This window comes from Pinus tabuliformis, chromosome 8 (assembly GCF_031772625.1).
Source record: "Pinus tabuliformis cultivar Carrire ecotype Pingquan chromosome 8, CPIR1, whole genome shotgun sequence".
Classification (NCBI taxonomy): domain Eukaryota; kingdom Viridiplantae; phylum Streptophyta; class Pinopsida; order Pinales; family Pinaceae; genus Pinus; species Pinus tabuliformis.
Genome location: NC_142294.1, coordinates 1,869,695,519 through 1,869,767,607, shown reverse-complemented (window position 1 = coordinate 1,869,767,607; position 72,089 = coordinate 1,869,695,519). Strand labels below are relative to the sequence as shown.

General features: G+C 34.7%; 1 protein-coding gene and 1 pseudogene across 2 annotated transcripts; both read left to right on the top strand.

The window, feature by feature from the left end:
* Positions 1 to 35,549: 35,549 nt before the first annotated feature.
* Positions 35,550 to 40,526, top strand: LOC149243797 (lipase-like PAD4). 2 transcript variants are annotated; one of them, XR_016246704.1, is made up of 5 exons: positions 35,550 to 35,706; positions 37,398 to 37,707; positions 37,839 to 38,576; positions 39,252 to 40,084; positions 40,121 to 40,526. XR_016246704.1 is itself a non-coding variant. In XM_089374626.1 (4 exons), the coding sequence occupies exons 1-4, from the start codon at positions 35,681 to 35,683 to the stop codon at positions 40,017 to 40,019; spliced, it is 1,842 nt and encodes a 613-aa protein (XP_089230752.1). In that variant the 5' UTR covers positions 35,550 to 35,680; the 3' UTR covers positions 40,020 to 40,526. The 2 variants fall into 2 exon arrangements, 1 of the variants encoding a protein (XP_089230752.1); XM_089374626.1 differs by having other exon boundaries at positions 39,252 to 40,526.
* Positions 40,527 to 60,585: 20,059 nt separating this feature from the next.
* Positions 60,586 to 61,841, top strand: LOC149243796 (putative multidrug resistance protein pseudogene; annotated as a pseudogene).
* The last annotated feature ends 10,248 nt before the right edge of the window (positions 61,842 to 72,089 follow it).

The window sequence follows — 72,089 nt, the reverse complement described above, 5'->3', positions numbered from 1 at the left end:
TTTGCAACATGGAAAGGATGAACATATTTGGCACTTCACCAGTCAATCATGAAATATGACACCTATTGGTATAGGAACCTAACAGTGGCTCCACTTGGGAATGGCTTTCCCTCGTGGAAAGTCAAGAACAGCAGGTCAGATGGCCTTCTCCATAACTTTTACTGTGCTCGGAAATTTTCCTTTGCCGGCTGCTTTATTGTATATATGAAAACACATTTTGTGAAGCTTAGGGCCTTTGAACAACAATGTTTTGATTGGAAAATGGTTATCAAAAGAATCAGAGAATGATGCTCAAATGTGCATGGAGATTTTATATTTACAATTTTCAAAAGAGAATAATAAAAATTTAGTCTAAAATCATCTTTAAAATACAATATACATGGAAAAATTTGGTCAATGAGAAAGAAAATAATGTCTTGGATAACAATCCAAGTTAAAAGCCTGATCTTTTCACACATTTCTTTCAGGTTCATTCCTCCACCGGAGTCTTGATTTGAAAATGATGTGGAGTCGCCAGGTGGATGATTTTAACCTTTGTGTGTCTGATCCCTGTCCACCATCACAGATCATATCTAAACCTGTAAAATAATTCTGAAGAAAAAGGTTCACTTTCTCCAGCAAACAAGAATTTTGAGATTTTTATGATTATTTTGATTTTTTGTGATTTTTCAAAACAACTTTTATGATTTTTTTTGTGATTTTTCAAAACAACTTTTATGATTTCTTTAAGAGGCTTTTGATATGAGATTTCAACTTTCTTAAAGATTTTATTTTGACAAGAGAAACTGATCAAGTATTTGGCTTTTCAGTAATAAACAAAATTATTCAGTTCCCCAGTGGAGTCGCCATTATGTTATCACTCAGGTTGTTCCCAATTTCTTGTAAGAAAGGGAATACGGCCGAGGTAACCATAGACCAATCTTTTAGACACCGATTCTAGCCAATCTGCATCCAGAGATGGCTCTCTCTTTATGATTTAGCTTTGTTTTGGTGAGGTTTTAGGCTAGTTATGAAGTACAAGGGTTTGTTTGATTTTTGGATGGTGATATTCAATGGAATAGGGTGCAAATCTAAGAAGTTCAGTCCATTGGGCTAATGGAGTCTATGAGGATGAAATGCTAGATATGGTTTCTTTGATAGAAGGAGGTACTACAGAGCAGGGTAATCAACCATGGAACAATTTATAAGCTGAAATCAGAGGAAATGGAGTTTGTGGGTGAAGGGAAATTAAGAATCCTTCATCATGCAGACAGAGGGAAAGTGAATGATTAAGTCCAAGAAGCAATTAAGAATTTATTAGCATGTAATCAAGATGTAAGAACTAGTGAAACAAGAGCAATTAAGAATTCACTGTTTATGTTAATTCTGAAGAAAAAATAGAAAATAACAGAGATTGAACACAGAGTACAGTTAAGTAAATTCTCGGTTATTCTTTTTCCCTATTATTAAGATCATGAAACATATATGATATAGAAAGACAGAAATTGAAAACACAAGTAAGAGAAAGACTTATTGATCCACAGAATGATTCAAGAATTCTGTACATAGTCCTCTGTCATCAATTCCACATCCAGAGAGTTCAGTGATAACGCATTCCAATGGCCTTTTATTCAGAAGAATTTCAGAGTTACAGCGCAGTCTCAGAAATGAATCACCAAACCCTAATACATCGCTTGGGGAGGTATTTATAAAACAAATTATGTACAAAAAATATCTCATAAAAGATCTGAGATAATATCTAAGTTTAACCTAACGTAATTTACAAGCAACGTAAAAACAACTAGCTTATGCTGTGTTGGAGGCAGGTCCTTCAGAGTTAGCTTATAGGTGTCCTTTGTAGCTTTGTGCTGACTATCTGTAATAACTGTCCCTTGACTTCTGATTCGCTCCTCTTAGTCGGTTCCGATGTTCATTAATTCTGATTTGATTTAGCCTTTAATTCTCCACTGATACTCTTTGACTTGCTTGGATCCTCTTTAATGTTCCTCTGATTTAGCTTTTAATTCTCCACTGATACTATTTGACTTGCTTGGATCCTCTTTAATGTTCCTCTGATTTAGCTTTTAATTCTCCACTGATACTCTTTTTTGCTGAACCACCCTTGCTTACCACTGTATGGCAGAATAGGACTGCAATCGTGTCCTCTTTGTTTCTTTTTCTGTGGGCTAGGAAGTCCTTCGGTGCTGGCTCGAACAGTATCAAAAGGAGGAGGAGGACTGTACAATGGCAACTTCGGTTGAGGCTGCGAGCTCGTTGTCCGGAGCTTTTCTGGTCAGAGGTGGTCGAAATGGCTGAAGATGCGATCTTGGTTCCTTTGCACCTGGAGCATGCGCAAGCGCTGAGTGAAAATATAACAAAATAACTCCTTTACCCCTTTAATGGGCAAAAGTGACTTTAGGCGGGAGATTCTTGATTTGAAGGACGGGAGCGATTATTGTTGGATGAAATAGAAATGGATGGATGAGGGCCGTTGGATCATGCAAGGGCGGATCAGACAGCTGTGGAGAAACCGCAATATCGCATCAGCGAAGGGCAAGGGGTTAGGAGATGTGATAGGTGATATTGCGATATCGCATCGAGGGATCGCATAGAGATGGTAAGGGACGAAGGCTTAAATGCGCGATAAGTGATTGCGATATGGGATTGCGATATCAATATATGCCGTTGGATGTGCGGGGGTTAATCGGACGGCGGACGGGCGATCGCAATATCGCATCGGCGAAGGACAAGGGATTGGAGCCTTCACATATATGCGATATGCGATATGCGACGATGTGACAATGCGATTGCGATATCGCATCGGGGAATTTCATCGGGGAAACAAAACAGAGGCCGGTCAACACGCGGGGAGGTTTCTTGCTAAGTTTCAAATAAACTTAGTAATTCTGAAAAAAACACACTTATGGTTATATTTCAACCAAGGCGGGGATACATATTTATATGGGGATTTTATTATATTTTTAATACGGGGAGGAAAATAAAGTGGTATTTATATAATAAAGTTAGAAGTTAATATGAATTTCGACTGAAAGAGCCAAGTTTAGTGTTAGGAAACTTGGGCTTTAAAGGGAAAAAGGAAATTATACTAGAAATATCAAAATGTTATGGAATGCGATTAGCGATACAGTGATATCAAGCAGATCTTAATATCTCTGGGGAGATTAGTAAATGATTTGGGGAAAGGTTAGGGGAATTAGTCATGCCTCGCTTGAGCCGCTCCAAGGGAATCTTTTTTGTACCTGTGATGGGAGTAAATTCAATACTTTGAGAGACAAAATTTATCACAAGTCTCATTCTGCAACATCAAAACTGCCTACCCTGCCTACTTTGCCTAACATTTTTTCTTCTTTCTTCTTGGGTGCATTTGGACTAGCAAACCCTGATTTTCTTCTTTTCTTTTGGTTGTCCTCCTATCTAAATCTATCCTTATCTCTTCCAGGCACTCAGATTAAGCAGTTGAGCACCCTTGTTTCTCTACCTATCTACTCATATGCCAAGCTTGAACTGTTTGGACAGATCTTATTCTCTATCTCTAAAACATGAAATTTAAACATGAACTGACCAAGATTAAGCTGTTTGGCCATTCATCAATTGTGGCATGAAGCTAACAAGCTGCACATAATGCTTTATTTTGAAAAGAATGGAATAGTAGTGGCATTTGGACTTGCACACTTTCATGGTCTTCTTCATTTGGGGTTCACTTTCTTTCTTTTTGACCAATTGATTCTTTTTTTAGGGCATACCCTCTTTTCATTTTTAATTTGCTTCAATGAAATATGTAACCCTTTGCAACATGGAAAGGATGAACATATTTGGCACTTCACCAGTCAATCATGAAATATGACACCTATTGGTATAGGAACCTAACATCATCTACCCAGAGTTTATGAGAGTATAATTGTTCTTGAGCTTGTGAGCTCTTACCAAGTATTCAGTTCCATCTTTAACAAGTAGATACTTGTTCTCAGCTCTATAGAAAATAAATTTTCTATCATACAAGTAAGGAATTCCTAAAACAATCTCACATATATCCAAATGAATTATGTCTAACTCAACCTCATCTACAAATGCTGACCCAAAAGAAAACTTGAGTTTGCACTGTCTAGTCACTTGTAGTTGTGCTTTATCATTCAACCATCGTAATGGGTATGGTTTCTTGTGAGATGTAGTTGCTAATCCCGATTTCTTTACAATTGCTTCAAAAATCAAATTTACTCGTGAGCCACTATCAAAAAAAGTATCAATCTTTTGATTTTTGGAAATAAGTTGAATATGGAAATGCTCATGTCTTTTTAGAACTCTCATGTTCTTCACCAATAACAGATTGAGCAGAATTATTAGTAGATGCTTTAGAATTCTTACCTTTTATACCTGTGGCTACAATGATTGTTTCATCTCCCGAGTCTAACCCCAAATCTTTCTGAATAGCTGCAACAATCTTCTTCTTCTTGCCCTCGGAATTCTTAGGTCTCAGATTTCGATGCAGAATCCAACCGTGCTCATCATCATGCCCATCCTTTTTACAGTGAGTGCATGAAGCTTTGCTTTTCTGTGCAGTGTTAGCCTTCCTTGCTTTACACTTCTGCTTTCTTTTCTACTTGCTCTTGCTTGTAGTGGGTTGGGATGGTCCCCCAACTTCTGGATTTCCATTCTTTCCTCTAGCCTCTAGATGAGTAGCTTGTACAGATACCTCATCTATACTAGTGGGATTAAACATGAGGATGGTATGCCTCATGTAGCTATGTAGACCACCAATGTACTTCAAAAGAGTCTTTGGTGAGTCTAATGAGATCCCTAGAATCAATGTTCTCTTTCTAAATTCTTGAGTGTACCCTTGCATATTTTGCCCTTCAACTGCCAAAGAGTTTGACAACTCATCATGGCCTGTTGCGTGTAGGCCAATGAATAGAATTTCTTATTGATGGCAGAAACAAATTCACTCCAAACAGAGATAGTCTTACCATGTCTTTTCATGTCAGCTTGGGTTCTGCCTTCCCACCAAACCAAGGCAGTGCCTCCTAGGCGTAGGCTTGCCAGCTTAATTTTTCTCTTGTCTGAGTCGATGTTCTGTACTCTGTAATACACATCAATTTTTCTAATCCAATTTTCCAACTTTTCAGCATTTAACTCTCCATCATATATAGGCAAGTCAAATTTAACATCTAGCTTGATCAAAGATGCTTTCTTATTATGCACGGGGCTATTAGGAGGCGTGAGAAAGTTTTCCTCTTTCCCTTTTCCTTTTGAGTGGTCACGGTTATGAGATTATTCTTCTTCTTTATCTTGTTTAGAACCTGATGAATCTTCATCCTTATGCTTTCTAAAGTCCCTATACATTTATTATACCATAGACTTTATAGCTAGGAAACTCTCTATGAATTGAGGGTCTGGCCCAACAAAACCTTCCTCTGACATTGTCTTTCGAGGATAGACTCTCCCAATTTCAAGATTAGTTTCAACCAACTCTCCTTCTCCTAATTTGAGCTTTCATCTAATGAGAATTCAACAGTTAAACCAACACAAGCTTGTCTAACCTTACAACCTAAAGCTCTGATACCACTTGATCTGATAATCACCCAATCAGTGACCTCAGTTAAGAATTATTAATTGGAGGTATTACAGACTCATGTGCTGGTGTGTCTAAGTTATTTAAGCAACGGATCGATCAGATTGCAAATACATAGACACTTAAAAATGCAAAACAGCAGAGAAATACAGTAAGAAAATACAAGAACACAAGAAATTAATAAGGAGTTCACCCTATCCTCCAGGGCTACATCTCCGGTCCAGCTCTCAGTGGTTGTCGTATTTTTATTGTGTCTTGAAGTAGAGAATACAATGAAGGAGCTCAATATGAGTCTCCTGAAACAGATTGGCTTGGCAGGGTGGTTATTGGATTCGCCAAACCACTGGAGTACACAGACTCTCTTCCGTACCAGCTCTTTGACCTCTCTGGTCTGACAGATCCTCTTAGGGATGGCTTGAGTCTCTCAAGCTCTCTGGTGCTTGATGTTGCCTTTGGTCAGCTCGGCCCTCTGTCCTCTTTCTGCTTTTTACCTTACTGGTTCTTCTCTTCTCTATCTTCTATCTTCAGTGTTCCATTTTTCGGTTCCCTCGACACATGCCCTCTGTCTAGTCTGTACATAGCTTTAAAGCCATTTGGGTTCATGGCAGTTCAATTCCTTTTTCCCTTCATCGATTCGCCTACTACAACTTTACTTGGAGTTCCTTGTTTCGACGTCATCATCAGGCTCACAGGGAGTGGCCACTTGGCCTCCTGCAAACTGCGCCATCGTGCTTTGTTGGTTCAATTCTTCAGTTACATCGTGGAATGAGTCTTTCGCCACCTTTGCAGTCAAAGCGGACCTCAAGTTCTTCTAAATCGCGGCTTTTTTTTTTTTTCGATGTGGTTCACGGGGCACCGGAGGTGGGCCGCTACGTCCACGTAAAGCTGCACGGCCATCAGGCCTGACCCGAGGGCGTCGAGGAGATTTGACCCCGTGACCTCCCAAACCGGGAGAGTACTATCAACGGGAACTCGACCATTTGAGCTATCCCTCGGGGCTTAACACTCATTCAATTATGTCTTCTCCATCAGGCGCGATCTCAGTCATTAGATCTGGAGCTCCCTAGATCCGACGCCATTCGCTCGTCCCGCGCGATTGACTAGCTCAACTGTTAGCACGCGATGAGCGGCTGTTTTCTCTCTCCTTTGCTTTCCACGCATTGGGCACTGAGTGGAATTGCTCCTTTTTCATCAAAACTGCTTACCGCCCATGGAATCCCCCGATCAATACCACCAATTTTGTAGCGGGTCCCGCCTTTAGCGCTTAGCCTTTTGTCCCACAGTTTTCCCAGCTCCCACGCGACCGAGTTCTCAGAGCTTCTCCATTTTGATGGTTTTCGCCCAGCGATGCGTGATTAGCACTAAGCACTAATCGCGCATCAAAAACTCCCTCTGTTTCCCGATCCGGGCCTCCCAGGGGTTAATTTCGCCTCTCGCACAATCTCCATTGGCCTCGGTCAGTGAGCTTTGACCGAGGTCCTTGTTGTTCCACGCCGGCTACCATTACCACTGGTTTAGAGGTATTTTTGATCACTGTTTTAAATTCTTTGATGTCTGTCCCGACCTGGTACAGCCATGGCTCTGTTAATCATTCTTTATGGATCCAACTAAAATCACCATAAGATTTTAAGGTCATTCTCATTATCATAATCATTGTCATCATCATCACCATCATCCTTGTCATCGTTATTGCATAATTACATTATAATCATAATCATCATTCATGTCATCATCATCAGCTCCATTAGCTTCATTATCATCATCATCATTATGGAAATTGTTTGCAATTGTTCATAATTATAGATGTTGTAAGAAATATCATCAACCCAAAAAATGTGATCAATGGTAGAAAAGGGTTGTATAGGACACATTGATATATGTAAGAGAAATAACAACTCTATTTTTGAGAGATGATCGATGATGATGATCATAACCACCGTTATCATCGTCATTGTCATTTTTATCATCCCCATCATCATCATTAATGTAATTTCTATCATCATGGACATCATCATCATTCATGCCATTATTTTTTTTGATGATGACCTAGATGAAAATGATGATAATGATGATGATGATGACAAGAATGATGACACCAAAGATAATTCTTATGATTATGACAATGACAACATTTAAAAATTGGGAAGATTCGCAAAGGTCATTAGCATTGTCATCATCATCATCATCATCATTGCCATCATCATCATTGTCATTGTAACCACTATCGTCTTTATCATCATAATCACAATTCATGTCATCACCATCATCTTCATTTTCATCATTGTCAAGATTATTGACATTGTCATCAATTGTTCATAATTGTCAATGCCATAAGGAATATCATCAATGTAGAAAATATGATGAGTGTTGGAAAAGGGATGCAAAAGCGAACACAGAAATGGGGGCAAAAATAGAAGTAAAATTGGATGAAAAGTGGATGCAACATAAGTAGATGCACAACAACATGAAAAACCTGACACAAAAGTGGATGCAAAAGCAAATGCAGTTGTCAATGCAAACTTGGATGCAAACATGAATGCAAAAGTGGAAGCGAACATGGGTCCAATGGTAGGCGTAAAACTTGGTACAAATTGTGGTGAAACAAATGTGGCAACAATGGATGTAGAAAAGGACACAAACTTAGATGCAAAAAAGAGACAAACATGGATACAAAATAAGATGAAAAAGGGGATGTAAACATGGACACAAACATGGGTGCAACAATGGACACAAAATTAGATGCAAAAATGGATGCAACAAAAGTGGATGAAATAGGGAATGTAAAAACATACGCAATATTTGGTGCAAACTTGAGCACAAAAGAGGGTGCAAATGTGGATGCAGAAGTGGAAGCAAATGTGGTTGCAATGGTAGGTGCAAGATTTGGTGCAACAAAATTGGATGTAATAATAGACAAAAAAATATGCAAAACAAGATGAAAAAAGGGATGTAAAAGTGGAAGCAAACATTGATGCAACAAGCGAAACAAAATTGGATGCAAAAAATGGATACAATGGAAATAGATGCAAAAGTAGATACAAAACGAGATGCAAAACCCAATGCATAAAACTGACACAAAAGTGAATGCAAAAAGAGATGCAATATTTGATGCAAAAGAGGATGTGAACATGGATGCAAAATTGGAAGCAAACGTCGGTACAACAGTAAGTGCAAAACATGGTGCAAATTGTGGCACAACAGATGTGGATGTAAAAGTGGATGTAATGATAGATGAAAAAAAGAATCAAACTACGATGCAAACGAAGATGTAAAAAGGGATGCAAAAAGTGGACTTTAAAATGGGTGCCACAGTGGATGCAAAATTGTATGCAAAAGTAGATGCAAAACAAGACAGAAAACCTGATGCAAATCCTTATCCAAAAGTGGATACAGAAAGGGATGCAAAAATAGATGTAGAAGTTGATGAAAACCTAGATGCAAATGAGGATGCAAACGTGGATGCAAAACTATAATGAAAAGTGGGTGCAAAAGGCGATGCCAAACTAGGCGCTAATTGTGGCACAAAAATATTAAATGCAATAGTGGGCACAATAATAGATGCAAAACAAGATGGAAAAGTGGATGCAACAAAAGTAGATGCAAAATTATATGCAAAACTAGACAGAAAACGCGATGTAAAACTTGGCGCAAAAGGGATGCAAAAACGGATGCAAAAAATGATTTAAAAAAGGATGCAAAAGTTGATGCAAGTGTAGGTGCAAAAAGTGGATGCAAATGAGGATGCAAAAGTATGTCTAACAAAATTAGGTGCCAAACTTGATGCAAAACCTGGTGCAAAGGATGACACAAAACTTGGCATAAACTTTGGTGCAAAACCTAGTGCAAAACCTATTGCAATACCTAGTGCTAAACTTGGTGTAAGAGGGCTTTGGTTTCTTGATCCATACAAAATAGAATACTCTTCCACTTTGTACCAAGCTTAAAACTAGTTGTTTAGCTGAAATTAAACTATTAAAAATGTCTTTCTTCTTTCTACTAAGATTTTGGTTATTAATTTGTTTTGTAGATTTGAAATTAAGATGGTTTTTTATATTATTAATTATTATTATTATTATTATTATTATTATTTTTTCTTTTCTTTTTTTGGGTTAAAATTTTCTATTAATTCTTCAAAATATTACATTGGATAAATATGAAGATTATTGCTTTCTCACCCTCACTCTCATCAGATTCGTTGGCTAGGAGAGTGATGAAAAAACTAAGGATAAATCGTCAATCTAAACATAATAACAAAACACAGAAAGACCAAATAACCCAGAAAACATAGAGAATAAGAAGACAACTGACAGTCATCATAGATCATGGGGGAAATTTGGTGCATGACTGACACAAGGAGCAACAAGAGGTCCAGGATCCCGATGGGCATGGAATTCCACATGAGCTAGGCTCGCCTCCATATTATCTAGGTGTTCATTGGTGAGCCTCTGGCTCCTTCACGTAGACGCCAAGTAGTCAAGAATATCCCACTGGTTTGTTGCAATTCATTCATGAATGCGATGACTTTGTTATGGTCATCATGTCTCTATTGTCTTATTTCCTCTAAACAACCATTACGTTCTACATATGGGTGTCTAGGGATTCCATGGATGGTGGCTGGTCTACATGACTTGACAAGGGAATCTAGTCTTGAGCCAATTCCACCACCCAATCAGTGCCCACAACCCCTTCATCCTTTACTATTCTTGCATGTCCATCTCTGCTCCCTCATTGGCCAGAAGTCCCCATCCCTCTCCGGGCCTAACCTCACTGTCTCAACATCTCTGTGTTTACAACAAAGCACTAGAAAAGGAACACAACTATTGATCGGGTGGTAGGCCTACTCTAATAAACCCAATGGTCACAACACACATTCAGAGGAAATATAAAACCAACCAACCCATACTTCCAAGCTACATGCTCAAAATCCCAACTTGGCTCCCACCCTTCTAGGGCACTGGTGCTACTAACAATTAGAGGGGGTTTTACCCATAGAAAAACACTACGACCAACTGAAAGCCAATTTCCCACCTCCCAACACCCACGAAGCCAGTGCCAATGTTTCCCTGGCTTAATTTTTATCAACAGAGCAATGCTCCTCTGGTGAAGAATAAAGATAAGACACAAGTAACACACTAACAAAACTAGAATACACTTCCAAACAAAGGTCCTCAAAAAGGAACTTACCAAAACCCTGTTGGGCTTTCTAAGGGCTACCCATTGACAAGTCCCTACAAACTTGACCAGTAAGGCATCATCCCCTACCAACATGAACCAAAAGCACTGTAGACACCCACAAAACCTTTCCCTAGGATCCTACACAGTGCGGATGGGCTTCCAAACAAGCACACTCTACAATTCCCACTAACCAACAACAACGATAAAGGTCGGGTTTACCAAACAAATGAGCATGCACATGTTGGCATACTCTATGTTAGTTTCACCACCCACACTATCGCACATACACTGAGAGGATAGACAAACAAACCAAACTTCCATCCAAAGTTTATACAGTGCTTCTACCTTCTCTAGGTTTCTAAACCTTTGACGTTGTTAGTTGTCTTGCCTCCCTCTTTATGTCCAACTCATGTCATTTGCATGTGTCCCATCCACACTAGGTTATGCCACTCATACCATGGTTATCCACCTTATTGGAATATAGTTTTGAAATACTTATATAGATTTTTTTATAATTAATTATGATATTGTGAATATCATATTAATAATAATTCAAAAAAATACAAAGATCAAATGAATAAAAAAATCAAAATTATTTAATAAAATAGATTTAACAATCACAAAATCATAATAATTTAATATGTTATACTTTTCAAGATAGCAAGTGCTAAGGGAGGTGAAAATATATACGCAACTATTTTTATTTTGTGATATTAAGAAATTATTATATTGTGTTTTTTGGGTGAAATTTAAAATTGTAATAATAATGCTATACAAAATAAAAACTGTAAAATAATTAAATGATTAATCACAATTTTTTTTTATAACCTGATTTTATAATTAAATTGATTTATTAAACATTATTTATTCACAATTTAAAAAAATGTATATAAATTCCAATAATTAAAAAAAATTGTATATAAATTTCAATAATTAAAAAAATTGTATATGAATTTCAATAATTATAATTAAATAATAAATTGAAATAATGAAAGGATAGAGTTGACGTGAGAATACAATAATATAATTGTTCATAGTATATTTTAAAATAAAGGCCATTATTAAATAAAATAGAGTAATTGTTCACAATATATTTTAAAGTAAAGAACACTATTAATTATTCATTATTATATAAAAAATCTATTTTATTATAATTTTTTAATTAAAAATGATTTTATATATATATATATATATATATATATATATATATATATTATTTTTAATTATAAGAAAATGATGTGAAAGTAACATTTTAATTTAAGGAAAACAAAACCTCATAGCTATCAATACAAACTTATGGTGAAAAATGGGATTTTAATTTAAAATTAATTGAAAAAAATATCATGCAACTTGTTTTATGCCTTTTTTTTTCATGTTTATTTTAAAAAATGAGGGTGTTGGTTTCTTGATCCATACAAAATAGCATACTTTTCCACTTTGTACCAGGCTTAAAACTAGTTTTTTAGCTGAAATTAAACTATTAAAAATGTCTTTCTTCTTTCTACTAAGATTTTGGTTATTAATTTGTTTTGTAGATTTGAAATTAAGATGGTTTTTTATATTATTAATTATTATTATTTTTTTCTTTACTTCTCTTGGGTTAAAATTTTCTATTAATTCTTCAAAATATATTACATTGGATAAATATGAAGATTATTGCTTTCTCGCCCTCTCTCTCATTAGATTCATTGGCTAGGAGAGCGATGAAAAACTAAGAATAAATCGTCAATCTAAACATAATAACAAAAAACAGAAAGACCAAATAGCCCAGAAAACATAGAGAATAAGAAGACAACTAACAATTGTCACAGATCATGGAAGAAATCTGGTGCATAAGAGGCACAAGGAGCAGCAAGAGGTCCATGATCCCGATGGGCATGGAATTCCATATGAGCTAGGCACGCCTCCAAATCATCTAGGTGGTCATTGGTGCGCCTCTGGCTCCTTCACATAGATGCCAAGTAGTCAAGAATATCCCACTGGTTTTGTTGCAATTCGTTCATGAATGCGATGACTTCATTATGGTCATCATGTCTCTATTGTCTTATTTCCTCTAGAACAACCATTATGTTCTACATCTGGGTGTCTAGGGATTCCATACAAGGTGGCTAGTCTACACGGCTTGACAACGGAATCTAGTCTTGAGCCAATTCCACCACCAAAGCAATGCCCACAACCCCTTCATCCTTTACTGTTCTTGCATGTCCATCTCTGCTCCCTCACTGGCCAAAAGGCCCCATCCCTCTCTAGGCCTGACCTCACTGTGTCAACATCTCTATGTTTACAACAAAGCACTAGAAAAGGAACACAACTAATGATTGGGTGATACACCTACTCTAATAAACCCCGTGGTCACAACACACATTCAAAGGAATTATAAAACCAACCAACCCGTACTTCAAAGCTACATGCTCAAAATCCCAAGTTGGCCCCCACCCCTCTAGGGCACTGTGCTACTAACAACTAGAGGGGGTTTTACCCAGAGAAAAACACTACGGCCAACTAAAAGTCAATTTCCCACCTCCCAACACCCACGAAGCTAGTGCCAATGTTTCCCTAGCTTAATTTTTATCAATAGAGCAATGCTCCTGTAGTGAAGAATAAAGAGCATGCACATGTTGGCATACTCGATGTTAGTTTCACCACCCACACTATCGCACGTACACTGAGATGATAGACAAACAAACCAAACTTCCATCCAAAGTTTATACAGTGCTTCTACCTTCTCTAGGTTTCTAAACCTTTGACGTTGTTAATTGTCTTGCCTCCCTCTCTATGTCCAACTCATGTCATTCGCATGTGTCCCATCCACACCGGGTTATGCCACTCATATCATGGTTATCCACCCTATCGGAATATAGTTTTGAAATATTTGATATAATTTTTTTTATAATTAATTATGATATTATAAATATCATATTAATAATATATATAAAAAAATACAAAGATCAAATAAATAACAAAATCAAAATTATTTAATAAAATAGATTTAACAGTCACAAAGTCATAATCATTTAATATCTATACTTTTCAAGATAGCAAGTGCTAAGGGAGGTGAAAATATATACGCAACCATTTTTATTTTGTGATATTAAGAAATTATTATATTGTGTTTTTTTGGTCAAATTTAAAATTGTAATAATAATGCTATATAAAATAAAAATTGTAAAATAATCAAATGATTAATCACAATGTTTTTTTTAGCCCGATTTAATAATTCAATTGATTTATTAAACATTATTTATTCACAATTAAAAAAATGGTATATAAATTCCAATAATTAAAAAAATTATATATGAATTTCAATAATTAAAAAAATTGTATATAAATTTCAATAATTATAATTAAATAATAAATTGAGATAATGAAACGATAGAGTTGACATGAGAATACAATCATGTAATTGTTCATAGTATATTTTAAAATAAAGACCATTATTAAATAAAATAGAGTAATTGTTCACAATATATTTTAAAGTAAAGAACACTATTAATTATAAATTATATGAATAATATTTACACAATTAGGTTTATTATAATTTTTTAAATTAAAAATGAATTTTCATATATATATATCTATATCTATATATATATATATAATTATTTTTATTTATAAGAAAATGATGTGAAAGTAACATTTTAATTTAAAGAAAAAAAAACTTCATAGCTATCAATACAATATTATGATGAAAAATGGGATTTTAATTTAAAATTAATTGAAAAAAATATCATGCAACTTGTTTTATGCCATTTTTTCATGTTTATTTTAAAAAATGAGGGTGTTGGTTTCTTGATCCATACAAAATAGAATACTCTTCCACTTTGTACCAGGCTTAAAACTAGTTGTTTAGCTGAAATTAAACTATTAAAAATGTCTTTCTTCTTTCTACTAAGATTTTGGTTATTAATTTGTTTTGTAGATTTGAAATTAAGATGGTTTTTTTATATTGTTGATTATTATTATTATTATTTTCTTTTCTCTTTTGGGTTAAAATTTTCTATTAATTCTTCAAAATATTACATTCGATAAATATGAATATTATTGCTTTCTCACCCTCACTCTCATCAGATTCGTTGGTTAGGAGAGTGATGAAAAAACTAGCAATAAATCGTCAATCTAAACATAATAACAAAAAACAGAAAGACCAAATAGCCCAGAAAACATAGAGAATAAGAAAGCAACTGACAGTCGTCATAGATCATGGGGAAAATCTGGTGCATGACCAACACAAGGAGCAACAAGAGGTCTACAATCTCAATGGGCATGGAATTCCACATGAGCTAGGCATGCCTCCATATCATCTAGGTGGTCGTCGGTGTGCCTCTGGCTCCTTCACATAGACACCAGGTAGTCAAGAATATCCCACTGGTTTTGTTGCAATTCGTTCATGAATACGATGATTTTATTATGGTGATCGTGTCTCTATTGTCTTATTTCCTCTAGAACAACCATTATGTTCTACATATGGGTGTCTAGGGATTCCATGGATGGTGGCTGGTCTACACGACTTGACAACGGAATCTAGTCTTGAGCCAATTCCACCACCAAATTAGTGCCCACAACCCCTTCATCCATTACTGTTCTTGCATGTCCATCTCTGCTCCGTTATTGGCTATAAGGCCCCATCCTCTCGGGGCATAACCTCATTGTCTCAACAACAAAGCACTAGAAAAGGAACACAACTATTGATCGGGTGATAGGCCTACTCTAATAAACATCGTGGTCAAAACGCATATTCAAAGGAATTATAAAACCAACCAACCCATACTTCCAAGCCACATGCTCAAAATCCCAACTTGGCTCCCACCCTTCTAGGGCACTGGTGCTACTAACAACCCGAGGGGGTTTTACCCAGAGAAAAACGCTACGACCAATTGAAAGCCAATTTCCCACCTCCCAACACCCACAAAGCCAGTGCCAATGTTTCCTTGGCTTAATTTTTATCAACAGAGCAACGCTCCTCTAGTGAAGAATAAAGATAAAAGATTGAGCAGAATTATTAGTAGATGCTTTAGAATTCTTACCTTTTATACCTGTGGCTGCAATGATTGTTTCATCTCTCGAGTCTAACCCCAAATCTTTCTGAATAGCTGCAACAATCTTCTTCTTCTTGCCCTCGGAATTCTTAGGTCTCAGATTTCGATGTAGAATCCAACCGTGCTCATCATCATGCCCATCCTTTTTACAGTGAGTGCATGAAGCTTTGCTTTTCTGTGCAGTGTTAGCCTTCCTTTCTTTACACTTCTGCTTTCTTTTCTCCTTGCTCTTGCTTGTAGTGGGTTGGGATGGTCCCCCAACTTCTGGATTTCCATTCTTTCCTCTAGCCTCTAGATGAGTAGCTTGTACAGATACCTCATCTATACTAGTGGGATTAAACATGAGGATGGTATGCCTCATGTAGCTATGTAGACCACCAATGTACTTCAAAAGAGTCTTTGGTGAGTCTAATGAGATCCCTAGAATCAATGTTCTCTTTCTAAATTCTTGAGTGTACCCTTGCATATTTTGCCCTTCAACTGCCGAAGAGTTTGACAACTCATCATGGCTTGTTGCATGTAGGCCAATGAATAGAATTTCTTATTGATGGCAGAAACAAATTCACTCCAAACAGAGATAGTCTTACCATGTCTTTTCATGTCAGCTTGGGTTCTGCCTTCCCACCAAACCAAGGCAGTGCCTCCTAGGCGTAGGCTTGCCAGCTGAATTTTTCTCTTGTCTGAGTCGATGTTCTGTACTCTGTAATACACATCAATTTGTCTAATCCAATTGTCCAACTTTTCAGCATTTAACTCTCCATCATATATAGGCAAGTCAAATTTAACATCTAGCTTGATCAAAGATGCTTTCTTATTATGCATGGGGCTATTAGGAGGCGTGAGAAAGTTTTCCTCTTTCCCTTTTCCTTTTGAGTGGTCACGGTTATGAGATTATTATTCTTCTTTATCTTGTTTAGAACCTGATGAATCTTCATCCTTATGCTTTCTAAAGTCCCTATACATTTATTATACCATAGACTTTATAGCTAGGAAACTCTCTATGAATTGAGGGTCTGGCCCAACAAAACCTTCCTCTGACATTGTCTTTCGAGGATAGACTCTCCCAATTTCAAGATTAGTTTCAACCAACTCTCCTTCTCCTAATTTGAGCTTTCATCTAGTGAGAATTCAACAGCTAAACCAACACAAGCTTGTCTAACCTTATAGCCTAAAGCTCTGATACCACTTGATCTGATAATCACCCAATCAGTGACCTCAGTTAAGAATTATTAATTGGAGGTATTACAGACTCATGTGCTGGTGTGTCTAAGTTATTTAAGCAACGGATCGATCAGATTGCAAATACATAGACACTTAAAAATGCAAAACAGCAGAGAAATACAGTAAGAAAATACAAGAACACAAGAAATTAATAAGGAGTTCACCCTATCCTCCAGGGCTACATCTCCGGTCCAGCTCTCAGTGGTTGTCGTATTTTTTGTGTGTCTTGAAGTAGAGAATACAATGAAGGAGCTCAATATGAATCTCCTGAAACAGATTGGCTTGGCAGGGTGGTTATTGGATTTGCCAAACCACTGGAGTACAGAGACTCTCTTCCGTACCAGCTCTTTGACCTCTCTGGTCTGACAGATCCTCTTAGGGATGGCTTGAGTCTCTCAAGCTCTCTGGTCCTTGACGCTGCCTTTGGTCAGCTCGTCCCTCTGTCCTCTTTTTGCTTTTTACCTTACTGGTTCTTCTCTTCTCTATCTTCTATCTTCAGTGTTCCACATGCTCAAAATCCCAACTTGGCTCCCACCCTTCTAGGGCATTGGTGCTACTAACAACCCGAGGGGGTTTTACCCAGAGAAAAACACTACGACCAATTGAAAGCCAATTTCCCACCTCCCAACACCCACAAAGCCAGTGCCAATGTTTCCTTGGCTTAATTTTTATCAACAGAGCAACGCTCCTCTAGTGAAGAATAAAGATAAGACACAAGTAACACACTAACAAAACTAGAATACACTTCCAAATAGAGGTCCTCAAGAAGAAACTTCCCAAAACCCTGTTGGGCTTTCTAAGGGCTACCCATTGGCAAGTCCCTACAAACTTGGCCAATAAGGCATCATCCCCTACCAACATGAACCAAAAGCACTGCAGGCACCCACAAAACCATTCCCCAAGATCCTACACAGTGCGGATGGGCTCCCAAACAAGCACATTGTGCAATTCCCACCAACCAACAACAACGACAATGGTCAGGTTTACCAAACAAATGAGCATGCACATGTTGGCATATTCTATGTTAGTTTCACCACCCACACCATTGCACATACACTGAGATGATAAACAAACAAACCAAACTTACATCCAAAGTTTATACATTGCTTCAACGTTCTCTAGGTTTCTAAACCTTTGACGTTGTTAGTTGTCTTGCCTCCCTCTCTATGTCCAACTCATGTCATTTGCATGTGTCCCATCCACACCGGGTTATGCCACTCATACCATGGTTATCCACCCCATCGGAATATAGTTTTGAAATATTTGATATAGATTTTTTTTTTTTATAATTAATTATGATGTTATAAATATCATATTAATAATAATTCAAAAAAAATACAAAGATCAAATGAATAACAAAATCAAAATTATTTAATAAAATAGATTTAACAATCACAAAATCATAATAATTTAATATGTTATACTTTTCAAGATAGTAAGTTCTAAGGGAGGTGAAAATATACACGCAAACATTTTTATTTTGTGATATTAAGAAATTATTATATTGTGTTTTTTATTCAAACTTAAAATTGTAATAATAATGCTATATAAAATAAAAATTATAAAATAATTAAATGATGAATCACAATGTTTTTTTATAACCTAATTTAATAATTAAATTGATTTATTAAACATTATTTATTCACAATTAAAAAATATTGTGTATAAATTTCAATAATTAAAAAAAAAAATTGTATATAAATTTCAATAATTATAATTGAATAATAAATTGAAATAATGAAAGGATAAAGTTGACATGAGAGTACAATAATGTAATTGTTCATAGTATATTTTAAAATAAAGACTATTATTAAATAAAATAGAGTAATTGTTCACAATATATTTAAAAGTAAATAAAACTATTAATTATTCGTTATATAAAAAAACTTTACACAATTAGGTTTATTATAATTTTTTTAATTAAAAATGATTTTTCATATATATATAATTATTATTATTTTTTTTACTAACTCAAATAAGAAGTTTGACTTAAGAATATTTGGACAATTAAACCGGTAACGTTTTAATAAAAAAGCCAATTAAAATAATTCTCAAAACTTATAAATATTTAATTTAATATATAATAATTAATATATATTATATCATATCATAATTAAAAATTGTGTTCTTTATTAATCCCAATTTAATTATATAATCATATAATTAAGTTACAAAACCACAATCAAACTCAAAGCCATTACCTTGAGGGTAATAAGTTGTAGAGTGGCCCAGGGTGATATGAAACTTATGGCAAAAATTGATCATCTTTTTGGACTTAAAGGCAGCGGCATTGTCAGTGATAATTTTCTCAGGGCAGCCAAATCTGGAAAGGATATTGCACTCAAGGAATTGGATAATGATGGTATCATTGGCTTGTCTACAGGGAATGGCTTCAACCCACTTAGTGAAATAGTCGGTGGCTGTTAGGATCCATCTGTGTTGTCCTGAGGAAGAGGGATGGATTTCTCCAATGAAGTCAAGACCCCATTGTTGAAAAGGTTTTTCGGTGGAGATGGGTTTAAGGGGCAGGGGTAATAACTTCCTCTTGCCTTCAAAGATTTGGCACTTGTGACATGATATGGAAAACTTTTTTACATCTGCGAAAAGAGTGGGCCAATAGAAACCAGCCCTTAGAATTTTATCAGCAGTGGACTTCCAGTAGAGATGTCCTCCACAATCACCTGCATGGAATTCTTTCATGACATTGTTAGTTTCATTCATGGTTAAACAATTAAGCAATATACCTTCATGATTTCTCCAAAATAATGCACCATCTATAACACAAAACTTTAAAGCCTTCATTTTCAAAAATCTTTTCTTGGTTTTGGACAATCCTGGGGGAGCACACAGGTTTAACAATACAAAGCATATATCAGCGTACCATGGGGATTGTAAAAAGATTTCACTGATCTGTGGAGTCGCCAGCTCCGGTTCATTGTCCAGCTGGTTAATTTCTAAGGCTTGAAAATTTGTCTCGGACATCAGTTTAGCTAAACCTTGTCCCTTTATCAGCTTGGTTGGTTTTATTTCAATGTCATATTCGAGGATACTTGCAATCCACTTACCTCTTTTGCCTTCTAGTCCCTCTTGAGTCAATATGTCTTTAACAACAGCGTGTGGGACATAGGCAATCACGTGTGAATATAAAATGTACACTCTGAAATCCTTGATGGCCTTAACAAGTGCGTAGGCATGTTTTTCCATGATTGGGTACTTCAACGGGGCGTCTCTTAAGGCTCGGCTGAAAAAAGCGATTGGTTTTTCGTTTCCTTCTTCATCTTTTTGTAACAAGACAACAGCGATTGTGTGATCAGATGCAAATGAGAAAATAATAAAATCTTTGTCGAACTGTGGACTAGTTAGGACAGGGGTTTGGGTTAAGGCGGATTTGATACTCTCAAATGCTTGCTTGGCTTCCAGGGACCATCTTACCTTGGCATCCTTCTTTAACATGTTGCTTAACAGTCTTATTAATTCAACCAGATTCGGAATGAATCTTCTCAAAAAGTTGATTTTCCCAAGGAATGCTTGTAGCTCTTTTATGTTTCTGGGGTATGGAATTTGGAGGATGGCTTGTATTCTTTCAGGATCAATTCTGATCCCATCCTTTGATATGATGTGGCCAAGTAATTTGCCTTCTTCAAGGCCAAACAGAGACTTCTTGGGGTTCAAGGAAATGCCATATTTCCTACATGTCATGAAAATTTGCCTGAGATGCTTGAGTTGTTCTTCATCAGATTTGGAAAATGGGGTTAAGTCATCAAGGTAGACAACTAGGAAGTCATGTATTTCTTTGGCGAAAGAAATATCCATTGCACATTGAAAGGTAGCACCAACGTTTTTAAGTCCGAATGGCATCTTTACATACTTAAATGTTCCCCAGGGTGTGGTAAACGCTATTTTGTCTTGGTAATCTGGGTGAACAAGTATTTGGTTGAAACCTGAAAAACCATCTAGTAAAGAGATTCTAGATGAACCCACTACTCTCTGCAATATGTGGTCCATTTTGGGCAGAGGATAGTGGTCTTTTAAGGAGACTTGATTTAAATTTCTGAGATCTACACAAAGTCTGATTTCACCTGTCTTTTTTCTCGTAGGGACAAGATTGGATACCCATTCGGAGAATCTGATGGGTGCTATAATGCCTGCTTCAAACATCCTCTTTACTTCCTTCTCAATCGGGGGAAGAAGCATGGGGTTAATTCTTCTAAGTTTCTGCTTGAAGGGTTTCTGGTTTGGTTTTAAAGGAATGGTGTGTTGGATCACCGAAGTGTCATAGGATTTTAGATCCTCATAGCTCCAAGCAAATACATCTTGGAATTCTTTGAATAAGTCAATGTACTTGGGCTTTTGATCGGGTGGTAAATTTTTGGACAGTTTGATCATTTTTGGCTTTTCTGGTGTCCCGATGTTGTGTTCTTCTATCTCAGTGTTTATGGGTTGCAATTTTGGTTTTCTGGGAACGTCATTAGAGTCAAACATGTCTTCTAGCGGGGTTAGACCAGCAGGCAAAAAATTGTCTTTCAAGTCAATGACCTCTGCCTCTGTTTTGTCTATCTCTTCTACCTGCGTTCGTTTCAGTTGTTCTATGTTTTCATTGTCAAAAATAGTTGGTTTCAGGATCTGTTTGGCTGTTGCAGCTGTTATATCTTGCTGATTTTCAGTTGTTAGGTGTTCTAGATCTGTCATAGCATCCATGTCAATGTTGATACTTGAAAACTCATGCTCGAGGGTGAGAAAATTATTAATCTGGGCATCATTTTCGAATACTTGCCAGTCTTTAACGTTATTTGGGACTGCGGGCCTATGTTTTATTTCAGCTGTGAAGTGATGGTTTGGGTCAAAAGGAAGCTTGCATGTACTAGCAAAGGTGGCTAGGCTGTGTGCATGAATGTTGTGATTTCTGGAAATCTTGTCAAGCTTGAATTCAGTGAATGTCTGGAGTATGTTAGTAGCAGCAGTCCTATAGGCTCTCATTCTATTGTCATTGGTAACAAAATTACCTTTCATCTGTTGTATAACTAGGTCAGAGTCACCCAAGATAGACACTTTTACAGCTCCTAGAGCTCTGAGGAGTTTAAGGCCTAAAAGCAGAGCCTCATACTCTGCCATGTTATTTGTGCATTTGAAATTCAATCTGTAGGCATGGCCTTCTGCATGGTTGTTGTGTGTATTGTGAATCCAGACACCTGCACCTGCTCCTAACTTGTTGACAGAGCCATCAAACTCTAAATACCATGTGATTTCTTGCTTATGGTCAGCATCAAGAGATTGAGCTGCTTTAGGATTGGGCAGATTTGAAATTTCTGTCTGGGGAACTTCTTTTGGTAGGCTGGTTGCATCAGCTGCTGTGACAGTTTCATGGGTGTATGCAACCGACTCTTCGTTGATGTGTGCTTGTTGCTCTAGAGCTAGCGGTTTACCCTCATCGGGTAAATTTATTTCATCATTAAATAAAATGAAAGAATCCATATCGGAATGAATTGAATAAATGGGAAAATTTTCATGCTTACTTTCACTACTCATTACATACTTCATGAGCGTTTCTCTGTACAATCTCTTTGGTTGCCTAAAGACTGAAATAATAGCGTAGGAAAGGTCTAATTGAAGGGATCCTTGGAGCTTTGCTCCCCATGATCTTGACAGGAGCATACCGTATTTTGGTGGAATGTCAGCGACCACTACATCCATGAGGATGGTCTTGTTGGGATATTGGACTAAGGAGACACACAAGTCTTTGATGAGGCCTAAACATTTCACTTGACTTGAGTCAAATGAGTACAGATCTTTGTAAGGTCTTGTAACATCAAGATTCAGTTTTTCCATAACTGCTTTGGGCATAAGATTGTGCGATGCCCCTGAGTCAAACATAGCATTGTGCAATACTTTGTCATGTATATGCAAACTGACATAAAAGGGTGGGACAGGTCCATGTGTTGATTTTCCGTTAACTTCTGGGCCAAATAGCAGCTCTGGGGTGTCGTCTAAAACATTTACATCATCCTTAACCTCTGGCATTTGAAGTGATCTTTGAATTTGCTGCCTATATACATTGTGTTTGGCCAATTCTGAGAGGGGAATGGATATTTTTAACTTAGCTATTTCTGTCTCTAAGTTGAATGGCTTTTCTAGTGGAGTCTTGGTGTTGATAACAACAGTTTTTTCTGTTTCATTTGAATTATCTGCGTTTTGCTCTTGTTTATCACTGCTATGGGAAGTTTTTGCTTGCGGTTTTTCAACTTCAGGAGTACTTTTTGGGACGCTGTTTGAATTTTGTTTTGAGAAAGGAGGTGGCTGAGGCTGCTCAACAGCAGGCTGCGTGTCTGTTATGTCTTCTACAGTCACTTGATCTGGGTTTGGGACAGTTATATCAGCTGGTTCTGTTATGACAGCTTTGTTTTTAATCTTGTTGGGCTGTTTGCTTTCTTTTGATTTACTAGGCTCAGAGATGTCAATGGTCCTAGTTCTGAGTTTATATTGTTTGTGTACTTCATACACAGCAGTATCATAACCCTGTTTGAAATCAAAAGACTCACCAGTTTTGGTCTGAAATTGATTACAGTCATGTTCGTTTTGGTCTTCTTGTGTCAGGAAAGTTTGATGCTCACCCTTTAGATCCATTAAGTTCATGTGATCGTCTTCTGTTTGTTTACCAGAGGTGGATCCTTCTACATAGTTGTCTTGGAAAGGGGGTCTAATGTCATGGTCTTGGTTAGGCCTACCAGCATTTGTGTTCTGTGTTTTCCTAAAATTTGGGTTCCTTATGGTATTAGACTGTAGTCCTTCCCATGATGCTTTTCTCTCAACATTTTCTACCCTTTCTCCCAGTCTTTGCAGGCCATTTATGATAGCATCAAGCTTTTGATCAAAAGCTGAGGGTTCTTCCTTAAAGGTGGTTCTTCTTTCGGCTCTAGCTCTGTTTCTCTTAGCAATCAAATTGGCTTCTACGGTAACAGCAACATTTTGTGCGTCTGCAAGAGTTGCAGGGGCTCTTTCTTTCAACTGATATGCCATGTCAGGGTCAAAACCATCAGGAAATTTGTATAAGGCAAGGTCTGGTGGAGGCCTTAAGTTCTGTGGTATCGCATTATATACGTTATTGAATCTTGCACAGTACTCCAAAACAGTCTCTTGAGGGCCTCTTTTGATTGTATCGTATTCGGCCAGTATGTGCAAGGGGTCTTTCTTTTTCTCCCATCTGTTAGTGAAGGATTGGTAAAGCTCATCTGGGGTGGTTATGGAATTTGCAGCAAGTGATCTGAACCAAGTTCTTACATCACCTGTCAAACTCTGAACAAAAATTCTCATTCTTACGCTATCATCGTCTATCTCATAGTTTTCAAAATAATCTTGCATCTTTTTGGTATGCTGAATGGCTGTGAAAGGACCGGTGCTGTCAAAATATGTGATTTTAGATTGGTACTCTTGAGGTAAAGCCCCAACATTAGCAGGTAATTGCAGGGGTGCATATCTATTAGCCATATTGGCAGGTATAAGCGGAACAACGGGGATAAGTGGAACAACTGGAGTAACAGGGATAACGGGAGTAACTGGAACGCTGGAAACAACAGTGGTGTCAGTATGTGCAGTGAATGAAGGTGTGGAAGGAGTACTACGAGATGTAGATGATGAACTGATGGAAATAGGGGTTGAACGGAACAAAACCTTGACAGGAGTCGGAAAACAGCTAGGGTAAGTTGTTTCAGGGCTCAAATCAACAAAATTTTCCTGTCTTTCTTGCTTCCTAATGATTTTGGGGATTATGTTAGGGTTTTCAAAAACAGCTGGAGGGTTGGGATCTGGATTTGACCTTGTATATCGTGGATTTTTCTTGGGAGCCAGCTTCTGAATTGTTTTTTGGGTATTTTTCCTGGGAATGTTTTTGTAATCGACAAGGGACTAATTACAATATGGGACAACTTGTTTGTAACTTAAAACTAGCATGAAGATTGACTGAAGCAGCATTTATTTACTCCTGTTAATGCAAAGCAAAAACAGTCTCAAAGGCTTCCTGGCTGACATTCAGGCTTCATCTGTAGTTTTAAGAGATAAACAACAATTGGAAAGTTTGATTTATGGTCTCGGTAGAGCTTTCTTACCTTCTTTGTGAAACTATCTGAGGAAGTTCCCCAATGGAGCTTTCCAACTTAATCAATAAAACTTTCTGAGGATGAGTTCCCCAGCACGTCAGAACATCATCGGTTTATTGCCAAAGAGTATCAGAGGAATAAGAAAAGCCAAAGAGTATCAGCCGAAGATTTTTTTAGGGGCTCGAAGCACCTGAACATTGATGAGCCCCCCCAGAAAGTCAAATCAAGAGGCGTAAGCCCATCCTTGCCCTCAAATCACAATTAAGGCATTCAAAGCACAGGACAACAAAGAAGCAGAAGCCCATGCACATTTATTTCAGAAGCACCTGCACCAAGCCACCAAGGACTACATAAGTTATTCAGTTTTTGATACGGCCGCCCCCAGCGCAGCCTGAGATATTTTCATGCATTTATTTCAGATAGGAGTAGGTCAATTAATTATTTTTTATGACCCGATTAGGTCAAGATGTAATAAAGAACTCTGTAGAAAGTTTTGCCCTATATATACCACCCCCTACATTGTTTCAAGGGTTGGTCAATTGAGAATTTTCACTAGAGACCCGCACTGTATACCTGACTGTTTCTATAATCAAAGATTGCAGAAAGCTTGGAGAGCAAACTGTTTGTTGTAAATGAATGTTTTAGAGACTGAAGATGGAATTCTTGTGCTGCAGCCTGAAACAATAAGTGCATCTTACCTCTGTTTTATTGTTATCACTATCTAAATAGCAGAAAGAAAGAATAGCTTAGAATTAGTTTAAATACTCTCTATGCTCAATTTCTGCTGTTTCTTTATGTTTTCCTCTGAATGAATTGGTTATGAATATGAATTCCTTCTGGCTCATGTTTACCCCGATTCACCTGTGTTTGCCAATTATCTAGGGATTCTTAACTGCCCCTAGGTAGCGCTCTGTTACTTCTCTCTGCTAAGTTGATTGAGAGATTCTTAACTGCCCCTCATCGCTTAGCATTTCTTTCCATCACTTAGACCTGAAACATTGTTTCCTGCGCAGCTGTCTTGCTCCATTTTCCCTCTGTTGTGACCAAGTGAAAGCACCAGCAGTCACAATCCTCGACTCCACGCCCAATGGTTTGAAACTTCCAGACTATGCCTTGCCTCTCTATCTGAAGACATCAATTTTCCCACCAAAAACAAAACAAAACCCTCTGAACTCGAGACCTAGCCTAAAATCCTTTTCAACAAAGCTAAATCTTAAAGAGAGAGCCCTCTCTGATTGCAGGTTGGCTAGAACCTGCAGTCCAAAGTTGGTATGTGGTTACCTCGGCCGTATCCTTTTCCGGAGCTTAAGGACAACCTGAGTGATAACAGATGCAAAATTGGAAGCAAACGTGGGTACAACAGTAAGTGAAAAACATGGTGCAAATTGTGGCACAACAAATGTGGATGTAAAAGTGGATGTAATTATAGATGAAAAAAAAGAATCAAAAAATGATGCAAACGAAGATGTAAAAAGGGATGCAAAAAGTGGACTTTAAAATGGGTGCAATAGTGGATGCAAAATTGTATGCAAAAGTAGATGCAAAACAAGACACAAAACCCGATGCAAATCCTTATCCAAAAGTGGATACAAAAAGGGATGCAAAAATAGATGTAGAAGTTGATGAAAACCTAGATGCAAATGAGGATGCAAACGTGGATGCAAGATTATAATCAAAAGTGGGTGCAAAAGGCGGTGCCAAACTAGGCGCTAATTGTGGCACACAAATATTAGATGCAATAGTGGGCACAATAATAGATGCAAAACAAGATGGAAAAGTGGATGCAACAAAAGTAGATGCAAAATTATATGCAAAACTAGACACAAAACCCGATGTAAAACTTGGCACAAAAGGGATGCAAAAATGGATGCAAAAAATGATTTAAAAAAGGATGCAAAAGTTGATGCAAGTGTAGGTGCCAAAAGTGGATGCAAATGAGGATGCAAAAGTATGTCAAACAAAATTAGGTGCCAAACTTGATGCAAAACCTGGAACAAAACTTGGTGCAAAAGATGACACAAAACTTGGCATAAAATTTGGTGCAAAACCCAGTGCAAAACCTATTGCAATACCTAGTGCTAAACTTGGTGTAAGAGGGCTTCGGTTTCTTGATCCATACAAAATAGAATACTCTTCCACTTTGTACCAAGCTTAAAACTAGTTGTTTAGCTGAAATTAAACTATTAAAAATGTCTTTCTTCTTTCTACTAAGATTTTGGTTATTAATTTGTTTTGTAGATTTGAAATTAAGATGGTTTTTTTATATTATTAATTATTTCTTTTTCTTTTTCTTTTCTTTTTTTGGGTTAAAATTTTCTATTAATTCTTCAAAATATTACATTGGATAAATATGAAGATTATTGCTTTCTCACCCTCACTCTCATCAGATTCGTTGGCTAGGAGAGCGATAAAAAAACTAAGGATAAATCGTCAATCTAAACATAATAACAAAAAACAGAAAGACCAAATAACCCAGAAAACATAGAGAATAAGAAGACAACTGACAGTCATCATAGATCATGGGGGAAATCTGGTGCATGATTAGCACAAGGAGCAACAAGAGGTCCAGGATCCCGATGGGCATGGAATTCCACATGAGCTAGGACCGCTTCCATATTATCTAGGTGTTCGTTGGTGAGCCTTTGGCTCCTTCACATAGATGCCAAGTAGTCAAGAATATCCCACTATTTTTGTTGCAATTCGTTCATGAATGCGATGACTTCGTTATGGTCATCGTGTCTCTATTGTCTTATTTCCTCTAAAACAGCCATTATGTTCTACATATGGGTGTCTAGGGATTCCATGGATGGTGGCTGGTCTACATGACTTGACAAGGCAATCTAGTCTTGAGCCAATTCCACCACCAAATCAGTGCCCACAACCCCTTCATCCTTTACTATTCTTGCATGTCCATCTCTGCTCCCTCATTGGCCACAAGTCCCCATCCCTCTCCGAGCCTAACCTCGCTGTCTCAACATCTCTGTGTTTACACAAAGCACTAGAAAAGGAACACAACTATTGATCGGGTGGTAGGCCTACTCTAATAAACCTCGTGGTCACAACACACATTCAGAGGAAATATAAAACCAACCAACCCATACTACCAGGCTACATGCTCAAAATCCCAACTTGGCTCCCACCATTCTAGGGCACTGGTGCTACTAACAACCAGAGGGGGTTTTACCCAGAGAAAAACACTACGACCAACTGAAAGCCAATTTCCCACCTCCAAACACCCACGAAGCCAGTGCCAATGTTTCCCTAGCTTAATTTTTATCAACAGAGCAACGCTCCTCCGGTGAAGAATAAAGATAAGACACAAGTAACACACTAACAAAACTATAATACACTTCCAAACAAAGGTCCTCAAAAAGGAACTTACCAAAACCCTGTTGGGCTTTCTAAGGGCTAGCCATTGACAAGTCCCTACAAACTTGACCAGTAAGGCATCATCCCCTGCCAACATGAACCAAAAGCACTGTAGACACCCACAAAACCTTTCCCTAGGATCCTACACAGTGTGGATGGGCTTCCAAACAAGCACACTCTACAATTCCCACTAACCAACAACAACGATAAAGGTCGGGTTTACTAAACAAATGAGCATGCACATGTTGGCATACTCTATGTTAGTTTCACCACCCACACTATCGCACATACACTGAGAGGATAAACAAACAAACCAAACTTCCATCCAAAGTTTATACAGTGCTTCTACCTTCTCTAGGTTTCTAAACATTTGACGTTGTTAGTTGTCTTGCCTCCCTCTTTATGTCCAACTGATGTCATTCGCATGTGTCCCATCCACACCCGGTTATGCCACTCATACCATGGTTATCCACCCTATCAGAATATAGTTTTGAAATATTTGATATAGATTTTTTTTATAATTAATTATGATATTATAAATATCATATTAATAATAATTCAAAAAAATACAAAGATCAAATGAATAACAAAATCAAAATTATTTAATAAAATAGATTTAACAATCACAAAATCATAATAATTTAATATGTTATACTTTTCAAGATAGCAAGTGCTAAGGGAGGTGAAAATATATACGCAACCATTTTTATTTTGTGATATTAAGAAATTATTATATTGTGTTTTTTTGGTCAAATTTAAAATTGTAATAATAATGCTATATAAAATAAAAATTGTAAAATAATTAAATGATTAATCACAATGTTTTTTTATAACCTGATTTAATAATTAAATTGATTTATTAAACATTATTTATTCACAATTAAAAAAAATGTATATAAATTCCAATAATTAAAAAAAATTGTATATAAATTTCAATAATTAAAAAAATTGTATATGAATTTCAATAATTATAATTAAATAATAAATTGAAATAATGAAAGGATAGAGTTGATGTGAGAATACAATAATGTAATTGTTCATAGTATATTTTAAAATAAAGACCATTATTAAATAAAATAGAGTAATCGTTCACAATATATTTTAAAGTAAAGAACACTATTAATTATTCATTATATAATTAATCTAGACAATTAGGTTTATTATAATTTTTTAAATTAAAAATGATTTTTAATATATATATATATATATATATATATTATTTTTAACTATAAGAAAATGATGTGAAAGTAACACTTTAATTTAAAGAAAAAAAACCTCATAGCTATCAATACAAACTTATGGTGAAAAATGGGATTTTAATTTAAAATTAATTGAAAAAATATCATGCAACTTGTTTTATGCTTTTTTTTCATGTTTATTTTAAAAAATGAGGGTGTTGGTTTCTTGATCCATACAAAATATAAAACTTTCCCACTTTGTACGAGGCTTAAAACTAGTTGTTTAGCTGAAATTAAACTATTAAAAATGTCTTTCTTCTTTCTACTAAGATTTTGGTTATTAATTTGTTTTGTAGATTTGAAATTAAGATGGTTTTTTATATTATTAATTTTTTTTTTTTTTTCTTTACTTTTCTTGGGTTAAAATTTTCTATTAATTCTTCAAAATATTACATTGGATAAATATGAAGATTATTGCTTTCTCGCCCTCTCTTTCATTAGATTCATTGGCTAGGAGAGCGATGAAAAAACTAAGGATAAATCGTCAATCTAAACATAATAACAAAAAACAGAAAGACCAAATAGCCCAGAAAACATAGAGAATGAGAAGACAACTGACAATTGTCATAGATCATGGGAGAAATCTGGTGCATGACAGGCACAAGGAGCAACAAGAGGTCCACGATCCCGATGGGCATGGAATTCCACATGAGCTAGGCACGCCTCCATATCATCTAGGTGGTCGTTGGTGCGCCTCTGGCTCCTTCACATAGATGCCAAGTAGTCAAGAATATCCCACTGGTTTTGTTGCAATTCGTTCATGAATGCGATGACTTCATTATGGTCATCGTGTCTCTATTGTCTTATTTCCTCTAGAACAACCATTATGTTCTACATCTGGGTGTCTAGGGATTCCATAGATGGTGGCTGGTCTACACGACTTGACAACGGAATCTAGTCTTGAGCCAATTCCACCACCAAATCAATGCCCACAACCCCTTCATCCTTTACTGTTCTTCCATGTCCATCTCTGCTCCCTCACTGGCCACAAGGCCCCATACCTCTCTGGGCCTAACCTCACTATCTCAACATCTCTGTGTTTACAACAAAGCACTAGAAAAGGAACACAACTATTGATTGGGTGATACGCCTACTCTAATAAACCCGTGGTCACAACACACATTCAAAGGAATTATAAAACCAACCAACCCATACTTCCAAGATACATGCTCAAAATCCCAACTTGGCCCCCACCCTTCTAGGGCACTGGTGCTACTAACAACTAGAGGGGGTTTTACCCAGAGAAAAACACTACAGCCAACTGAAAGCCAATTTCCCACCTCCCAACACCCATGAAGCTAGTGCCAATGTTTCCCTGGCTTAATTTTTATCAACAAAGCAATGCTCCTCTAGTGAAGAATAAAGATAAGACACAAGTAACACACTAACAAAACTAGAATACACTTCCAAACAAAGGTCCTCAAGAAGAAACTTACTAAAACCCTATTGGGCTTTCTAAGGGATAGCCATTGACAAGTCCCTACAAACTTGATCAGTAATGCATCATCCCCTACCAACATGAATCAAAAGCATTGCAGACACCCACAAAACCATTCCCCAGGACCCTACACAGTGCGGATGGGCTTCCAAACAAGCACACTCTAGAATTCCCACCAACCAACAATAACAACAAAGTTTGTGTTTACCAAACAAATGAGCATGCACATGTTGGCATACTCGATGTTAGTTTCACCACTCACACTATCACACATACACTGAGATGATAGACAAACAAACCAAACTTCCATCCAAAGTTTATATAGTGCTTCTACCTTCTCTAGGTTTCTAAACCTTTGACGTTGTTAATTGTCTTGCCTCCCTCTCTATGTCCAACTCATGTCATTCGCATGTGTCCCATCCACACCGGGTTATGCCACCCATATCATGGTTATCCACCCTATCGGAATATAGTTTTGAAATATTTGATATAATTTTTTTTTTTTTTAAATTAATTATGATATTATAAATATCATATTAATAATATTTATAAAAAAAATACAAAGATCAAATAAATAACAAAATCAAAATTATTTAATAAAATAGTTTTAACAATCACAAAGTCATAATCATTTAATATGTTATACATTTCAAGATAGCAAGTGCTAAGGGAGGTGAAAATATATACGCAACCATTTTTATTTTGTGATATTAAGAAAATATTATATTGTGTTTTTTGGTCAAATTTAAAATTGTAACAATAATGCTATATAAAATAAAAATTGTAAAATAATTAAATGATTAATCACAATGTTTTTTTTATAGCCCGATTTAATAATTCAATTGATTTATTAAACATTATTTATTCACAATTAAAAAAATGGTATATAAATTCCAATAATTAAAAAAATTATATATGAATTTCAATAATTAAAAAAATTGTATATGAATTTCAATAATTATAATTAAATAATAAATTGAGATAATGAAAGGATAGAGTTGACATGAGAATACAATCAAGTAATTGTTCATAGTATATTTTAAAATAAAGACCATTATTAAATAAAATAGAGTAATTGTTCACAATATATTTTAAAGTAAAGAACACTATTAATTATAAATTATATAAATAATATTTACACAATTAGGCTTATTATAATTTTTTAAATTAAAAATGAATTTTCATATATATATATATATATATATATATATATATATAATTATTTTTAATTATAAGAAAATGATGTGAAAGTAACATTTTAATTTAAAGAAAAAAAACCTCATAGCTATCGATACAATATTATGGTGAAAAATGGGATTTTAATTTAAAATTAATTGAAAAAAATATCATGCAACTTGTTTTATGCCATTTTTTCATGTTTATTTTAAAAAATGAGGGCGTTGGTTTCTTGATCCATACAAAATAGAATACTCTTCCACTTTGTACCAGGCTTAAAACTAGTTGTTTAGCTGAAATTAAACTATTAAAAATGTCTTTCTTCTTTCTACTAAGATTTTGGTTATTAATTTGTTTTGTAGATTTGAAATTAAGATGGCTTTTTTATATTATTATTATTATTATTATTATTATTTTATTTTCTTTTTTGGGTTAAAATGTTCTATTAATTCTTCAAAATATTACATTCGATAAATATGAATATTATTGCTTTCTCACCCTCACTCTCATCAGATTCGTCGATTAGGAGAGTGATGAAAAAACTAGCGATAAATCGTCAATCTAAACATAATAACAAAAAACAGAAAGACCAAATAGCCCAGAAAACATAGAGAATAAGAAAGCAACTGATAGTCGTCATAGATCATGGGGGAAATCTGGTGCATGACCAGCACAAGGAGCAACAAGAGGTCCACGATATCGATAGGCATGGAATTCCACATGAGCTAGGCATGCCTCCATATCATCTAGGTGGTCGTCGTTGCGCCTCTGGCTCCTTCACATAGACGCCAAGTAGTCAAGAATATCCCACTGGTTTTGTTGCAATTCGTTCATGAATGCGATGACTTCATTATGGTCATCGTGTCTCTATTGTCTTATTTCCTCTAGAACAACCATTATGTTCTACATCTGGGTGTCTAGGGATTCCATGGATGGTGGCTGGTCTACACGACTTGACAACGGAATCTAGTCTTGAGCCAATTCCACCACCAAATCAGTGCCCACAACCCCTTCATCCTTTACTGTTCTTGCATGTCCATCTCTGCTCCCTCATTGGCCACAAGGCCCCATCCTCTCCGGGCCTAACCTCATTGTCTCAACATCTCTGTGTTTACAACAAAGCACTAGAAAAGGAACACAACTATTGATCGGGTGATAGGCCTACTCTAATAAACCTCGTGGTCACAACACACATTCAGAGGAATTATAAAACCAACCAACCCATACTTCCAAGCTACATGCTCAAAATCCCAACTTGGCTCCCACCCTTCTAGGGCACCGGTGCTACTAACAACCAGAGGGGGTTTTACCCAGAGAAAAACACTACGACCAACTGAAAGCCAATTTCCCACCTCCCAACACCCACGAAGCCAGTGCCAATGTTTCCTTGGCTTAATTTTTATCAACAGAGCAACGCTCCTCTGGTGAAGAATAAAGATAAGACACAAGTAACACACTAACAAAACTAGAATACACTTCCAAACAAAGGTCCTCAAGAAGAAACTTCCCAAAACCCTGTTGGGCTTTCTAAGGGCTACCCATTGACAAGTCCCTACAGACTTGGCCAATAAGGCATCATCCCCTACCAACATGAACCAAAAGCACTGCAGACACCCACAAAACCATTCCCCAGGATCCTACACAGTGCGGATGGGCTTCCAAACAAGCACACTGTGCAATTCCCACCAACCAAAAACAACGACAAAGGTCGGGTTTACCAAACAAATGAGCATGCACATGGTGGCATATTCTATGTTAGTTTCACCACTCACACCATCGCACATACACTGAGATGATAAACAAACAAACCAAACTTACATCCAAAGTTTATACATTGCTTCTACGTTCTCTAGGTTTCTAAACTTTGACGTTGTTAGTTGTCTTGCCTCCCTCTCTATGTCCAACTCATGTCATTCGCATGTGTCCCATCCACACCGGGTTATGCCACTCATACCATGGTTATCCACCCCATTGGAATATAGTTTTGAAATATTTCATATAGATTTTTCTTTATAATTAATTATGATGTTATAAATATCATATTAATAATAATTCAAAAAAAACACAAAGATCAAATGAATAAAAAAATCAAAATTATTTAATAAAATAGATTTAACAATCACAAAATCATAATAGTTTAATATGTTATACTTTTCAAGATAGTAAGTTCTAAGGGAAGTGAAAATATATACGCAACCATTTTTATTTTGTGATATTAAGAGATTATTATATTGTGTTTTTTTAAGTCAAACTTATAATTGTAATAATAATGCTATATAAAATAAAAATTATAAAATAATTAAATGATGAATCACAATGTTTTTTTTATAACCTAATTTAATAATTAAATTGATTTAATAAACATTATTTATTCACAATTAAAAAAAAATTGTATACAAATTTCAATAATTATAATTGAATAATAAATTGAAAAATTATAAAATAATTAAATGATGAATCACAATGTTTTTTATAACCTAATTTAATAATTAAATTGATTTATTAAACATTATTTATTCACAATTAAAAAAAAATTGTATACAAATTTCAATAATTATAATTCAATAATAAATTGAAATAATGAAAGGATAGAGTTGACATGAAAGTACAATAATGTAATTGTTCATAGTATATTTTAAAATAAAAACCATTATTAAATAAAATAGAGTAATTGTTCACAATATGTTTAAAAGTAAATAAAACTATTTATTATTCATTATATAAAAAAACTTTACACAATTAGGTTTATTATAATTTTTTTAATTAAAAATGATTTTTCATTTATATATATATATATATATATATATAAAATTAAAATTATTTTTAAATTTTTTTCAAAGTTTGACTTAAGAATATTTGGACAATTAAACCGGTAACTTTTTAATAAAAAAGCCCATTAAAATAATTCTCAAAACTTATAAATATTTAATTTAATATATAATAATTAATATATATTATATCATATCATAATTAAAAATTGTCTTCTTTATTAATCCCAATTTAGTTATATAATCATATGATTAAGTTACAAAGCCAAAATCAAACTCAAATGCTTGATTTTTTATTTTTATTTTTTTCCAAATTTTTATATTATGGAAAAATAATATAAAAAAATCATTAATAATGTTGGTTTGATACTTAGTATTTTGAGCTTGTTTAAAAAAAAAATTGGAAGATTTTTTTCAATTTCAATATATAATATTATTATAAAAAATAATATAATAATATTTCTATTGTTCTTTCTTGGGTCTTTCCCTGTTTTCCGTGTAAGGAACGACCGGTACCCATTATGAATTATTATATGGGCAACATTCAGCGCTTAAATCCAACGCCAATGCGCAACAAATCGAAGCAAGCAACAATTGCTCACCATGGAAGAAGACTCATCTACCCCACTGTAAGGATAAGCTTGGGATTTTGTTTTCCATAATTTCTTATGAGGATATGGTTGTCTTCTTTACATTTTGATAAATCAGCATGAAACTTTTTGGTATATGAAGATTGAATTTTTTAAAGAAGTTTAGGGCGTCTCTGGGATAAAAAATGGACTTTTGTGATCGTTAAAATATAATTTTTTGAGGTTGGTCTCTGTCGTTTTTAAATTACCCATCCAATCTGTTGCAGCCTCTAGGTCCATCATTTCCCAGCTAAGCTTTAGGAGGGCTTCCCCTTGAACAGTCTGGGAATTAATCTTCCTGAGGTCTAGGCATGGGAGGACAGCTGTAGTATTAGTAATGGGAGTTTGATCCTGTCCAGTAATGGCAGATGCAATAATCTGGTTGTTGATCTGCAGTTTTTGGCAAGCTAAGTGGTTTCAGTGTGATAGACACCTCAGTTCTCCCGTTTCGAAGCCCAGTTTGTATTTGTAATTTCATATATTGTTTTTTCATTATAAATTACCCATCCATCTATTGCAGGCTCTAGGTCCATCATTTCCCAGCTAAGCTTTAGGAGGCTTTCCCCCTTGAACAGTATGGGTATTAATCTTCCTGAGGTGTAGGCAGGGGAGAACACTTGTGGTATTAGTAATGGGAGTTTGATCTTGTCCAGTAATGGCAGATGCAATAATCTGGTTGTTGATCTGCAGTTTTTGGCAAGCTAAGTGGTTTCAGTTTGATAGACACCTCAGTGATCCTGTTTAGAAGCCCAGTTTGTATATGTAATCTTATATAGTGTTTTTTCATTTTAAATTACCCATCCATCTATTGCAGGCTCTAGGCCCATCATTTACCAGCCAATTTTAGGAGGCTTTCCCCTTGAACAGTACGGGTATTAATCTTCCTGAGGTGTAGGCAGGGGAAGACAGCTGTGGTATAGTAATGGGAGTTTGATCCTGTCCAGTAATGGCAGATCCAATAATCTGGTTGCTGATCTGTAGTTTTTGGCAAGCTAAGTGATCCAATAATCTGGTTGCTGATCTGTAGTTTTTGGCAAGCTAAGTGATTTCAGTGTGATAGACACCTCAGTTATCCTGTTTAGAAGCTCAGTTTGTATATTTAATCTTATATAGTGTTTTTTCATTGTAAATTACCCATTCATCTATTGCAGGCTCTAGGTCCATCATTTCCCACTAAGCTTTAGGAGGCTTTCCCCTTGAATAGTATAGGTATTAATCCATACTGAGGTGTAGGCAGGGGAGGACAGCTTTGGTATTAGTATTGTGAGTTATTCCTGTCCAGTAATGGCAGATGCAATAATCTGGTTCTTGATCTGCAGTATTTGGCAAGCTAAGTGGTTTCAGTGTGATAGACACCTCAGTTATCCTGTTTAGAAGCCCAGGTTGTATATGTAATCTTATATAGTGTTTTTCATTGTCACACTTTTTCATCTTCATCTCAGATAATGAAGGCATTAGAAACCCAGGTTGTATATGTAATCTTATATAGTGTTTTTCATTGTCACATTTTTTGATCTTCATCTCAGATAATGAAGGCATTATTTATTCTTGTTGAATTTGGTCGTGTCGTCCCTATCTCCTGATTCATAAAAATGTGCAAAATTGTATGCACAGAATTCCAAATTTTGAGGGATCCATACTCGGTTTCCCTTACGGTGCTAATTTACTAATTTACTCATTTGTTGTTGCAGGATGACTGTTGGTCAGGAGACTGCAGCTTTTCTGGCTTCATGCGAAATACTGTTCAATGCTTGGGAAGAGTCAGGTCGTGCAAATAATTCAGAGAGTTTTAGTCTGAAGGAGCATGAAGGCGTTGCATATGTTGCCTTCCCATCATTTCTCAGAATTGAAAGTTTCATCGATGGAGAGGGGACTATAGAAACAAACAACCAGGTATTCTCGGATTGCCTCAAGGGTTACGATGATAAACCAGCCCAAGTCCATCAGGGAGCTCTTAAGTTGTTCCTGGATATTATGGAGAAAACAGATTTCCAAGCAAAGGTAAAGTGATTTATCTAAATGCACCTCTCAAAAGTAAACTCGATTTCACAACAAGAGGGTTTACTTCTGCTATTATAGATGAAATTATTGAAATTCAAAGGGAAAAGTAACATTGTGTTGATGTATTCCAGATCGATCAGTTACAGGCTTCTACTGACTCCAGACAAAGAAAACTCAAACCCATTATATTTGTGGGTCATTCCTTGGGAGGGGCAGTTGCAACCTTGGCTACACTGTGGTTCCTGGAAAAGAGGATAAGGCAAATCTCTTCCTTTTGTATCACATTTGGTTGCCCTCTGGTCGGAGATGAAAGACTTGTTGAAGCAGTTGGCCGTGAGAATTGGGGAGGCAACTTTTGTCATGTGGTTTCCAAGCATGACATTGTTCCTCGGATGCTCCTTGCACCGATTGAGGCAATTTCTGCGCCTTTGACTGCTATTTTGCCCTATTGGGATGGCAAAGTCCCATATTCTTCTATTCAAGACGCTTGCAGGATTCTTCTTAATAATGTCCTGCAGTATACTCCAAGCTATGTGTTTGATTCTCAAAAGTGGTCGGACAGGATCACACAGAGAAGCCCATATAGACCTGTTGGCACTTACATGTTCTGCTCAAGCCGTGGCGCAGCTTGTATTGAGAATTCTGACACCGTTTTGAAGATGCTTCATTTGACAATGCAGAGCCATGAAAAGCCCTGGGATATTACAGTGAAGGACTGTTTTTCAGAGCATATAATGTATGCTTCGGTTTTGAAACATGTCATAGAAAACTCCAAAAATAGGAGAAAATTTGCATTTAATCCTGATTCAGAATTATCTTACGACACGGGAATTTCAGTGCAGTTAGAAGCTACTGGTGTTGGAGCTCAGGTAATACTCAATACTTTTCTTAAAATAACATCTAAATAACAGAGACAGAAACTCTAATGTTTATGTTTTTCATCTAGTTTTTATATTGATAAATACTGGTAAAATATTTTGAAAAATATTGGTAAAATATATTGAAAATAAGTATATTACGGTTAGTTTAATGGGTGAAGTCGGGAAGAGCAGAGTATTTACACTTCTGTAAAACATTTTTCCTCTTTTATATATCAAGATTGGAATATATTAAAGGTAATGTCATGTAAATTTTTTATATTTGTATAATTTTAGTGAGTTTAATGATTAAATTTTTTAGTTATTTATATAGTTTTAGTGGGTTTAATGATTAATTATGTTTCCTGTTTTTTAAAAAATTATAAGTTAATATTTTTAGTGGGTTTAATGATTAACTATATGTATTTTGTATTTTTTAAAAGATCGTAAGTTAAAATATGTAAACCTGTGAAAATTTTAGCATTCATATTATTACATCAAAAATGAATCCTTTATTTCATTAATAAAAAAAATTCCATACATAAAAAAATCTCATACAACATTATTATTATTATATTATAAAATTTAGTATAAAAAAGGTTGTATGGGCACTTTTGAATTTAAGTTTCTTCATATCATTTCAGCATGCTAATTGCTGCTTGAAATGTTGTGGATTACTTTGCCCAGAATGATCAAGCACAGCTTGCCCTCAGAAGAGCTGGAGAAATTGAAAACAAGCATAGCAGAAACGTTGCTAAGTTAGCTGTTGAATTAAGCTCAAAGCAAAGTACTATGGCAGAGCTTGAGTGGTATAAAGAGCGTTGTGAGAAACAGGGTGGCATCGGATATTATGATACCTTCAAGAACCATTACAATGCTTCGGATATAGACGCTGATGGGCGTAGGATAAGTCTGGGGATATTTTGGGATGGCATTATTGAAGCATGGGAGGGTCATGAATTGCCAAGTGATTTCCAATCCCAAAATAAGTGGATAAATGCTGGCAACACATACAGAAAATTTGTAGAGCCTCTGGATATTGCACATTATTATCGCATTAACAACAATGGCAACTATCTTTCAGATGGAAGACCTAATCGTCATAAAGTTCTTGAGAAATGGATGGAAGAGAAAGAAAAAACTCGCATTTCGAAAGGGCAGAGACGTCGCAGAGAGCGTGCATCCCTCACTTCGGACTCATGCTTTTGGGCGCATGTAGAAGAGGCTTGGAAAGACCTGGAAAATCTGAAACAAGGCCAACACCAACACCAGAGCCTAAAAAATCTTGAAAAGTTTGAAGAGTATGTGGCAAAGATGGAAAACGCTCTGAGCATTTCTTCAGATGTTTTCTCGGCAGGAAGCACGTTCATGATCTGGTGGGATGAATGGAAAGGTTATAAGAAAAATCAATCCCCTGACTGGAGCTCTCCTTTATATGAGATAATGGAAAAGTGAAACGGCTGAATTTGCAGGTATCTGAATGGAAAAGCTGTTTTCTAGCAGGATCTTCTTCCAATTAGGTTGTTGGTTTTGTCAGAGGATCTTCTTCCAATTAGTTTCTTTGTTTTGTTTATGCGATGCAACTTTTGATCTTAAATTTAAAGGTAAAGGACTTCCTTCAATTTCGTTTCTGGTCTTTCTAGAGAAGGACCTCCTTCCAAGTCAGTTGTTTATTTAAATTAGCATTATGGTCGCAATTTGTTGAACTTGCTGGATTGTTGATTTGGAGAATACGCAGAAGTGAGTTAAAAAAAATTACAGTTGATTCCAAAATATTCCAAGAAAAGGACAATCGATTCAATTAAGGACGACTGCTGCAGCATTTACTGTTCCGAATGTTTATAAATATGTTTCCCAATGTTTGATAAATGCATTTGACATGTATTGTTCAGAGAAAATAAATTTTGTCCACTGGATGTGATTATACAGCTGCAATATGAAATTCATATGGTTGTACATTTATAGGGTGGTGATTTTATCTTCAGATTTAGGATAACTGAGCATTGAAAGTTAGGGTTGTAAATAAACTGTACTTGATATTTATTAGCACATCATAGTGTATTCGTATGTATATCTATTAGCAGCAGTGTATTTATATAATTAAATGAACGATAAATACATATTAATTTATTATAAAACATTTTATTAAAAAAATTATATAAATTAATTAAATAATAATTTTTATTTAATTTAAGTTATTATTATTAATTATAAAAAGAATTTATATATATATATATATATATTTTAGAAAATACATGACAAAATTTTTAATTATGGAAATTTTTATTAAGAGAAAGAAATCTTCAAGTAAATTACATTTTAAATTTTTGAGTCACAGCGTTTTGAACCACTAAGTGTGGTTTATCATCAAGATTGTGATTAATGTTATCTAGACAAGATCATATATACTCTCAGATATATATAGTATATATCAACTTGTCAAATATCCTTATCTACACAAGTCCACTAAGTGCGGTTCATCATCAGGACTTTGATGAATGTTATCTAGACAAGTTGATATATACTCTTAGATATATATAGTATATATCAATCTCTCAAAATTATATGATATTTAAATTGAACAATAAACTATTAAATTTAATAAATTATTGTTAATAATAAAAGATCTAATAAATTATTGTTAATAAAATGAAGATTCTTGATTTGTAAATAGCTTTTGTTATAATAACATAGGCCAATATCATGAGTTATTAGTATCACATGCCTCAAAAACCATTTTATATATATCTAATTAAAAAGGTAAAAATAAATTCAATTTTTAAATATTACTAAGAATATTATGTAAAATTTACCATCCATTTAATAATTATGAATAATTAAATTAAAATTCATTTTAAAAAATTAAAATAATTGAACATTAAAATTTAATTTATGTTTATGAATAAAATAGACTAAATATCAACTAATCATGTATATATACACTTACACCATCACAATGATGACAATGATGTGAAAGTGACATTTTAATTTTAAAAAAAATGATGTGAAAGTGACATTTTAATTTTAAGAAAATGATGTGAAAGTAACATTTTTAATTTAAGGAAAAAAAATACCTCATAACTATCAATACACTATTATGGTGAAAAATGGGATTTTGATTTAAAATTAATTGGAAAAAATATCATGTAATTTGTTTTATGCTTTTTTTATATTAAAAAAAAATACCTCATAACTATCAATACACTATTATGGTGAAAAATGGGATTTTAATTTAAAATTAATTGGAAAAAATATCATGTAACTTGTTTTATGCTTTTTTATATGTTAAAAAATGAGGGCGTTGGTTTCTTATCCATACAAAATAGAATACTCTTCCACTTTGTACTCGGCTTAAAACTAGTTGTTTAGCTAAAATTAAATTATTAAAAATGTCTTTTTTCTTCTTACTAAGATTTTGGTTATTAATTTGTTTTGTACATTTGAAATTAAGATGGGATTTTTTTTATATCATCAATTTCATTATTTTCTAATTTTTTGGGTTAAAATTTTCTATTAATTTTTTAAAATAATACATTGGATAAATACGAAGATCATTATTTTCTCGCTTTCACAACTATCACATTTTTTTGCTAGGAGAGTGATGAAAAAACTAAGGATAAATCATCAATCTTTACATAATAACAAAAAACAGAAAGACCAAATAGCCCAGAAAACATAGAGAATAAGAAGACAATTGGCAGTCGTCATAAATCATGGGGGAAATGTGGTGCATGACTCGCACAAGGAGCAACAAGAGGTCCAGGATCCCGATGGGAATAGAATTCCACATGAGTTAGGCGCGCCTCCATATCATCTAGGCAGTCATTGGTGCGCCTCTAGCTCCTTCACATAGACACAAAGTGGTTAAGAATATCACACTGGTTTTGTTGCAATTTGTTCATGAATGTGATGACTTCGTTATGGTCATCGTGTTTCTATTGTCTTATGTCCTCCAGAACAACCATTATTTTCTACATCTGCGTATCTAGGGATTCCATGGATGGTGGCTAGTCTACACGACTTGACAATGGAATCTAGTCTTGGGCCAATTCCACCACCAAATCAGTGCTCACAACCCTGTCATCCTTTACTTCTCTCGCATGTCCATCTTTTCTCCCTCGCTGGCCACAAGGCCCCATCCCTCTACGGGCTTGACCTCACTGCCTCAACATCTCTATGTTTACAACAAAGCACCAGAAAAGGAACCCAACTACTGATCGAGTGATAGGACTACTCTAATAAACCCTATGGTCACAACACACATTCAGAGGAATTATAAAACCAACCAACCCATACTTCCAAGCTACATGCTCAAAATCCCAACTTGGCTCCCACCCTTCTAGGGCACCGATGTTACTAACAACCAGAGGGGGTTTTACCTAGAGAAAAACACTACGACCAACTGAAAGCCAATTTCCCACCTCCTAGCACCTACGAAACCAGTGCCAATGTTGCCCTGACTTAATTTTTATCAATAGAGCAACGCTCCTCTGGTGAAGAATGAAGAAAAGACACATGTAACACACTACCAGAACTAGAATACACTTCCAAACAAAGGTCCTTGTCACATACCCCGGTAACCTCGCATGTAAAAGTAGCGAGTTAGAATTTTTATACAAATTACCACAAGTAATTAACCAATTCACAACTCCACAAATCATCATTAACCATTAGATATAATATTCATTGATACATCAAGTAAATTGCCATCAAAGACAGTAAGTTGCATAACCATTGCATAACCTTTAACCACCACTGTGGTAGTGTAATAACATAAACTGTCTCATGAATCCTTGCATCCATTCTTGATATCCTTAACCATATTAAATAATCATGTACTAGGACATTATGGTTGTCACATCAAATAAAGAACCATCAACATCAAGGATTCAACGTCATCCAACTGACACAAAAGACAATCACATCAATCACACCATTGAACACTGATATACCCTGGAAACCTTGTAGGGTGAAAACCAGCAAACGTTTAATCTTATTATTAAACGCTCGTGAGGGTTTTCACCCCTCACTCAATGGCTCATAAGGGATTTCATCCCTTAACCATTGTTATTAAAATCATTACAATGAATTATCATTAAGCTGTCACATAACTAGCTAAAAGCTAATACAGTTTTCATGTAATCTTTTATTTACATACCGCTACATACAACATCCCTTGTGGCATGAGTATTCTGGCAATGCACGATCCTACAACTCGAACTCATCTGCATGGACCATTGATCACTTTCCTGCCACAATGTTAACATCACTTTTCTTTGGCTCCATTCGTCATCTTTTCCTGTCAATGTAGTTGTCAACAAGCTTGGCAACAAGATTAGATACCATAATAATGAATCAATAATCAACCTCTAACAGAGATCTTTTAGCATCTGTTCATATGCATGAGCAAGCATGACATACTATATAACTAGTGCATATACTCAAGTAAATATTGTTGGACCTCCACAATGTTTATTTACATTAATGCATAATTCTCTTTAAGAGATCTAACTCTTTAGTTTTTGCTATCATGTATAACATAATCGTTACATCTTCATACATGTACTAAACTATTGTTTCTATGCTTAAGCACATATGTTCTTTTCACATAGTTATCATAGTCTCGAAAACATACAAAGAACATAACTCCATATCATAATGACTATTCTTTGTGCATAACATAGCTTATCATATTAGCCCTTCTTTAATGTATGTAATACATATTCTATTCACAAGAATACTACCATCATTTCATACAACAAACCACATATTTCTTTCTTAAAGGAAGTCACTATAACCTCATTTCTCTATCTTCCTATATGAGGGTTTCTCAAGATTCTCTTTCATGAAATTATCAAAGATATCCATCTTTATGCATAAAAATCAAGATACAAAAACAAGGTTTACTTACCCTTTATGCATCAAAATCAAGAAAACAACACGACTCATCTCACAAGAGAATCTCTTCAAAAGATTATTGTCTTCAAGAAAGTTAACATGATCACTTTCTCTAAGTACACACAGACTCATATATCCGAAGTCACAATAGCTACCCTTATATGCATGCAACATGTGTTTTTTCCTAACACAATTATTTTTACTTCAATGCACATAATCTTTTCAAGAAAGAAGTATGGATTCATTATATACTTCCTTAACCAAGAAAACATATAAATTATTCAATCTTTTACCACATGCATGAACCTATTCTCTTTACAAAGAAAATGTATAAAAATAATCATTCTTCTAATGCATGCACTAAAATTCTCTCTATAAAGAATGCAGTTACTTATCTTCAGATTTGGGCATGAGTATTAAGAGCTGTTGATCTCTTCATATTCGCCTTCAGATCCACCTTGAAAACCAAAGGATGAGCCACCAGATTGATGTTGCATGCTCTTGCCTATTTTCAAGGAACCCACTCGGGCCCATTTTTAAGGATGCCACAGTTGCTCCTTCATGAGCTCACTCATCTTGCAGGGTCTACACTCGTTTCTTTTTTGATTATGATTCTCTGGGGGTCGAGGGCTGCTCTAATCGCGGCCTCAGCAAATTCTTTAGTGCGGAAAACATCCATGACCGAATTCCCTCTCTGACAGTGAATTTTAAACTCTGCTGGAATCCCTTTGCGCCTAATACCAGTCAGGCGTACAAATAATATATTTCAGCTAGATTCGCGAGAAGCCCACTGCTCTATAAATCTAACACACTCAAGCGAGAATCCAGATTTCCTTCGTAACCTCCTCAAAACCCTTAGGTAAGATTTAAGCTCTTTGTAATATTGCAAACCCTCGGAAGTGATTTCTACGCCAAAATTATAACACAGAGCGTTGTACTGCAGACGTTCACGTCGAAAACCCCTTTATTTCAGAGTGATCCGGAAGTACGAGAATGATGGCAAAAGATGAGAAGTGAGGACAATGAATATTCGTAACTAATCATCGGTGGTGGTTACCATAAGAACACACTTGTCTTCTGTTGAAAATGAAGGTGTAACTGTTAACAGTCATCATGGCTAACAATCGTGAAGTGAAGAACCTGGAACCATTCGATCTCATCCCATTTCCAATATCAAGAATCAGTTATTACCGGTATAGAGGACCAATGGGCTCCACGCACATTTAGCCAAAATATTCTCCTCAATTAGTTTTATGAATAACAAGAATTAGTTTTTAAACTAATTAGTAATCTTTTAAAAGAATTACTACTTACTCAACTGTATAGTTTTACACCGACTTATTAAGGGATGTTACATACTCCCCCCCAAGGATAATTTTAGGGGCAAATGTTCGCCCTCTAGCAAAATTAAGGGGTTTTAAATTTTTAGTGGGCGAATATTTTGTATCATAGTACATTTTTACAAATCACCTCAAATAGCCCACCTTATTTTAAGGGAGAGGGTAAAAAAGGTAAATTTAGCCCTTGAAATTAGGACTTACAACCTTCCATTCGCCCATTTTCAAGAATAGGTTTTATTTAAGTGAATCCATTCGCCCATTTTCAAGAATATTAATTATTTAAGTGAATCCTATGGGCCAAATACCATATTTATAAAAGAGGTATGGTAAATTAATATTAATATAATATATGAGAGGTATGGTAAATAAATAAAATATTTTTTATATTTACTCCATAAGTCACCTTATATACATGTAAGGGTGTAAACAAATAAAAATATAAGTAAAGTGGAGGCATGGTAAATAAATAAAACGTCTTTTTATACTTCTCAAAAGGTTTGGTAAATAAATAAAAATATAAATAAACTAGACGTATCGTAAGTAAATAAATAAAACCTCTTTTTATATTTAGTCCATAACCCTCGTTCTATTTATGAAGGCTCAAGAAAGAGGTTTTATTTAAGTGAATCCTATGGGCCAAATACCATATTTGTAAAAGAGGTATGGTAAATTAATAAAAATATAAATAAACGAGAGGTATGGTAAACAAATAAAACATTTTTTTATATTTACTCCATAAGTCACCTTATATTTACGAACACTCAAAAAATGGGTTATATTTAGATGAAACCTATGGCCAAAATACTATGGGACAAATACCATGGACTAGATTGTTATTAATACCATGCAAAAAACCATTATTAACCCTAATATTAGAATTAATAAAAATAAAAATGGCACATGGTATTGACCCATGGTATTCACCAAAATGGCACATGGTATTGATCTATGGTATTCACCTGGAATGTAGCCTATTTAAATGGGGGAATTAAACCAGCATGTAGCCTATACTAAGATTCACTAAGACTTTACAAAGTTTTATTATTTAGTGAAAGACTCGCCAAGATCTTACAAGATTTTATAATTGAGTAAAATATTCGCCATGCCTGGTGAGAGATTCGCCAAAAAATTATATATGCATATTATATTATTGATAAAATCGCCTTCCATTTTTCTTATATACCATGGAGATTCGCCCATTTGTTATATTTATAAATTTAGGGGGGGTTCTTAAAATTTTCCCTGCTCCCCCCCTTAACAGGAACACCGTCCTCGGTGTTCGTCACTCGTTGGAACTTTAGATTTTTCTCAAGAAATAACCATATAAACCACACAAAAAGTGGTCATTCCTCTTTAAAGTCAACTATTTCATTCCAAGAAATGACAACAAACAAAATAGTAATGCTATAATCATAAGGAAGATCATTAGTTATAAGCATCAATAGTCATAAGCGTTCGTAATTGCAAAAATATGCAACTTCTAATCGCCACCACTTGGCCCTTATTCATTCATAATAAACAATTCTCTGTGTCAACTTACCATTACTTACCATCTATTCTTGAAAATCATGAATACTTTCATGTAAGCATTTTAATAGTGGTTGGACAACTCTTCAACCCTCCATGGTAAGTAATCTTGTAATGTTTGACAAACAAATCCAATCGCATTAGTCATAATATTGTGAGTCAAATGAAATGCTTTTAACTAGCAATCAGTTGTGCAATGTTAGATGATTTTTAAATCACAGTACTTTTACAAGCACTTAAGAGCTCATCACTGCTCCACATGCACACTGAAGTAACTCTCACTAAAGACATCCACTGAGTACTTCTAAAAGTACCAAAAGAGCACCTAGCTCTCTAATCATCAAAACAGTCAATCACTGCATCAAGCAAAAACTGTCTTAGCTCCCACTAAGATGTTCACAAAATTAATAATACAATAAAGGAATTAAAATTTCCAATTACTCCTTATTGAGCACTAAGCTCATTTCTTGTTAAATGTGCATAACGTATTTCACACAACTATATGTAAAATTCATTTTTAACATAACATATAGCTGATTAGTTAATTCCTTTAGCTGTGAGACCACAATAGACTAAATAATTCCCAACCCATAGGAACTAGTTTCCACAACCAGATCGAGTCATTTTCACATCCAGACAGTTTCTTTGATAGAGACCTTACCAGGTCTAACATGGGATTCCACTGGCCAACCAGCTCAAGAATTCCAATGTCCACATAAAATCTTTTCCCTCATTGAGATAATTTATCTCTAGGGAGAGGAAATCCGGGCAGACAAGTACCATCAACCCCTCCGGGCAGGTAACTGCCATCAACCCAAGGCATATCCGGGCAGACAAGTACCATCAACCCCTCCGGGCAGGTAACTGCCATCAACCCAAGGCATATCCGGGCAGACAAGTACCATCAACCCCTCCGGGCAGGTAACTGCCATCAACCCAAGGCATATCCAGGCAGACAAGTACCATCAACCCCTCCAGGCAGGTAATTGCCATCAACCCAACTATCTGCAACTGTCTGGCATGTTAAATTCCTCTTTTATTACTCTTTCTCAAAGTAATTTATGTAATGAACCATTTGAACATTATCATTAACAAAGTAAACATGCATGTACACCATGCATTTACACTTATCCCTCATCATGGGTCCACAACATCTAGATTGATGGGAAACATATCTATCATACATGTTGTATGCATGCAAATTTCCCAAATAACATAATTCATGCATATCATATAACATCATTCTTTCTCATTTATGATTGCAATTCACATTGCAGCAATTTACGTGATGAGTTTTCTTGTTGCCATTAAGCTACCACTACTTAATCCCATCATCAACGTTAGTTATAAATATGCATCAGTTAACACATATTCAATTCCAAGCATTTTCATGCATACAATATTGTCATGTATAAAAGCATATACAAATATTCATTAATGTATAAATGTCAACAACAGTTGAGTTAATAATCTAAACATTTCTAATTTTGCCATAGTCTGTTGTCCTAATTCAAATCGTCATTAATGGAGTATCATCTTACGTTTACTATGGTTGGCTTTGGTCATGCATCATTAATATAATTAAACATAATCTCTCTAACATACAAAGAACACATCTCCATAACACAACGACTGTTCTTTGAGCATCCATTAGCTTATCCTAATAGCCCTTCTTTAGTATATGCAGTGCACAAAATCTTTTGATGATACAAGTAAGGGTTTTCAATATATTAGGAACACTATTCATATATTTTTTTAAAAGAAAAAACCTCTATTTTGTTTCCAAGAAAACTCTCATAAAATCCTTTATCTTCATAAATGAAGTATGCACACTCTTCTAGAATGAAACTATATTTATGTATATATATAATATACTCTTTCTCCAAAAAAAAGTTAGAAATGAATATCTATGTGCCTAGAAGCACATCTTTAGCTATCTTTATCATGCATGTAATGCATAATCATTTCACTAACTAGAATCATAATGCAATTAGCATACATATATTTTCCAAGAAACTTTTATCAAATAAAAATACATATTTTAATTCAAGAAAACTTGGCCACCTTTCATGCTATGTCCTCAGGACGTTTATATGCCTCATCTTCTTTTCTCAAGAAGGTACTTTGGCTATATTTAGCAAGGATTTTGTTCCAAGAAAAATGACAGGAGACAAACATTTCTCACACAATACTCACATGTAGTCCTTCTAGGAGGAACTACCTATTTTCTTTACTAAGAAAACATATAAAATAATCAATCTTTACTGCAATCATTATCATATTTTCTCTACCAAGAAAACATATAAACAATCAATCTTTAGTGTAGAAATCAACCCCATGATATTTCCAACTATTTAATAAAACACAACTGATTATTCTCTATAAAGAATAGAGTTACTTATCTTTTCCTTGGTTCAACATGCATAACTAACAAATTGAACCACCCTTACCGGAAGCAATTGCTCTACTTATGCAATTAGAAGCATGATCTCCTAAGTGTCACACATGCACCAGAGTTACCACTTGATGCTAGATGCAACAACTATCATAACACTATTGTGTGTCCATTTCAGAATAATGACTTGATGCAACAACTATCATAACACTACTGTGTGTCCATTTCAGAATAATGACTTCAAGGAGACATTACGAAAATCATTAACATCAACACACTATAGTTATCATTTTCCAACTCCTTAAGCATGGTCAAGGGAATACTCACATGCACATCGAGCGCTATCTAGTCATCCCCAAACTTAGAGTCTTCTGCAAGATTCTGACACTCAAAGCTTGCGCTATCTGGTCATCACCAGACTTAGCGATTTCTTTTTCCCATCTTCGTCTGTCCCTACAGCACGGTCTTCTTCCTTCTCCTTGCTTCCATTTCCTTTGGAAGCATCTATAGTTGGGGAAGGTAGTTAGAGTTTACTGACAACTGTATTAACACAGGTAGTCTATTTATGAATAATTATCACATGTAATTATACCATGAATGGGTCCTAGAAGTGTTACTCACTGAACATGCCTCTACAATTAACTTCACACTGGAATGCAACATGCATAAGAAATCCATCATTCCCATAGTAGAGATAAATTCAACCATCATTAAATCGAGGCTCCAATGGTTTTTATCTCCCAACAAGTAATGATTAACATAAACACATACCATGCTAATGGATTTCAATTAATTAGAAGGTAATCATCATTAAATCTATTAGGACATAAGCATATACTATTCATCATGCATTCTCATGGTGAATAAAATTAAGAACTCTTCTCATAAACAACTGGAACTATAGCACAGAGAGAGTAAGAATCTTCATACACACATTCCATGCATGTGACATCAATCAACCTTCACTTGTTTTCGAATTGTAATAATCTTAAGTCCAATTCAATTAATGCATATAAGTTCTATGGGTTAGTCATACAACACTAACCAATCTCAACTACCAATCATCTTAATGAAACCATGGCAAAACTTAATCAGAAATTAGTTATGACAATCAAGTCTCGCTGCTTGACTCATTGCATGTTTTCAATATCTAAGGGGTTCTTCTAATGTCCTTTTAAAACAATTTCTCATCCTATTCAAGGATGTTCCACATAATTTATATTCATGCATTGACTCATTAAGTTTTGTTCATTGTAACTTCAATTTTGTTTAATGAATGAATCATTGTTATTGCCATATTTGCAAAGTAAAAGTTGGTAGTTGATTGTCACTTTCCTCAATGAGTGTTCAATATTGTTCTAAGTGCGACAAAAGTTTCAATGTATTTTATCCTCATCAGGAATATAATGTCATGAACATAGCTATGCAGCAACTTTATTACTTACTACTCAAAGCAGTTTAAACACGAATCACACTTATCATGCCAAAAATAGTGTACTATGTAAATCAATATGTGAATGATTAAACTCATACCTGAGTTAATGCTCACTGGTGGCATACCTCAATTTATTTTCCGCTTACCAATTCCCAAAGGCGCTAGTGCTGCAACCCTTAGCTCTGATACCACTTGTCACATACCCCGGTAACCTCGCATGTAAAAGTAGGGAGTTAGAATTTTTATACAAATTACCACAAGTAATTAACCAATTCACAACTCCACAAATCATCATTAACCATTAGATATAATATTCATTGATACATCAAGTAAATTGCCATCAAAGACAGTAAGTTGCATAACCATTGCATAACCTTTAACCACCACTGTGGTAGTGTAATAACATAAACTGTCTCATGAATCCTTGCATCCATTTCTTGATATCCTTAACCATATTAAATAATCATGTACTAGGACATTATGGTTGTCACATCAAATAAAGAACCATCAACATCAAGGATTCAACGTCATCCAACTGACACAAAAGGCAATCACATCAATCACACCATTGAACACTGATATACCCTGGAAACCCCGTAGGGTGAAAACCAGCAAACGTTTAATCTTATTATTAAACGCTCGTGAGGGTTTTCACCCCTCACTCAATGGCTCATAAGGGATTTCATCCCTTAACCATTGTTATTAAAATCATTACAATGAATTATCATTAAGCTGTCACATAACTAGCTAAAAGCTAATACAGTTTTCATGTAATCTTTTATTTACATACCACCACATACAACATCCCTTGTGGCATGAGTATTCTGGCAATGCACGATCCTACAACTCGAACTCATCTGCATGGACCATTGATCACTTTCCTGCCACAATGTTAACATCACTTTTCTTTGGCTCCATTCGTCATCTTTTCCTGTCAATGTAGTTGTCAACAAGCTTGGCAACAAGATTAGATACCATAATAATGAATCAATAATCAACCTCTAACAGAGATCTTTTAGCATTTGTTCATATGCATGAGCAAGCATGACATACTATATAACTAGTGCATATACTCAAGTAAATATTGTTGGACCTCCACAATGTTTATTTACATTAATGCATAATTCTCTTTAAGAGATCTAACTCTTTAGTTTTTGCTATCATGTATAACATAATCGTTACATCTTCATACATGTACTAAACTATTGTTTCTATGGTTAAGCACATATGTTCTTTTCACATAGTTATCATAGTCTCGAAAACATACAAAGAACATAACTCCATATCATAATGACTATTCTTTGTGCATAACATAGCTTATCATATTAGCCCTTCTTTAATGTATGTAATACATATTCTATTCACAAGAATACTACCATCATTTCATACAACAAACCACATATTTCTTTCTTAAAGGAAGTCACTATAACCTCATTTCTCTATCTTCCTATATGAGGGTTTCTCAAGATTCCCTTTCATGAAATTATTAAAGATATCCATCTTTATGCATAAAAATCAAGATACAAAAACAAGGTTTACTTACCCTTTATGCATCAAAATCAAGAAAACAACACGACTCATCTCACAAGACAATCTCTTCAAAAGATTATTGTCTTCAAGAAAGTTAACATGATCACTTTCTCTAAGTACACACAGACTCATATATCCGAAGTCACAATAGCTACCCTTATATGCATGCAACATGTGTTTTTTCCTAACACAATTATTTTTACTTCAATGCACATAATCTTTTCAAGAAAGAAGTATGGATTCATTATATACTTCCTTAACCAAGAAAACATATAGATTATTCAATCTTTTACCACATGCATGAACCTATTCTCTTTGCAAAGAAAACGTATAAAAATAATCATTCTTCTAATGCATGCACTAAAATTCTCTCTATAAAGAATGCAGTTGCTTATCTTCAGATTTGGGCATGAGTATTAAGAGCTGTTGATCTCTTCATATTCACCTTCAGATCCACCTTGAAAACCAAAGGATGAGCCACCAGATTGCTGTTGCATGCTCTTGCCTATTTTCAAGGAAGCCACTCGGGCCCATTTTTAAGGACGCCACAGTTGCTCCTTCATGAGCTCACTCATCTTGCAGGGTCTATACTCGTTTGTTTTCTGATTATGATTCTCTGGGGGTCGAGGGCTGCTCTAATCGCGGCCTCAGCAAATTCTTTAGTGCGGAAAACATCCATGACCGAATTCCCTCTCTGACAGTCAATTTTAAACTCTGCTGGGATCCCTTTGCGCCCAATACCAGTCAGGCATACAAATAATATATTTCAGCTGGATTCGCGAGAAGCCCACTGCTCTATAAATCTAACACACTCAAGCGAGAATCCAGATTTCCTTCGTAACCTCCTCAAAACCCTTAGGTAAGATTTAAGCTCTTTGTAATATTGCAAACCCTCGGAAGTGATTTCTATGCCAAAATTATAACACAGAGCGTTGTACTGCAGACTTTCACGTCGAAAACCCCTTTATTTCAGAGCGATCCGGAAGTACGAGAACGATGGCAAAAGATGAGAAGTGAGGACAACGAATATTCGTAACTAATCATCGGTGGTGGTTACCATAAGAACACACTTGTCTTCTGTTGAAAATGAAGGTGTAACTGTTAACAGTCATCATGGCTAACAATCGTGAAGTGAAGAACCTGGAACCATTCAATCTCATCCCATTTCCAATATCAAGAATCAGTTATTACCGGTATAGAGGACCAATGGGCTCCACACACATTTAGCCAAAATATTCTCCTCAATTAGTTTTATGAATAACAAGAATTAGTTTTTAAACTAATTCGTAATCTTTTAAAAGAATTACTACTTACTCAACTGTATAGTTTTACACCGACTTATTTAGGGATGTTACAGTCCTCAAGAAGAAACTTACCAAAACCCTGTTGGGCTTTCTAAGGGTTAGCCATTGACAAGTCCTTACAAACTTGACCAGTAAGGCATCATCCCCTGGCAACATGAACCAAAAGCACTGCAGACACCCACAAAACCATTCCCTAGGATCCTACACCGTGCAGATGGGCTTCCAAACAAGCACACTATGCAATTCCCACCAACCAACAACAACAACAAAGGTCAGGTTTACCAAACAAATGGGCATGCACAGGTTGGCATACTCTATGTTAGTTTCACCACCTACACTATCGCACATACACTAAGATGATAGACAAACAAACCAAACTTCCATCCAAAGTTTATACAGTGCTTCTACCTTCTCTAGGTTTCTAAACCTTTGACGTGAGTTGTCCTGCGTCCCTTTCTATATCCCACTTGTGTCATTCACATGTGTCCATCCACACCGGACTGTGCCACTTATACCATGGTTATCCACCCCATCGAAGTATAATTTTGAAATATTTGATATAATTCTTTTTTTTTAATTAATTATGATATTATAAATATCATATTAGTAATAATTCAAAAAAAAAAAACAAAAATCAAATGAATAACAAAACATAAAATTATTTAATAAAATAGATTTAGCAATCAAAAAATCATAATAAGTTAATATGTTATACTTTTCCAAATAAGTGCTATAAGGGAGGTGAAAATGTATATGCAATAATTTTTATTTTGTAATATTAAGAAATTATTATATTGTGTTTTGCTTTTATTGTTAAATTTAAAATTGCAATAATAATGCTATATAAAATAAAGATTATGAAATAACTAAATAATTAGTCACCAATATTTTTTTATAGCATGATTTAATAAAGATTATGAAATAACTAAATAATTAGTCACCAATATTTTTTTATAACATGATTTAATAATTAAATTGATTTATTAAACATTATTCATTCATAATTAAAAAAATCGTATATGAATTTCTATAATTACAATTACAAATCAACACTAAATTGAAATAATGAATGGATAGAGTTGACTTGAGAGTACAATAATGTAATTGTTCAGAGTATATTTTAAAATAAAGAACATTATTAAACAAAATATAGTAATCGTTCATAATATATTTTAAAGTAAAGAACATTATTAAATAAAATAGTAAATGTTCCTAATATATTTTAAAGTAAAGAACACTATTAATTATTCATTACATTAAAAAAAAAATCTTTACAAAATTAGGTTTATTATAAATTTTTAAATTAAAAATGATTTACAGTTTTTAAATTATATATATAATTAAAATTGTTTTTTAATTTATTTTACTCATTCAAAAAAAAAGAAAAAGAAAAAAAGAAGAAGAAGAAGAAGCTTGACGTAAAAGTATGTAGACAATTAAACCCCTAACATTTTAATAAAAACACCAAATAAACTAATTCACAAAATTTATAAATATTTTAATTTAATATATATTATATCATATCATAATAATTTTTTTCCTCTTCTTAATCCCAATTTAATTATATAATCATATACTTAGGTTACACAGCCACAACCAAACTCAAATGCTACAATTGATTTATTTTATTTTTATTTATTTATTTTTTATATTATGAAAAAATAATATAAAAAAAAAAATCATTAATAATGTTGGTGTGATACTTAGCATTTTTGAGTTTGTTTTTAAAAAAATTTAGAATTTTTTTTTCAATTTTAATATACAATATTATTATGAAAAATAGTATAATAAAAATTAAACAAAGTCTTTTAGTAGAAATCTGAAACTTGAATACAAAAAAAAATAAAAAATTATTAATTATAAATTATAACTATTTAAAAAAACTATATCTCCATATGTTTATTTTATATAAATTAATGATAGTAATTTAATTTTAATGTTAAAATTAAGTTAGACTCTATTTTGTTAAGGGAGTTGTCTTTAGTGCCAACATGATTTGTTATATAAAATTATTTTATTTGTTTGTGGAATAATTTGTTATGTAAAATTATCTTATTTGTTTGTGGAACATTATTTTATTCATTACAAAAGTCTAAAAAAATATGCATATTGTACCATTTAAATTCAAACATAAAATTTAGTAAAAGTAGAAATTAAATGATGATGGTGATGGTGATGGTACTGGTTAACGCCCATTGAGACCAAATTGGTCTATCGGACCTATAATTTTCTTAGTTTTGAATTGTTTGGCTCTTCGTCTTTCTTGGCAAGATTGGTGCTATAGCTTGCTTCTTCTTCTTTTTTTCTTTTTTTTTTACGGTCTTCCAACTTTCTTTATCTTGCATCTCCTTCATCTTTTTTGGTTCTTGGGACATTGGTGTCTTAGCTTCGCGTTCTATTGTATTCGTCCTTTTGAAGATAGTCGGAGAAGAAGTTTGGTAAAGAAGATTTATTTTGTGCAGTATTCGAATCCTCATAACTGCTTGAGGGGTTGTCGAGTTCACTTTTTTGTTGTTGGGCGGGGCTTTCCCCCTGGTTGTCTTGAGAGTTGTTTCTTTCTTGCCCAATTTCTTGTGATTCAGAGTTTTCTCTAGAGTATTCTTCTTTGATGATAGTGTAGTGTTCTTTTTGTGCTCCTTCCCACCATGTAGATCTGTGGTGGCTTTTTCTAACAGAATTTTTCTGGGAGGCTTTTGGGCGATTTTTGGCTAGATGACTTGTCTCAAAGTAGGATCGACATCTGAAGAGGACACTTTCATAATCGAGTTTCTGGTTCCACACATAATCTTTACTTGTTAGGTTTATTTCCGCTGGGAATCCGGCGCTGAAGGCCATTTCCACATAGATGCGTGCATAGGTGGTTCTGGCATATTCCTTTGTTTTTGGGCATCTGCAGTAAAATTTCCCAATAGCATTTCCAATGGCTTTTAGCGAGGAGAGATTCCAGAGATGCAAGGGTAGGCTTGGCAATCTCATCCAAACTAGTGCTGAGGTTATGACTACTGTTGAGGGATCAAATGATGGGTTCAATGGCTTCATGAATAGGCCGGAGTTTTCCCAAAACTAAGGGCCAGAATCTAGAATATATTGTCTGCTTTCAGGATTTTCAAAATCTACTATAAAGAAACTCCTAGCACAGGGGTAGATATTAATTTCATTAGAAATGACAAGTTTCCATACCTTCGAGATCCAATTGTGGAGAGTTGTCAGCCATGGCCAAAAACCATTGAACCGGTAGATTAAGGCACTTTCAAAAAACTTCAAAGCCTCATTGAGTGAGCCCTGGACCACTTGGAAAGTGGGAGCTGGGGCTTCACAGACAATATGGGTAGGAGCTTGCCCTCTAGAGGCGGACGGAACTGAGCCAACAGTTATTTTCGCGAAGCTGGGAACCATATTTTACTTGCTCGTAGAATCCAGCCGTAGAGAAAATAAGGCAGAAGATCAGATCTAAATCTAGCCGCAGAAGATTGAACATGTGGTTCGTCTATGAAATTGGTTGTTGCCTTTGATAACCCCGCAGCATGAGACGGCAGAGAGTGCCGACAGCAGAGAGTGCCGAGACACAGTGTGGGAGCCGAGACCCAGCGGCAGAGAAATAAGGCAGAAGATTAGATCTAGATCTAGCTCCAGACAATGTGAGACAGGAACTATTTGGCCCACCTTCCTTGACTAAGTGTCTCGAGCTGAACGAATGCGCAGGGTTTTTTTCTACTGAACTGTACACTATATACACTTGAGACACGAGACAGTGAAGTATTATACGTTCAATTTATGTTTATTCAGATCAAAAATATTCTCATTATAATATTATTATTTTATTGCGTTATGGTTATAAATAAATATATTTTTGAATTGGATCAGAGATTCTAGATTGAATAGTAAGAATCCGTTCAATTTAATTATAGTCTTTTTTTAATCTGCATTGTTCAACCTTAATATGATAATTAATATAAAAGGCATCATTAAAAAAAAATGTAAGCTCCTACCTGTCCGGGGCTTACGAAGTCATTGACTCATAAGTCCGATGGACAGATCATACAATCATTCCCGATGATCGAGCATTCATTGTCCCGAGTATCCTTAAATTGACAACTAATAATAACCATCAGGGAATCTTCCACAACATTTATTTTCTTTATTCCTATTCCTAGTTTTAGAGCAAGATCCAGTCATTTTATTCCTAGTTTCAGAGCAAGATCCAATCATTTTCACAAAAACAAATAATTCTGCTTTATTATTGGCGGCCACTCTTAAACCCATACATATTTTGTCTCGGTTTGTTTGTCAGGGAAACATGGTACCCCTCTCGTTCTTGCCTCCCCTATTATGCTAAATTTTTTATTAATATTAAATACATATTTTGTCTCGGTTTGTTTGTCAAGGAAACATGGTACCCCTCTCGTTCTTGCCTCCCCTATTATGCTAAATTTTTTATTAATATTAAATGTTGATAGAATTTGCTAAATTTTTTATTAATATTAAATGTTGATAGAATTTGATATCATTACGATTTTGTTGATTTTTTAATTATATTTTTAAATCAATTTTAAAATATTAATAATTTATTGATCATATTTTCTTTTTCAATTTTGTTTTTGTGCAAGAGACACTTTAGAGTTCAATGCTCAAGTGATGTAATGAGTAAAGTAATTTTGTTTTTGTGCAAGAGACACTTTAGAGTTCAATGCTCAAGTGATGTAATGAGTAAAGTAATGTTAGGATGACTCAGTGAAAATTAATTAAAAAAAAAAAAAAATTGACCATTATGTAATGTAGCATGCATTATGTTTGATGTGGTCAAATTAAAATTAAATTTTTTTAATTTAATAATTCTCATTATATTAGTCCACATACTATATATGTGTCTAAGATGTTAGAGTGGTTTTGGTAAATTTGACTTAATTATAGTTGGTTTTCTATGTCCAAGATATTAGAGTGGTTTTGGTAAACTTTACTTAGTTATAGTTGGTTTTCTATATCTAAATTTATGAGAACCCATGATTTTACCTATAATATTTATGTGAAATATAACTTATTTAAAAACATAAAAATTTGCATTTAAACAAACTTTCATAATTTTATTATTGGTAATTATATAATATCATACAACCAAAACTCAACTAATTTGGAAAAAAATGATACAAATAAACTCAAAGTAATTACTTATTTTAGTATCAAATTTATGATATTTAATTGTTTTCAATCTCGGTAATTATCTAATATCACACAACCAAAACTCAACTAATTTGGAAAACAATAATACAAATAAATTTAAAATAATTACTTATTTTAGTATCAGATTTATCTTATTTAATTATTTTAAATTTATACAAATTACGCTTAATTGTTTTAAATTTATACAAATTACGAATTGATATATTGCCAAGTTAATCTTTGAAGTTCCAAGTTGTATTAGAATGTGTACATTGTACATTTTTCACGGAAGAATATTAATGGTTTTTAATTAACAGAACTCTTAATAACTGCAATATTATTGAGAGGACGCAGACACGACAATATTAATGCAAAAGTTCTATATAAAATTTGAGTATTATAATTAAGTTGTTGGTGAATTAATTTTTGGTTTTAACTTTGGTAATATTTTAATTTCTAGAAATAATTTCAGGATTGGAGTCTTGTAGCATTATGATATGTTGATAGATTGAGAAATAATTTAGTGTTTTGTTGGAATATTTTTATTTTTAGATTATATTTTATTTATATTTGTTTTGTAAATAAGAATATAAATAGAATTTGAATAATTCAAATTTTAATTAAAAATATATATATTAAAATGAAATATTTGTAATTAGGCTGATAGGCTTTCTTTTAAATGAGTTTAGTCGTCTATTTTTTGATTCTCTGATTGACATCTGGCGTCCAACTGGCATCTGGCTTAATTGACATCTGGCATATGTTCTTGGACTATTCCTCCCTCACCAAAACTGCTTTCCCATTTCTGCTCCTCCCGCTTTCCGCTTTCTGCTCTTCCACTGCTCTTCCATGACCTGTTGCAATAATGTTTCTGGTTTCTGCTATGCACGACCTGCCAAAAGCCTGTCTAATACGTTAGTGACTCCTAGCTTTCAATATACCTATGTTACGCCTTTCAATAATATGTTAGTTTGTTGTACTATTAGTCGTCAAGGGGCTCTCAATATACCTATGTGTAGCCTAGCTTTCAATATGCGTAGCCTTACTTAGGGGCGTGACAAGTACATAGGCTCCTTCCCCTCTACCCGGCCCTGGTTAGTTAGTTGGCAGGTTGAAGTAATCCCTCACCATCGGAATAGTGAGTGACCCCTAAGAAGTAAGGGCCCTTGCTCTCGGTTATTCAGTGGTTATTCACAATTCTGCTTCACAGCTTGATCCTGCTATACCCTATATACAGCTCGATTTTGCTATACCCTATTTACAACCCACACAGAGAGATCAATAGACATTCATGGTAAGCAGGTTGGCCCTGGGAACATCTAGGTTTTTCGAAATATGCTATTGGCCACTTGAGTTTTGGTATGGAGGGAACCTTATTACTCACTGATATATCAGTTTCCATGACTTTTTATTAAACCACTTTGTTTTCGCAAGAATGGGTCGAATGATAGCAAATGCAGGGAGTATGACTTCTGACCTGGCAAAGGGATCTGATGCCGTTACATCTGTCTTTGAAATTTTGGATAGAGATACTCATATAAACCCAGATGACCTTGAAAAAACTAAGCCTGATAATATCCAAGGCACTGTAGAGGCTAGGGATGTCGATTTTGTTTATCCAGCTCGCCCAAGCACCATGATCTTGAGAGATTTTTGTCTCAGGATCGATGCAGAGAGCAGCATAGCATTAGCGGGAAAGAGCGGATGTGGCAAGTCAACCATCATTGGACTGATAGAAAGATTTTACGATCCTCTGAAAGGGGTTTTACTAATTGATGGGCAAGACATCAGGAGCTTTAATTTGAGGCCTCTAAGACAGCACATAACCCTCGTAGGGTAGGAGCCAACTCTATTTGCAGGTAGCATCAGAGAGAACATTGCTTACGGTAAAGAGAATGCAACAAAAACTAAGATAGTAGAGCTGTAAAGGCTGCCAATGCCAATGATTTCATTTCGTAAGTAGACTGAAATAAATCCCCTGACCATTGTTCAATTTGTGTTTTAGCCATTGCAAAATTTGTTTTCCAACCACGATTTTTTATTTTTGCATGATGTATAAGTTGTTTCTTTTTTCATGATGTATAAGTTGTTTCACAAACTTCTCTGAACTTACAAAACATAATTTCCATGGGACACTTCATGAATCCTATCTTAAACTTCATGTTTTATTAACCAAGTTTCTTAAACCTAAAAATTAGTGGTTATTATAAATATTCTTACTGAATTCAATGCAGGTTATCTTTTTCTTTTAACTTATAAATAAATAAGCTCTATATCAACAACTTGCCAAACTTCTTGTTAAATTCCATGCATTGTTAATGTTTCAATGGCATGAGGGATGGATATGAGACCTACACCGACAACAGGGGAACTCAGTTGTCTGGGGGGTAGAAACAGAGAATAGCAATAGCAAGGGCAATTATAAAGAATCCAAGCATCTTGCTATTGGACGAGGCAACGAGTGCTTTGGATAGTCATTCGGAGAAAGTTATTCAAGAAGCACTGGATGGAGTCATGGTAGGAAGAACCAACATGGTTGTAGCTCATCGTTTGAGCACAATTTAGAATGCTGACAATATAGTAGTCATTGAGAATGGAAAGGTTGTTGAACAAGGAAATCACGCTTCTCTACTGAGCAAAGGCGAAGGAGGTGCATATTTTGGTTTGATTAAACTGCAACAACCACATTAACCAATTATTCAACCTATAAGCTAAACTACAATAACCCTCATACTCCTCATCACAAATGTGGCCAGTTATAAGGAGTGTAGGATGCCATAAATTTACAAGGTTATGATGATTATGAGTGCATCAGCCAATTGAGGAGGACAATAATAGAGGACTTCAAAACTTAACGTAGTTGTGAGTGCATTAGATGGTTGTGGAGGATGCAACACATTTAACTAAGGGAAAATCCTAACCTCAACCATCATGAAGGGCACCATCATGATATATTTTCTTTAAAAAGTCATATAATATGTATCTTAATATCTTACTCGGTAAATTGCTTTATTTTAAAACTAAGTTCTTAATAACAATGAGCATTAGATACTAAAATTTAGTTATAAGATCTTAAGAAAATAATGGATTACTCGAATGTAAAAATATGATTTGTATTTAAATATTTATTAACATTTTATATATAGTTAAAAAAATAAATATTTATTTTAAAATAAAATCATTATTAAAATAAAATAATACATAATTATATATGTTTATTTTTTTAAATATTAATTTTATAATAAAGATTAAAGAACTTTACTAGAAGTCCTATTCGGATTTGTTTCGTCATCTTCTTGTGGACTCGCTATTGCGTTCCATAGCCGGCGTTTCTTCCACTTCCCGTCAAGTCAAATCAATGGTACATAGTAAGGAATGGATTGGAATTTGAAATCCAATCTACCGGTCGGCCACTTAAGCAAATTACTCTGCAATTAAGAAAGAATCTTGAAATTTCAACAAACCCCTCCGGGAACCCATCCCATTAAATCATGACAGGTCTGTCCTTTTGTTTCAGAAAAGCATACATTAAATCATGACAGGTCTGTCCTTTTGTTTCAGCTGGGCGATGTCAATCAGAAAAGCATACTACCACAATCAGTGACAATAATAATCTTCACGCGCAAGTTCAGCGATGGGAAAAAAAGGTGAATGACGTATGTAGAAAGGAAGGACGCCTTGTACGAAGGCGGGACGATGTAGAAAGGAAGGGCGCCCTGTACGAAGGCGGGACGATGTAGAAAGGAAGGCTGCCTTATTCTGTCAAGTTTCAACATATGAATGGATTCACCCAGATAGATAAATCACCAGAAATGTTTATAATAAAGGCTATTTTATTTCTGATACCTCGTTTGCCTGTCGTAATTCCATAATTTTCTATTTAGCAGCGTTTGCATATGCGAAGGCATCGGAAGTGTCTTTGTCGCTTCCTTTTCAGGTAATGATGGAGAGAAGCGATGTTGGTTTTGCTTTGCATAACAGTGGAGCATGCTTACGCATCTACAGTCGAGTGTGCTCTACATGATAAGAAAATGCAAGACAATGACCCGCCATAGATGGTAGAAATCTCTTCGATTATTTGCCTTGACAGAGAGTTTTAAGACTAATTTCCACGTACATTTTATATTTATATTTATATTATTAATATTTTTATTTAAATTTCAATATATTTATCGATATGATTGTGCATTTGATTAGATATCTCAACTACATTTGACGCTCATGTTCAGCGATGGAACAAAAAAAACGTGAATGATGTACGAAGGCTGGACTATGTAGAAAGGAAGGACGCCATATTCTGTCAAGTTTCAACATTGTCGGTACCATCGACGAGGAAACAAAATGTATGGCAATGACCGGCCATGGATGGTGGAGACACGCCTGGAATTTCAAATTTTTTTTGCCGATCAAATTAAAATTTGATGACCTTTTTGTATTTTTTTTACTCTTCGTTTTACGTTTCAACTAAATACGTGAGTGTCACGCAAAACTCTATTTTAACAATTTTTGTAAATTTATTCCACAGCACATAATAAGTCATCAAATGGACGTTGATAATCACTGTTGTTTATAATGATTCTTGTTAAATTGAAATTGCAGATTTGCAGTCTATCAGATTTATAGCTCAGATTTATGGTGGGGCCATTTAAACAATAAAATCTTTGCAAAAAACTTACAATAAATTATCTAGTGAGATTATAAATAAATCTTGGACTATAAATAAATCATCTAGATAAAATACAAAAAGAGAACAAAAGGAAAAAAAACAAAAAGAGAAAGCTGCCAGTGACCATACTATTAGGAGATGACAGATCTGACGATAAAAATTTCAGATATCACAAAACAGGTGAAGCATCGAAACCGACAGCCTCAAAGTTCTGGAATGCAATATGGAAAACGTTGACAATTTTACAGTGGCTGACAAGCAAAGAATGGAAAAAGTATTCCATAACGCATAACGCACAACGCTTCCTACAAAACCTTACAGAAAAGCCATGCCGCAGAAGGTATTCAACCCAAGCCCAAACACACGCAAATTTGGCAAATCAAAACCAACGGTGATACACAGATTATGTGTTGTATAGCTTTAAGTGAGAAAACTTTCAAAGGATAGAGCCGTTTTTATGGAACTTTAACTTGAATATAATGATAAATGGTCGCTTTCGTTTCTTAATTAATATTGTGTTTCGTTTTAGTTTAGTCAATATTGTATTTTCGCTGTGACTATCACTGCCCACATGACTTTTTGTCTTATGCCCATACAGCTAAGTCTGCTAAACCGTAATGACATATATAATAGATCTCATTCATGACTGGAAGAAATCCATTTTTTTTATGAAAGAATCTGGCCATTTTCAGAATAAGAAAGAGGGCTCTTTGAGGGGAAGAAATATAGTAAGACCCCAGTGATTCAGAATTGGGGCAACTACGATCTATAGTGCTCAATTCTGGAAGCACTTTCCCGGCCCGGAAATACGGTCAAGTAATCACTTGACCCCTAATCACCCTCATCTTGCGTTAGAAAGAGGATCCTTCTTAGCGTTTCCTGCCGGCCCGTCACATCTCTCACTCCCTATAGAACACGGCAGAAGGAAAAAGAAAATCCCCCTTCACCCGAAAGGGTGAGAAGCCGTTTCCTCCTAATTTGATTAAAATTTTTTTTCAAAACCCATACCTGCAACCAAACCTGAGATCTGCATAGTGACCATGGCAGGAGAAAGGGGTAAGGGGTAATGAATCTCAACTTACTTAAGAAACCTCTTCCCCTATTATAGTTTAAAAAATCAAATCTCCCGCCCATGCCCTGCAACCGACCTAATAAACAAAAGAAATCACGCGGTAGGTGTTTGATCTCCGTGTTCTGTGTGACATGACAAGATTCTAACATTGATACTTGAATATATCTCTATATAGCAGACCGTCTCTCATTCCAAGAACCCTCTAATAGGGTTTAACTGTATGCCTTACGTCAGTGTGGCATAATCATGGTTTTGAAATTCTAATTGTTTCTGGTTTCCACATCTCACGGATGAATGCATGCCAACCGAGGTCAGTTGCTTCCTTGCACGGGATAACGCATTTTAGTTTAATTTCATTATAAAAAATATTTAAAAAACACTAATGCATATAAGTTAATTTAATAGTTTTTTTTTTCAAATAACATTTTTATACACCCAAAAAAATCTATATAAATTTATATATCAGTTTCAATGCATATTTATGAGTATTAAATCACATCATATTTATTGGAATGGGTGGTTTAATTAATAGATAAAATGGTTTTTTTCTAAATAGTTTTTTAATTTTTTTCAAATTTTAAAGATATTTTTTAAAATTATAAGTGGTATTTTTTAAATATTTTTTTAATTTTGTCTATAATTTGGAAGAGATTTTTAAAAATTATAAGTTCAAGAGTTAGAGTGTTTCACTAGTTTTTTAGAACACTGAATCCATTTATGAATAGAAAAATGCATTTTAAACAATAAAAAGTAACAATTCTACTTAAAATTATATTACCCAAAAACACCATTTCAACGATGACTTAAAATTCATCATTTTATTAATATCCTTTATATTTATATTTTCAAAATATTGTAAAAACTATAATAATATTAAAAAATCCTAGAATATTTTAAGATTTACCATCCAATTAAAAAAAAATAACCCATAAAAAATCACAGTTTTTTTCTCTCCATTTTAATTAAATTATATTTATAGTTCCATAGAGTTAGAGAATTTTTCGTGAGAGAACTCTCTTTGAGATGTTTGATCCTCTACCAAGCACACAAAAATTAAAAATTGAGTGAATCCGTTGAAACTTACCACAAAATCCTAACTGAGTAATTCAATCTCGACTAAAATTTCATACACTTAGAAAAAGTTTCACCTCAAAGTCCTAATTGATTAATTCAATTTGGAAAATTTTCAGTACGCTGAATTTTTCTTTTCATGGTGGGACTCTGTTGGAATGTTCAGCCCTATTTTCAAAAGCAATCAAAATTTTAGAGTTTTAATATTAAGAGTTATTTTTATTTTGAAATATTTTTAAAATGTGATATAAAGCAGCCCAATCAAACAATTAATTTTATTATTATCATTAAAATTCCAAAAATAATTAAAATCAAATCAAATTCAAATTCCAAAAATATTCCGAAATCAAATCAAAACAAAACAAGAGTGAAAACTTTAATTAAGTTCATTGAAACTTCCCGGATGATGTTTAAAACCTAACTTATTAAGAATTAGACGAAACCCATCTGATTCAAAATAAGAAGTTTGAATGATCCTTTCATCAAAATGCCGTAGGCCTGTTTAACACACCAATATAGTGCAGGAAAAATCAATTTCACAGCGCAGTACTAACTGTTGGAGCGCTTTGAGGAAGAACTGAACAAAAAAATTTGACAGCGTACTACTCATGGGTCCGTGGGGAAACTGAACAGTGCTCTCTGGTTAAAAAATGACGATATTACTGATACGCGAGAAAATCGATACACAGTCTATCAGAGAATAAGATGAAACGCGGACTCTCCAACATTACAGAAGTATTTAGAACTGGTAGAAATAAATCTTAACCTCAAAATCTATTAGGCATGAAGTGGATATATGAACTTTGTCAAGGGATACTATGAACTTTTCTAAATACAACTAAAAGCACTACAAATACATCAATTCAAATTCTTGTTATTAAAAGAATATCAACCTGGATATATCATTTTCACTATTTGAAAAACCAAGGACATTACTTTCAGACCGTAGCTATCGTTACATGTGATATTGTGAAAAAATGAAAAAATCGCTTTCCGTACTTACCCTGTTTGCTGGTTTTTTGTTTATAGCTTGACATCCATGATCCACCTCTGAACTCCAGTGAACCCTCCGAGATTGGAACCTGAGCTTCAACAGAGCCTGGAGGAATACACACTGCAGAGCCTGGAAGAATACGCACTGCAGTCTGTGGCAGCGGCACTAATGACTAGCAGTAGCAGATTGCAATTTGCAAGTCTGGTTTTAATTTTGAGCGGCTATGAGCGGCGCTGGGCAGATGGTAGCCGGATTATTCAATGGTAAGTACCCTGTAGTACGCAGTGGGATGGTGATGCAGTGAAAGCCTTTTATTTTAAACTGTGTGCAGCTGTGTGCAGCTGCTAGCGTAACGTGTTGTGTACCAGGGCTACTGTAGCATTGCTCGTCCAGTGGTGACGTGGTCCAGACTCCATACTTTCGGTGGTGACATGGTCCCATACTCCCATTACAGATATTATAGATTTTTACGTTTTCTTTATGAAACTAGAAGTCAAAACGGGTTGGAAAAGTATACCGCATGTTTAACCTGACATGGAAGATTTTTTCCCTGCCGTCAAATACGTTCTGAAATCAAAAATACGTCCTGTGGGCATCAAATTCCACGCTCCAGGCCTGGGTGGAGATCTCTTCAGAATTGAGAGAGAGTTTAAGACTAATTTCCACGTACAGTCGAAGTAATGTTTATCCGGATGCAAAGTAACAGTGGTTTTAGGCTTAGGTAAGATTTTGATAAAAAAAAAGTAATTTTTTTTGTGAATTTAAGTTACAGTTGTCAAATTTTAATTATGGAAATTTTGGTAAAATTTTCATAAAGTCAAATAGAATTTTTTTAATTCAAATTATAATTGTCAAATTTCAAAATTTTAAGTGAACCACAATTTTTTATGATTCTGAATCTATTTCCACCATCAAACACACTATTCAAATCTTCTTATCAAATTTTTTGAAAAAAACCAGATGACGCAGTGGTTTTCTCTCCAATTTCATTGTTCAACGTGGAAAACTATGGCACGTTATAGGAGAACAGGCGGTGTATTGTAATGGCCAAGTTTCAGGCACGAAAACAAACAAACAGCACTGATCATCAACATCCTATTCAAGGCTTAGCGCAACTGTCAACTTCTAATCAACATGCAATCAACTGCATGTAAACTTCTCAATGTTAATCCCACAAACTTAGGAGTGGTAGTGGACCGTTGTTCCTTTGTATTTTATAAATAAAACATAATCTGAATCCCGATGTTGAAGTGGACCTAACATATGAATACACTTAGGATTAGGGAGAGTTGTTAGAGAAATGTTGTAGGAGGATAGTTTTCGCTTAAAATATTAAAATTATATATATATATATATTTTTTTTCTTTATAAAATTTAAATGGTATTTATTAACGTAATTAATTATTTTATATTTTAATTTTTTATAATTAAAATATAATAATATAATGATTTTGGATCCATAACATAAGATGTTTTTTGGTTGACGTAATTTTCTTTACTCAATACTGAAAAACATGATATTAAATGATTATAAGTTAACAACTAATTGTATAGTGTTGTTGAACCAATTATATAGTGTGGTGGTGGATTAAAAATAACTCATGACTATAAGTTAAGAATTAATTGTATAGTATCGTTGAACTAATTGTATAGTGCAGTGGTGGTGGAGTTGTATTGTTGGTTGAAGTATCAAATTTTGTGGAGGTTTTGGGTTTATTATAAATTTTTTGACTAATTTTGGGTTGCCATGTGGCATTTTTTTGATTGGGCTACATGGCAGTTTTTGATTGGGCCATTTCAGAATGTAAAAATCAACCACACTGCGTTAAATGCACTTGTATGGACATGCCACGTGTCAATACTTGATTGGTTTGCTACCAACCGTACTCTGCACAATCAGCTCATGAGTGCGGACTACCTAGTGAGCAGCCCAGTCAACGTGTTGTTGACATTTTAGCTAGCGATAAAAAACTTCAGAACATCATAACCTCTTCATACACGTTGGATTGAGGTAATTTAAGAAACATTGGAGTCAGGACAACAAAAACTACGACTTGACGTTAGTTTTGGGAGATTCCGAGCACTTTCATTTTTTAGCCTATTTTGTGTCTCTGGATCATACCTCCCCAATAGGAACTTTTCGACTTCCAAAACTCTATTTTTCACTCAACAAATAAGTGAGGAAAAAACTCATTAACTTTCCCGTTCTCGATCCTTCTTGTTCTGTTTGAATTGGTGCCTTTGAGCTCCAATCTCCACCTTCCTGCTGCGTGAAGTCCTTATCTTCCTGACAAGAATTGTGGCTTCCTGCAATTCTCTTAAACATTCATAACAAAAACAAATAAAGAAACAAACAAACAAACAAAACAAACAAACAAAACAAACAAAACAAACAAACAAACAAAACAAAACAAAAACTTTGATGGATGGAATCTGAACGTTTTCTCCAAAACCATATTTCTTTTGCTCAAACAAACTTCACCTTGAAGTCCCTCCTTGATGAACCCAAACTTGATTTTCCACCTGGAAATCATAAGCAATTCAATGCTTTCCATGCACCGATTCATACCTTTCTTTGTTGTCTTCAAGATGCACTTGTACTCTTACATGCACTCGTTGCATTTTTTCAATGACATGCTTAGATTTTGCCACATAATCATGGTCATCTTTTGCATAATCTTTATTAGAGATTAAATTCACAAACAAGCTTCATTTCGAAGAAGCAAAGAAAAAGTGCCCTCCAGTTGCTCCATGGCCTCAACCAACCATAAGATAAAAGAATCTATCTTCGATTGTGCAATAAGATGCAACATAACTTCGGTATCAGAGCTAATATTAAAGATTGGGCCCTCGTCCTCAAGCCTACCTATGAGCTACTTATAAATAAGAAGATTCCCATTGTGGGCAATGCCAACATACCCAACCTATAGCTTGCCAAGAACAACTGCACGTTTCTTGCCACGAATGATTGCACATTTCTTGCCACAGAGGTCTTGATTGTGGCATACCTCGCATAGCCAATGGTCGAGGCACCGCTCAACTGATAGAGATTCTTTTCATTAAAGACCTCTAAGACAAGACTCAATCCAGTCATGGCCTTCAAGGACCTGTTATTCGTTGACACTATACTAGCCCCTTCTTTCCCGCGGTGTTGTAGGGCATGCAGTTCCAAGTAACAAAGTCACCCGACCTCTAGATCGCCATAAACACCAGCAACACCGCATTCCTCTCTCAAATCACCACCCTCCTCTTCCTTTGTTGTGTGCCCATCTATCAAATTCCCCATGGCTTCTACTTTCACTAAATCCACAGACCTAAAAAAATGTCTGCAAATTCATTACCCCACCCGTTGCCACCATGGCTAACTTTCTACCCTGCACAAAGGGCTTCTCCAGAGATCTGAGGATATACAAAGATTTAAACATATCAAGTTTTAACAGAATAGAGGAAGATGAAAAAAAACCCTGGAAATTGGCTAAGATAAACATTGTTTTTCCAGCTAACTCCATAGAAAAATACTTTAAATGTAATAATTTATAAAATTATAATTTTTCATTTTTTAACTCACCCATATTTGAAAAACACCAAAAATATAACAGCGAGACTACCTTGTAGCAATCACTTTGAGTATATGATACCTTTGATATTATTCATTGAAGTTCAGGTTGAACCTATTACACTAATTATTTTATTTAGTTGGAGTTTATATTATTTTAAACATGTGTTTCACATACAAAATCTCCAACTTTTGTCCATGCTTGTCTGCTTGTCTTCTTGGAGTTGATATTATTATAAAGATTCCTTCTTACATGGGAAATCTCTGGAACTATTCCAATGTCACAATAGAAAGAATTCACATTCTACCTCTTACTTTATGTTTGTAATAAATGATCACCTTTGTTGACTCTCTAATCCTTTGTAAATTAAATAATAAAAATATTTAATTGATATAATTATTTTAAATATGGACGTGCCATATGGAATCTTTGGTCATATCAATACCAATTCTATTAGGGTAGGTATAACGAAGAGATATTGGGTTAATATTAATCAAATTTTCCTAATATTTGCCTTGAAATCCCTCTTGTATCAGGAACTTTAATAATATTTCTATAATATCTCTCCCTAATCCCTTACTCCTTTATATGAGGGTGGAGGTCGGAGGTAGATATTAGAGAAATCTTAATAATTTTTCTTAAATATTTATCCCATACTCTCGCTCATATTTTTTGTGAGGGTGGGAGGGAGATATTAAGAAAACCTTCATAAGATTTTTCTAATATCCCCTCACCACCATCATATAAGTTGGGGGTGAGGCAACGGGGGTAGAAATTAGAGAAATTTAACTAAGGTTTTACTAATATCCACCCTCACCCTAATATAAGATGAGGCTAAAATTAAGGGAACTTGAATAAGGTTTTCATAATATCTCCCCACCCCCATATAAGAATTCATTAATATCTCCACTCCACCCTTAGTTGCAAATAGGCTAGTAATATTTCCTCAATATCTCCCTTTCACACCCACCCTCTTATAAAATTTCATTAATATATCCCCTCCCACCCTCATATTTATATACATTGGGTATTAATATTTCCAAAATATCTCACCCCCACCCTCATATACTCTACTCTAGGTATTAATATTTCTAAAATTTATCCCTGCAGACCCCACCCTCATATGAGGGGAAGATATTAGAGAAGAATTATTACCTATCCTATAAGAGTATGGTGGGGGAATACATTATGGAAATCTTATAAATATTTGTTATTATCTTCTTTTATGAGGATTGGGATTATAGGAAGATATTGTAGAAATCGTAATGACCACTCTATGAGAATTGGGATGGAGAGAAGATATTAAGTAAATTTTATGAGGATTTCCCTAATATCCACTCCCTCCCACACCCTCATATGGATTATATTTCCTTAATAGGTCTTCGCCACCTTAAATCCAAAAGGGTAAGGGAGATTAGATTTACCTAATATCTCCTTCTGCCCCCATAAGGTAGGGGTAGATACTAGGGCAACAATCACAACCCCCACCATCATCCTCATAAGGATAATATTTACTTAATAACTCCCCCCGCATGTTCACTGACATAGGGTATTAAATTTTTTATTTCTCTAATAACTC

What these genes read in the sequence shown, in the direction of transcription:
- LOC149243797 (XM_089374626.1), top strand. Translation starts at nt 35,681, where the DNA reads ATGGAAGAAGACTCATCTACCCCACT. An exon ending in AAACAGATTTCCAAGCAAAG is followed by an intron (nt 37,708 to 37,838) that starts GTAAAGTGATTT and finishes GATGTATTCCAG; the next exon opens with ATCGATCAGTTACAGGCTTC. An exon ending in CTACTGGTGTTGGAGCTCAG is followed by an intron (nt 38,577 to 39,251) that starts GTAATACTCAAT and finishes TACTTTGCCCAG; the next exon opens with AATGATCAAGCACAGCTTGC.